Here is a 72089-nt window from a genome sequence, read left to right on the forward strand (position 1 = left end):
AAAGCCTTATTCCCCCCAAAATTCTCTTTATTCTCAGTGATGATTCTTATTACTGTAATACAGTATTTAAATGTTAACTATTTTTACAATGATATTTTTATCATTTTAAATATAGGTACAGTATAAATGCAATACAATAAATACTACCATGGTGTATAAATACTTATCTAAGTCACATTTTGAGTATTATTTTTCAAGTTTTCCACACAACAACATCATCTTTCTGTGAGCTATAGTATACGAATGTGCACTACCTAATGCCAGAGGAATAGGTTCACACTATTTGCTCAAAGGCTCAACCAATGGCGTGTGTTTGGACTTGGACTTTTTTCATTTTTTTGAGAGTGTTTGGGAAAACCGGCTTGAAAACGGTCGTTATTTTATATATAATTCTGTTTGATGCCACTATTTGCACAGAAATGTCACATACAGCAGCAGCTCTAAGTTCTTAGTGAGTTGTCTAGTTCAAATTGGGATACATCCATACTACTCTATTGACTATTTCAGATGTAGTGACAGAAGTATGGATACTATGTTGTTCCGAACTCAGCCTTTGTGCTCTGCCTAACCATATTCAGCTAACCTCATACTGCATGATCACCACAAAGGAAATTACAAGAGGCACTTCTTGTTTGGTTAGCCCCAACTCATCTAACCCCCGTATTTCAACATATCTGGTTAAGCACTGGTGATGCAAGCAGCATATGAAGCCATAGCACTATTAATGCTTAATCATTTATTTCATTTCTGTATTCAGAGAAGACAGTACCCAGTATACAGTAATTGCACGAAGCAAGCTGTCACCGAAACAACCACATCAAACACTGACAATGCAAAGAGAAATCAACAAATTAACATTGTAATTGTGTTCAAATACGATGTCCTAAATTTAAGTTTAGCAGGTATGATCTTTTTCACTAAAATAAAAACAATAATAATTAGAATAATAACTAGAGTAAAAATAAATAAAAATAAAATCCATTTAACCTCAAACTGAAGAAAGGACCATTTATATTTAAAAAATGAAAAGTTTGGCATGTACCACCACAGTAATAATTCCTGAATGATATACATGCAGTTTTTTTACAGTCATTTCATAATGGTACAATCAACATATTTACACCACATTGGTCACGTTCCCATCTCAGCTATGAGAGACTCTACTTGGCATTCCTTTTGAATTCTACTTACATTTAGCAGCATTGAAAACATTGATAAATCTTAGCAGCCATAACTCATAGAGTAACAGCAACTTGCAGTGTACAATGGAGTCTACATAACATCCAAGTCCTGAGTGTCCAAAATGTCTTAATTCAGTAGTTTAAAACATGAGTCTATCTCAACTCTGAAAAATTAGTGTCAGTTGTCCCTTTTGCTTTTTGCCAAATGATCCATCCAGAATCCAGAACTTGTTGTTTGTCTAAGGACTGAAACGCTCTTCGTTGTAAAATCCATAATCCCTCTGCCAGGCTTTGAGGTCTCTGTAAATCTGTTTTGTCACATTAAAAATCTCCACATGCAGCTCGATGAAATATTTGAGGTGTAATGAGGATGGTTTAGCAATTTTGTCCTTCAAAGGTGTTTGCAGACAGTTTCAGGTCCTTTTTAATATGATTGGCTGTCAACAGAGGAACTGGCTCTGCCAGAAATTAGCATTGATGGGATTTATCATCTAACAGGACAATGGCTTCTGAATTTTGATTATTCTACACAGCCCGAGTTAATTAAAAGTTTTTCGTCTATAAACTCTACAGGATATTTTCGTGGCTTTCCTTGGGTTGCAACCTTGTGTGTGTATTTTTCTCAATGGGTCACAAAAGGGAGTTGTTACCCATGTATTTATTGCCAGATCAAGGCACAAATTTTCTGTATGATAGATTTTAGCACCATTCCTCCAAATTTCAGAGCAAGAAGTCATGTCGGAATGATGGAATTTATGAGATTACACATGATTATCCTGTGAAAAGTATTTTCCCATTTATTTCTTCCATATAGATTTCATAAAATGCTTCATAAAAGAGTTCTATGCCATGAACCAAACCAACAAACTCAATCTTGAATCACTTGAATCACAAAATTCGGCTGGCAGCTGTACGAGTTTTGACGCTGACTACCACCTCTGGAGTTACGAGTTTGAATCCAGGGTGTGCTGAGTGACTCCAGCCAGGTCCCCTAAGCAACCAAATTGGCCCGGTTGCTAGGGAGGGTAGAATCACATGGGTAACCTCCTCGTGGTCACAATTAGTGGTTCTCGCTTTCAATGGGGCATGTGGTAATTTGTGCGTGGATCGCGGAGAGTAGCATGAGCCTCCACATTCTGTGAGCCTCCACAGTGTCGTGCACAACGAACCACATGATAAGATGCGCGGATTGACTGTCTCTGAAGCAGAGGCAACTAAGACTTGTCCTCTGCCACCCAGATTGAGGTGAGTAACCACACCACCATGAGAATCTTGTAAGTAGTGGGAATTGGGCATGACAAAACTGAGAAAAGGGGATAAAATAAAAAATAAATAAAAAAAAGTTGAATATAAGTACAGAATCAATATATTTTAAGTTCACTGTAAAAATGCACTTGCAATAAACAATAAAATAAGTTTATTACAAAATATTCAGATATATGCTGAACAAATTTAAAATGAGTTTGTGAATGTAGGGTGACCGTCTCAATTACGTCATTTACAGTATATCTAGTAGTAGGCAGTTGCTGCAGAGCTCTTTTTGTGCACTTTGTTGGCGGCAATTCTCTGATTGGTGGATCGTTCTTTGCTGGGTTGTGTAGTTCTTTAGCAGAAATGTTGCTATTAAACATGATTTTTAAACAAAGTTGAAATAAGACATCCAGATGACTTCAACAGAAGCATATACCATCGATTAACAACCTACGTGTTCACGATAGATCTGTCTTTAAAGGTTTATAAGTTATCAATACAAATCGAATTCCGTACCGAAGAAATGTATGGGATTTTTTACTTCCAGACTGTTGTGCTCTATTACAAATAGCATTAAAAACTTCCTTTCTTAGTCTGAATGTGATATTCTGAACTTGAAGGCAGTAATATTCAAGAGCTATTCTAGAGTTTTAGTAATACACATGGGACTAAAACAATGGAGAAACCATTCCAGCAGAGAGGAATAAAGGCAAGCCAGACACGAGAGTACGAGTGCAAGCAGTCCCCCACTGCAGCGGACCACTCCACATCGCAAAAGCCCAATATTCAGGCTGTGCATGCTAGCTTTGCAACAACGGTAGCACTCTTTCAGCACTCTCAGAGTACAATAAAAGAAAACTAAATGACTTTAACCAAGGCCAGGGACAACGAGATATGTGTTTGTGAAAGGAGAGAAGAATGGCGTATCAGAGAGTTTTAATTTGTACTCTATAATTTATAGAGTATATAAATAATTTATAATAACTTAGACCAAGTTTTTCTCTAAATTTTGAGCAGGTAAATAATAAAGATACACTTAAACATGTACTTGAGTAGTTCAGCTTCAACGAGCACAGTTACAATAAAATGCGACCTACAACGTGTCTTTTCTGCTAGTTTTAGAAAGAGGATTGAGAGAGTATGAAATCTCTTCTGATCTGAATGGCATTTGGTAATTGCAGACTTTTCAGCACACTCTACCCGATTGGTGGCAAGGAAAAAGAGAGGATTATCGCTTCTGTGTGTGGGAGCAGGAGTGTGCATATGCACGTGTGCATTGGTGCAATTATGATTACTTGCTAGAAAATGAATGCATAGTTGTTATTGGAGGATTTTAGTAAGCATGTGTGCAAATATATGAGAACATGTGGGCAGAAGTATGTGTTTAAAGTCGGCTTTTGCGGGGGAGTCGGAGTATGGCATCCATGGCCCTGCTATAAAACGCAACAATGAGATTAACGAGTGCTTGCCATGCCACATGCTGCTGTCGCTGCTTTTCTGTCTAGCCCAACTGAGCGGTGACACTTGAAACCGCAGATCCAGAGGGCATCTGTTGTGTTTGCATGTGCGAGTGCCGCTATGTACGTTTTATATCTATTACGCTTATGGGCCCAATGGGGGGGGGTCAGGCCCCCTCAAAGTTTATAAATGGGATTATTTTGACTTCATGTTGACTTTAAAGGGATATTTCAGGTTCAGTGCAAGTTAAGCTCAATCAACAGCATTTGTGGCATGATGTTATTAATTTCAACTCATCCCTCCTTTTCTTTAAAAAAGGAGAAATCGAGGTTACAGTGAGGCACTTACAATGGAAGTAAATGGAGCCAATTTTTGGAGGTTTTAAAGGCAGGTAAATGTATTTTTAGTTACATCTTTACATTGTCATGGCAACGAAGTTGCAAACTTTACACAAAAAAGGTAATTTTTTTTATATATATATATATAAAAGAAGGGACAAGTCTAAATTAATTTTGTGGTAATCAACAAATGCTGTCAATTGCATATTGAATATTCCTTTTCAAAGAAACTTGCCTTCAAGATAATGTTGGCCACATCTCCACAAACTCGCTCTACATGGAGATGTAGATGCACCCAGTAAAAGACAAAATAGCAATGATCTGAAAGCACTAAAACAGTCTTTAGGCCTCTTTGTTAACATCCGTTATACTCACAAGTGACAGGATGCACTCTCTTGCACCCTCATTCAAACCTGACACACATTTTTTTCACTGCTGCATAGATGACAGAACATCTAGGACTGTGCATGGCCTACATGGATTATCCACTCAAACTATAAGGTTGGGAAGCAAGGACAGCCGCTGAGAACTGTGTCTGAATGTGTCTATGTGTGCACGTGTGTTTGTGACACTAATCTGTTAATCTTGATAATGTCACTGCAGCTGTTGCCCTAACATCCAATAAAGCCAATCCAACAGCACATGAAATAAATGCAATAACCAAGAGCTGTTGATCCTCATAGTTTGTTTCTATAACAAACACACACAGTGTTTCATATGCAGAGAAAATCTGCCACTTCCATTTTCACCGATCCAAAACTCTAGTGTAGTCTTGGAGTCCGCAACTTCCTTCGCTCTTAAGATCAGCAAAGACTTGCGTAAAGAAATGTGGATCTGCGTTGATGCGCAGCATCTTGGCACTGGTGACATCGATAATGGCCAGACAACGGTCCCAGAATACCTCTTTAGTCACCTCCACTAGAAAGGGCTTGAGCGGATACGAGATCTCGTTGCCCATGTAGGAGTAGGACAAGTAGAGGCAGGTCAGCAGAATCGCTTGAAGCTCATGCTCTGAGGACACCACGTCACCATCCACTACATCACGACACAGCATGTACACAAAGACCACATTGGCAGGAGTGACGAAGGCCTGGTCCTGCCAGCCCTGGAGCAAGAGCGAGCGGTCCACAGCTCGCAACCATAGAACCGGATCAGCAGGGGAGAGATGCTTGAGGCGGTAGCAGCGTCCACAGAGAAACTCGCCCAGGCAACGAAGCAGCTCACTGGTCGAGGCCTGGACGATCACACGCTTGGGTGAAGAGGTGCACGTAGGTGGAACCTTCTTTACGGAGGAGATATGCTGAGGTTTGCCATAGCCAATGCCCAGCCCCATTCCAAAGCCCAGACCTGCTGGACCGTCATAGCTGGTGAGGTTGGCACAGGAGAGCGACTTCTTCACATTCTCGTGGTTGAGGTGCAAAACTGGGTCCTTCTGATAGATATTATTGTTGTTTAGTGGACCCCCAAGAGCTGCCTGCCCTCCAGGGTAGCCTTTTTTGGCCTCACCCCGCTTCTTCGTGGACGCCACCAGACGTTTCCATGTGAGAGCAGGGAGGAAGATGGAATGGCCACGTTTAAGACTGCGGTCCTTCTGAGTGTTCAAAGAGCGGCTGCTCAGGCTCGGGTAATGGCTCAGGGAACCGGTCCGGTCGTCATAGTAACCAGGTTTTCGGGGACCCGGCGAGAGGGACAGTACAGTACCCATGAGTCAACTGTGCTCAAGCGGCCAGATGTGTGGAGTTACGTAGCTCAAAATATAAAGTGATGTTTTGCTTGTGCTTCAATCTTCGGGAAGGTCAAGACTGGGCGGCTGAGGGGCATGGATGAGTTCCTGAGGACATGATAAGTAAATGACTTAAATTGGCATTTAATAAATAAAGGACACCTTCAAATCGTTAATAAATGTAAATTCATATAAAAAAGTTAGAAGGCTCTGACATGATTTTTTGATTATACAGTGGGTTTGAAATCTGTGATTATTATCATTTATTTATTTTTCATTTAAACCTGGAAAAGTTTTAGGATTTTGGTATATTTTTTTATAAGTAAATGTCCTAAATTAGCATTATAATATATAAATGACACCTCCAAAAGGTGGTTAATAAATGTAAATTCATGTAAAAAGAGAGGGAAGGCCCTGGAATATATATATTTTTGCTTATATAGTGGTTTTAAATGTCTGATAACACATTGAAAACATAATAATAAACAGAAAGTTTCTGGATTCTGATAAATTTAAAAGAAGGAAACATAAAAACATAAATTGGCATTGTAAAAATGTGTATTATGCATGTGTTACCTTAAAAAGCTATTTCAACCTGATCTAACCCTTACATTTATTATTATTATTATTATTTTAGTGTGAATCATGTTAAAAAGGTTAATATTTTTTACTTAAATTTTTTTTGTTTAACTTTTTATTTCTCAATGTGCCAACTCGAGTGCATGGAAATACCAAATTATAATACAAATTATAATAATTTTCAATGTTTTCAATTCAATGTGTAATCCTGATAATATAATTTGTAATATAAAATGTTGTATGGCCTACTGTAAATTAGAAAGGAAGTAAAAATCGAAGCATTTTCTCTCTAGTAGTCTGGACAAAGTAGTCTTTTGGAAATGTGCCATTTTTACCTATGGAGCAATTTCTACATAATCTGATCTGTAAATTACTTTGTGGAAACCAATTTTGCCAGGTTGATATTCGTTTTCAATAAACTTTTGACGTGAATAAAATCAGTTCATTTAGATGTTTCAGCATGAAACACATTTTTAGGTTACCTGATAAAACATATATTTTTTTTAATACATTAGCTTCAACTGTAAAAGTGTTTCTAGGTTTCCTATATAGGTATTTTTTCTATTATGCCTCCTTATGAGTCTCCTGAGAGAACAAGGCAGAGTGTGACCCACTTTGACTGGAGGGTCATTTGAACCACAGATAAACATGTTTAATATAACATGTTTTTTTATTATTATAATTGACATAATCTGAGGTCAAACATAATTTTACAGTGTTTATGCAATTGTGCATTTACATTTATTTTAACTACATACAGTATATAACCAATAATTATTTTGTGGAGATGCTTATACTTGCATATTGTCATCAGTAATTTATAATATCATCAATACCAGGCCAATACGTCACACAGATTGTTTGTAGTTACTACAGTTTTGTTTCTGCAATAAAAATAAATAAATAAACATATAAAAAAAAAATGACAAAAAGATTCTGAAAGTTCTGTACACTATTTGAATAAGATCTCGTATGTATTTATTATAATTGCACAGTCGCAACAATAACTGTTACTATACTTGTGGGATAGCATGGTAAATGTTCATTAGGGGGTATGTGGCGCTCACCTGTACGCCGGACATCAGAGCACAGTTGCCCGACCATGCGGCTCCGCTGCGTTCCGCACATCTTCTAAATGCGTTCAAACGCGCAACACACGCTTAGTACATTAATGCTGCATGAAATACCTTTACTTTGAGAGAAGCCAGTCTCGTTAAGATGATGGCGTTAACTTGAGCGCATCCAACAGGAGCTGTTCTCCCCACGTCCGCTCGAGTTCGCAAACAAATCCTTCACGTTCACTGATGATGTCGCTCCGTTTCAAATACGTTCATTGTCTAGAATTGCCACTCGAATGAATTCAGCATAAACATTTAAATATTTAAACGATCAAAATTTCATGCCAGTGCAGTTCCATCCCTCACAGTCCGCTTTGTGCTGACAAAACAAACAGTTTATGAAGTGTCTGTTTGGGTCAGTCGCACAAAATAAAATAAATTGTATGCAAAAGGTCTTTATGCATTTATATGGTGCCTCCAGCTCTGGTGCTGAAAACAGCAGGACATGCTCTGTGTCTGCTCCAGTTCTGTTCTGAACGCGACGCGCTGCTGCAGATCAAACTGTGTTCATTAGTGGAGGCTCCTCCTCGCGACACGCACGACATGTCACGCACCACTGATGTCTTTTTGTTGTAACATACACATCAAGGTCTAGTATAGACGGGTTGTTGCTTCTGTGTACTGCAGTGCATTTTAATAGCTACCCAAATCAGATGTCTTAATATATTGGATAAAATAATTAAAAGGTATAGTTCACCCAAAAATGATAATTCACTTGTTATTTACTCACCCTCATGCAGAATGTTTATATGCAGAACACAAACTTAAGAAAGTTTGGTGTTTTTGTCCATACAATGTATGTCAATGGGGTCCAAAACCCTCCAGCTCGAAAAAGCACATAAAGACAGCATAACAGTAATCCACACAGCCCGAGTGGTTTAATTCATGTCATCTGAAGCTACACGATCGCTTTGGGTAAGAAACAAAGCAAAAATTCATACCTTTTTTCTCCCCAAAATGCCTCACTTCTGCCCAACTCTCCTGTGCAGGTTAATTCATATTAATTAATATTTATATGAGACATATCACCTAAGAGGCATACAGATAGGAGTACAGGGATTTTGTATTTTAAGAATGAATGAATGAACGAACATTGCATGTATATAGCGCTTTTCTGACACTACACTCAAAACGCTTTACACAGTTTACAGGGTACTCTCCACAACCACCACCAGTGTGCAGCATCCACCTGGATGATGCAACGGCAGCCATAGTGCACCAGGACGCTCACCACACACCAGCTATATGTGGAGAGGAGAGAGTAGAGTGATAGAGCCAATAAATGGATGGGGATTATTAGGAGGCCATGATTGAGAAGGGCCAATAAGGGGAATTTGGCCAGGACATCAGAGTACACCCCTACACTTTATGAGAAGTGCCATGGGATTTTTAATGACCACAGTGTGTCAGGACATCAGTTCAATGTCTTATCCGAAGGACAGTGCCTTTTAAAGGTATAGTGACCTGTCACGATAATGTGGCATTAGGACCCACACAGACCGCAGGGTGGGCACCCCCTGCTGGCCTCACTAACACCTCTTCCAGCAGCAACCTTATTTTTAACAGGAAGTCTCCCATCCAGGTACAGCGCAGACTCATTTCTGCTTAGTTTCAGTGTGCAACAGGTCTTGAGCTACTGGGTGTTATGGCTGCAGATAAGAAATCTGATAGCTTATTGATAACATCTTTCCATAATTGATCAACAGATGGGCATGACCAGAGTGCATGGAGGTAATAATCTGGTGTGTTGAGGTTGCAGTGAGTGCTTCTGTCTGAAGTTGCTAGTCCCATTTTAAACATCTTACGTTATGTAATATGTGTTCTGTGTAAGTTATAATACTGGATTAGTTGTATGTTTGAACTTGTACTTGTGTTGAATGTATTTCTGCTTAAACAGTACATACAGTATGTGATCTCAGATGCAGGACCGTTGTTTCTTCATGTTTTCATTTCTCTCATGTATGAAATGTATAAAACAAAACATGCCATATACTATATAATACTTAGAGATGTATCCATTGGTTAAGGGAGGCATAAACCAAACAGACACTTACTGGTAAAGAACAGCACAGGGAACACAGTAGCAACTGGGATATATCATTAGTTTGATTCCAAGATGCATCATAATAAATACTACAAAGGGTTCATCAGAAGAGTGAGGCAAAAAGAAACTAGAACTTTTTTTTATGATAGAGGCATGGCAACCGAGGCAAATGTGTGCACCATATGGGTTACATATTTGTCAGAGAGTTACACTGACATTTTCACCATTAAGAAAACAAGTTTGATTGTTGATATGTTCCCTTTTGCCTGATAACGATTAATGGCTTGGGATCAACACAATAAATGTTTGCTCGCTGATCAGTGTAAAGGTTATACACTCAAAGAGCATGAAATGCGCATTGTGTGCATTTAAGAAAGAAGCCAGGTATTCTAACATTCTAAATTAGAATGATAGGATGCACTGTAAAACATTTTCTTCCATAATTTTGGTAAAAGAATGTAAAAATTCTACAGCAAAAAACATTAATTGGTTAACGGGTAGTTACCATAACATATAGGCTATGGCAAAAAATTGTAATATGTTTACCAAGACAATACATGTAATTTTATGGTTAAATATTGTAAAAAATAAAATAAAATTACAAAAAAAGTATAATTTTACTATATAATTAATGTTAAAAATGTTAACAAGAACTTTTTTCGATAAACTACAGTTTATTTATATAGCACATTTCACATACAATGGCAATTCAAAGTGCTTTACATAAAAAATATATATAAAAAAAAACAATTAAGAACAATAAGAAAATAAGAAAAATAAATTAGAAATATAATGATGCAGTGTAATCAGTGAGTGCAGAACAGTGCTCAGTGTTTTCTGTCTGGACTTGAATGTGGCTACTGTTAGGGCACATCTAACCGCTTCTGGAAGCTGGTTCCATCTGCGGATGGCATAATAGCTAAACACAGTCTCATCTTGTTTTGAGTGAACCCTCTGTATTTCTAACTAACTTGATTCTAAAGATCTGAGAGGTTGATATTCAACAAGCATATCTGCAATATATTTAGGTCCTAGGCCATTGAGTGATTTCTAAACTAGTAATAGCACCTTAAACTCAATTCTAAATGTAACTTGAAGCCGATGTAAAGATACAGTATGAGGGCTGGGATAATATGCTCAGATTTTTGGTTTGGTTGAGAACTCTGGCAGCAGCATTCTGAATGAGCTCCTGCAGGTGACTTTTGACTTCTTACTTTTCTTTTTTGTTTGAGTAAGACACTTAACCTCGGGTTTCTTGGTGATTAACCATCATTGAACTGATCCACAAAGTGCTTAGTGGATATACTAAACAAATTATGACTTGTGAGCCTCCAATCTCAAAGTCCTGCAAAGTCTTTTCAATCATTTAAATTAAACCACTACAAGAGAGACCACTGCATGAGAAACAAATGCAAAAGATTTGTAACAATTCAATATGATGTGGGATAAACATGGGGATAATATTTATAACAATTCATTATGATGAATAATAATAATGTAATGATTTACTTATAAATTCACACAAGTTGCCTACTCTGGAATCTCTTCAACACAAAAAAGTCCAAAACAGATTGGTGGACTTTTGCAAAAGGTCCCATTTTTGAAGAAGAATGCCAAAGAAATCAAGACAACTCTTACATATACAATTATATGCTACCCTCTAGTGACGGTGGTAGAAATGGCATTTCAAACATTTTCTGAATAAAATGGCAGACTCCTTTTTCTTGCTACAGCTAATTGAAAAGCTAGCCCACAGTATACCACAGTAGTAGTATGTCCTAAATGCACACAATGAAAAAGAACACTATTGCTTAATTTCACAAAACTGCAACTTGATTGGAAAAAGGAACACAATAAAAATATTCTGTACACAAGTGCCATTTACCTTGTTTGTTTGTTGATGAATTTTCATATTTTCATATTGAAAGTCATTTACAGTCTGAGACATCTTCCTAGTTTTAATGTGACCATCATATAACAAAAATTAAGTTGTAGGTGGGAAATATAAAAGTGCCTGTAGTGAAACAAAATAAAACTAAAACCTACCCTTAAATATTTGCCATGGGCCTTTATTTATGGTTACAGTACAGTCCGTTTATACTCAAATATGACATTATTACACATCATAACATATACATGGGACATTTTCGTCTGCTAATTGTCTAGAATCTACATTCTTGAGCCTCCGCAGGGTCTCTGCTTTGATTTATGTCCATCACTTAGTATTACGTCAGGTAGAGACGGAGATTATGGAACTCTAGATACTCTTGAGTATTCATATATTCTCTGTATTTCATCACCACTTACTAGGAGTAAGGACTTCGAAGCATGTCTGAGCAGGACACACAAAGAAATCAACTATAACTATAACATTTTGTGCAGAATCTGAACAGCTCTGAGAAGAAATCAGAGATGCCTTTTGATGAGACTTCATCTTGGGATGTTACCATAGATGATTTCTTAATGACTTGTCGCATGGAGTGAATTATTCAGTGCTGATTGAAGCACAGGAAAGATTGTGTCAAGGAGAGGAGTATGATGATAAATCAAAGTGCAGACGAAGATAGCAAGACATCACACCTGAAAAAGGGAGTTTGCATCTTTGAAGAACCAAACCACAGGTCATCAGATAGAAAATGCTACCAAGCAAAGCAGGACCAAGCAGTTATTCATCCAAAAAGCCTTGTCAAAGAAGAGGTGGTAAGGGAGATGGTGCTGAATAAGAGTACAAAGGTGGCATTTGAAAAATGTCCAACTTCTCCTGTCCAACTTGTTCCTAAATCCCCTGTGAAATCTTTTGCTCTACCCCAGGTCAACCAGCCTTGAAGGTTGGAGGTGGAAGAACAAGGGATATTATTTTAAGAAAATGCCCAGGGTGACTTTCCTTCAGAGTCTGTCTCCTGCCCTTATGACTCCTCCCTCCACTGTGAAATTTTTTTCTGTCCCTCAGGTCAACAAGCCAGAGGAGACAAAAGTGAAAGGGGTGCTGGTGGAATGTCCTGGGACATCATTTGAAGACAAGGCTCATGGGGACCTCCAAAGTCCATCTCCTATACCCATTCCTTCCTCACTGTGGGACTGCCCAGAGTACAGGCTGAAGCAGTTGTGCTTAAGGAGTCGAACCTTAAAGAACGGTCAGTTCTCGATGACAAGCCAGAGACATGTTTTAGTGGAGATGATTCAGCAGTCTCAAGCAACTTTGAGCAGCCGCACACTAAGAAAATTGAAGAGGATGGCGAAAAATTGTTCAGGATTAAGATGGGGGGGGGTTCAACTTTTCATAGACATTCAAGCACAAAAACAAAAAAGAGAAACAATCTCCAACATCCTGATTGAGTTTTACCAAGATGGGACATTTCTTCTGAAGTGTACAGTCCGTCATAAAGCCACATAATACATCCATGTGAGAGCATCGAGCTGTGACTTGGATACCTTTTATGCAGATACATAACACATGTTCAAGACAAGTGTGGATGAAGATGCTGGATGAAAATGTCCAGTTAGACAGAGAATTAAGAATGGACAGGCATTGAGAAACTTCATTCTCAAATCTGTAAATTTGATAATTTCCAGCAGAGTGAGAGAAAAGTCTACACTTTAGAGGTTGCAACCTGCTCCAGGCAAACATGGTCCAGCTGTTCATTCACAATCACGACATAGTATGGAAGATGCCAGGAAGCCACCAGGAGGATCCCATGAAGCTTAATACGATCTGCATTTTAGAAACAGACGTGAACCAGTGCCTAAATAAGGCTATGCTCACTGTGAGAAACAGGTATGCATTTGGAATCAAATGGTTAACACAGTTTGTGATACTTTCGTACTGGCTGTTTACACAGGATGCATTCTAGCACTGCACGTTTATCTGCGTTTAAAAAAAAAATGTTTTATTAATTGTAAACATGCACTAGATAAATGTATTTTTTTTTTAATACTGTATCAAGTTAAAGAAAAGTTCAACTTCATTCTGTGACCTTCTGCTATGCAGCATCTATCTGCTGTTCACGCATCCTGTGTGAACACCCCCTTAGACCTTTGCATCCAGCTCACTGACACTATGCCTGTTCTATATTATTTTTTAATCATAATGTCTGGTCTAAATTATAATGATGTATTGTATTTTTTAACAGGATGAATAAATCTTAGATCCCCTTCTTTTGGATAGGAAGGTGTGTGAAGAATAATGGGCTGTTTTCAAACCAGCACATACAGGTCTATACATCCAAATAGGAAGGGAATAAAGCTATTGATGCAGACAAACCACACCCAGTTCATTTTGTCACTGTTGGCAATCCATTAACTTTATCTGCAGGCCCCTGCTTACACCCCTGAATTAAAATGTTTGGTTTATTTTTCCATGTGCAATGCATTGGGCACACATCTGTAGTAATGAATACACTGAATAGCATTGCATTAAAAGTGCATACATCACTATACATTGATGGTAGACAAAAACAACTGAATATTCCATGATACATGAATGTGGAAAACATGCAGATTTCTGGCTTGGACTTATCTTAATCTATTAATATTTTTCAAGTGTAGCATGCTAAAAATGTGTAGATTTTGACTGTCATGGGCATACCCTCATCTATGGCTCCCAAAAGCCATACATTATCCTGAAATGACTTGAATCCAGGCAAAATCATAGGAATACACCTGTAACACGTGTTTGTAAATGCTCTTATCCATATTGCTCTAATGCTTAATTTGAGCAATAACAAATGAGCAAGAGTGCTGTATAGCCTTATAGCAGCACGGCTGGGATTCAGCCACAGGCACAAGGCCAAACTGGCACATAAAACTAAAATTGTCTTTTGTCGACACATGCTGGCTAAAATATTTAATGTTACAGGGATAAATGAAAAGACACATCTAGTTGCTCTTTTGCATCTGCACTGCTCTCACACTTTTCTTTAGAATGCCACAAAGACAACAAACAGTAAAGCGTCCCAGTGCTGATGCTGTGAGTCCAATCAGATTCAAGGACCGAACTAACTTTTGTATGAAACATTATATCTTAGTTTTACAGGCAATATGTCTGATCTGTGATATCTAAAGATATGGCAAGACGTGCAGTCCACCAATTATGTTAGTGTGACAGCAGTGGGAACGCCCACTAGTGACTTCACAACATAGAGACTAGTGACTCAATAGATAAAGTTGCTGCATGTGTGAATGGGACTAAGGTATTATCACAAGAGCCTTGTCCATGGTGCTGAAATTTACAAATCAGCCAGTCAAGCTCTTCCAGTCACTAACTCAATCATCTAGCACACAAAATAGACAACACATTAAGGGGTTTTAAAATTAAACACTACTGTGTAAATGCGATCAGCCACAACATTAAAACCACCTGTCTAATATTGTGTAGGTCCACCTCGTGCCGCCAAAACAGCACCAACCCACATCTCAGAAAAGCATTCTGAGATGATATTCTTCTCATCACAATTGTACAGAGTGGTTATCTGAGTTACTGTAGACTTTGTCAGTTCTATTCAGTCTAGTCATTCTCTGTTGACCTCTCTCATCAACAAGGTGTTTCCATCCACAGAACTGCTGGATTTTTGGCACCATTCGGAGTAAATTCTAGAGACTGTTGTGTGTGAAAATCCCAAAAGATCAGCAGTTACAAAAATGCTCAAACCAGCCCATCTGACACCAACAATCATTCCACGCTCCAAATCACTGAGATCACATTTTTCCCCATTCTGTTGGTTGATGTGAACATTAACTAAAGCTCCTGACCCATATCTGCATGATTTTATACACTTCACTGCTGCCAGACGATTGGCTGATTAGATAATCACATGGATGATTGTTGGTGCCAGATGTGCCTGTACGAGATGGACCTACACAATATTAGGCAGGTGGCTTTAATGTTGTGGCTGATCGGTATATACACAAACTAACACAAAAGGTAGACAAAGTTTGTTGACATATTGAGCCAAGCAAGGCTTATGTCCTCAGATTCATCTGTTTCTGGTACAGCATGAAGTCATTGGGTATGGAATCTGATCAAATACATGAAGCAGATAATACTTTTTCTTTTTTAAATAGGCAACAGCAATATTCTAAAAGACACCAATGTCCAATAAACAGTTTAATTTTTTATTTAATAATGATCAGATGTGCTCACAGATGTTCGTTAATACTTGTTTTAAAACGGCTTTGAACATGGCTCATCCAATCAGAATTTAGAGTTCGAACCATACGTTTGATTTGATTTTCAGAATGCCTCGCAGTTCATGACACTTACTGTTGCATTGATAGCCAAGAATAGAACATATGACGTTCTCCTGGGAGAAGCAGAAGACGCCCAGCTGGCCGCCTCTCATAGTGGTGTCCATCACAACTCCTGAATATGCCACCAATGCTGTGCGCTCAAACAATATCAACCTGCATATATATAGCCTAGTCACCCACTACAAAAAAATAAAATTATAATAATAGGCATGCTAGTATGTCATCATTCAGAAAAAAAAACTTATCTCATGGGTTTTCTCTAGAGAAGCCTCTTGCATTCATTATAAAGTCAAATCAGATTTAAAGAGCTCCCACCTTATGTAGCCAACCTATATATTCTATGTATATATATTCTCCCCTCACCTTAAACTGTAATCCAGGCTGCGCTGATGCATTGAAGGGTAAATTCTGCCAGTACTAGTTGCACAGAGTAAAAAAATAAACAAATAATTTCTAGAGCAAATAGTTTTCCTAAAACTTGATGTCCACATATGTGGATAGCAGGACTAAGTTGTGAAATTTAAAGCAATTTCAAGCTATAGAAAGTCAGATTTTTTTAATCAAATAGTTTATTATGTGTCCAGGAGTGTTGGTTATTCATGTTTTTAGATGTTATAGGCATTACGGCTGATTTTCTATAATGCTGAATAAATAATTCTGATGAACAGTAATGGCCAGTATTGGCCCATGTCTGCCAAACATGTTAAATGGTCCAAAAATCATCTGCACTTTTGACCAGATGTTAGGAGTGAATGCACTAGGCTGCATAGGAAAGCTACAGGATGCTCCCTTGCTCCCTAATTAGTGAACAACTTAACCTCCAGTGTGCTCTCTGTCTTCTCTAGTCTCGGAACAGTTTGAAATGCACACTCTGTATACAGCCTCTGAAAACAACATTTTCCAGCTTTTGCACAATGAATGCAAGATTGTTTGGTAAGTTGGTCTTATTGTCCACGTACATGGACATTATGTTTAACAGCGTGCCGATATGCGATAAATTGATGCCATTTTTGAAATGGCATATCAGATGATACTAGAGACTCATACTCTTTGACTCAAAAAGGTTTTAAAATGAAAACTTAAGCTGGTTTCTTACCAGATGATAGTTTTGTTATCGTTTTTCCAAAAGACAAACTCGGCTGAAATTGGTACCATGTTGTTTTGTTACATGACTCGTTGCACTGAAAGTTTAATCCTTTAATGACAGCCTAGAGTCTCCTGAACTGAGATCAGTTGGTTTCAAAAAATCTAATCAAATAAGCATAGCCTATAGTGAAGCCAAAACATAATTTCCACACATGTGACCAGTAAATACATTGTTATCACACAACCTTACTGTTTAAAAAATAAATGAGGTCATGTGATAATATATTTTATTTACTTTTTTAATTCACTTTCAGTGCAATATTGTGTAAAACTCATTAAAATGTATTAAGTCAATGGACATAAATAATGAAAATTCATGGGTGTACTTGGGCTGGTATCTATACAGATTTCCCAATTCGATTAGATTCAAATTTACACGCTCTTGATTCTGATTCGATTGGATATCGATTCATGTGGGTATATTTCAGTTACAAAGTCCATTTTACTGACATATTAAATTCTCTCTCAGCTAATGCTGTTAATTATACAGGGACTTCTTAATTTGCTACATTATGAAAGTATACATTTTATTTAATCATTAGTTTTTCATCATTTTGGTTGCATTGTATCTTTTTAAAAATGCACAAATTCCATGTATTCCAGCAATAAATATGATGTCTTTATACATTGTTATAAATTGAAGATATTATACTGCGTATATACTGTATTTTGTTACATGTTTATTGTTTACATGCATAATTTGTACTATGTGCATAATCTTAGCATCTGGAACGTTTAGAATTTGTACTTTAAGGTACTATGTAAATTCAAAATAAATGTAATTAACATCTTATTTTTACATGACTTGTTATTATATTCTGACTATACAGACCATATTATGGAGTTGGACTAGTAGTTGGGCTTAGCTAGTAAAAATATTTGTTTCCCACTTCATAACAGGTATAATTTTGCTTTCATCAGGCTCCTAATGATTTACGGTGTTTTACACATTACTGTGTTTAGGTTAGTGTAAATAGTCTTTTTTTAACACCTGCCACAGTTGTAGTAAATATGTATAATACATTATTTAAAACTATAACATTTCTGTCAAAATATCATAGTTACTGTCACTAATCGGAATAGAATGTCGGGGCTGTCCAGCTGTTTGAGAGCTTCAGCTTTCTCGATAGCACTTCAACTAGAAATTTCAAGTTTAGAAGTCTGAACTATGATATCAAGGTAAGCCTTCTGATAATCAAGGTAAGCCTCTGCAATATCAAGTGATCATATCGGCACTATCTCTGGAGTGCTGATAGTGAGGGAAGCCTGGTTAAACGCACGTGTAGAATTACACTAGAGCAGAGCAAAGCGCATCAATTGCTCTCTGTGATGTCTCATGACATATTTGAAAACCTATGTGAAAACCTGGCTTCAGCTTCACCACGCAAATGCATTTAAAGCGTATCAAGCACCAGATGCCAGTTTCGGCAAACCGATAATGCAAAATGTATGTGTTTCACTTCTGAAAAGGATTTAAGAATCGATATATTGTTAAAATGAAGATCGTGATGCATTCAAAATTCGATATTTATATCCACCCATAAATTACATAGATCACATACTATACATACTGTATACTGCAGAAATAGTAAGAGTTGTATAGTACTATACAATTCCAAACATAGCCAGATATTAAGAATCAGACCATCAGAGTTTCTGAATAGGGTTGGGAATTAGCCTGCAGTTATCTGGGCCGGGAGGAAGGATGTCTGGAATACCATCATTATCATCATCACCACACTTGTCTCCAATTCTATCATTATCTGAGTCCAGCTGTGAACTGTTGGGCACTTCAGGGCACTTATCCCTCGAGTCTTGATATCTATCACCATCCTTAAACACAGAAAGCCATTTCCATACTGAATGCAAAGCACACTTTTCGATTAATGAATCACACCACAAGTCATATCATGGCAACTAACATACACAAGCAGGTATCTGACCTAAACAAACAAACAAATGTTGCACTTAACACCTTAAGAGGATAGTCTGTACAAATATAATAATAATTTTTACCTGTTTATTTCTCAGTTATTAGGTAAAATGTGCATTTGCCTATTTGATTTGTTATAAGCAAACTGACATATCTTTGTTTGTATCGCATACATCTCTCACCAAGTCATTGTCCATATCTGACTGCAAAAAGCAAACATAATGAAAATGTTATTATTGCTTTGCACACATTAAATCAGTTTCCACCAGAGCTTGCAAATCTCATTCAAGCTCGATTGTTTATTTGTTCACATTTTATAAATTAGAATATATATACTGACTTTTTGTCTTAATTTGTTTCAACTGCTGATGAGCAACAGGACATTTCTATTTCTGCAGCGCTGCACAGGGTAGCCCCACCACAATGAAATCTCATTTGTCCAAAAATAAAATGTTCTCCTATTAGTATATTAAACATCAAATGTGTTCTGATTGGCTGTGATTGTCATGCCATACAGCAGTGTAGAATTCAGTGTGGATGGACAAATGCCTAAACTTGTCACATTGTGCCTGTATAGGACACAGTGCTTACAGGAACAATGGATAAGCAAGGAAAAATTACATATGGGAATTACTGTTGTTGTGGCAAAAAAATTATTAACCAACCATTATCACTGCGTAAGAGACACTCTGAATCAAACAATCTTTTAAAATGATTTATTCTTGCAAGAAGGACCCAGTCATTACACAGGAGTTAATCTGTGCCATGAGTGAGACGCTGAAGGGGAGGGTTGACTTGTATTTTATACTCTTTTATCAAAGGTCTCTGACAGAAGCAGATCCTCCCCCTCTGCATTCCTCAGACACAGGGGCATTCCCTTGCAATGACTATCACTGATCAATGAGTAGCAAACTTTCTACAACATTGTATAGAGTGACCACAACAGACTCAAACATTTATTGATTTTGCCAATGACAGCAATCTCCAGGTACTTCTTCTTGTCCTCCTTGTCATAGAGACCAAACAAAACACCACCAAGTTTGGGTGGCATCATGAAGGTGGAGGTGATGTACAGATCTCCTACAGAGCTCCTGCAAGATTCTCTATAGCAGCAGCTGTCTGACAAGCATCATGTAGCTCTAAAATATGAATCACTGAGAGTAAGTGAGAGAATGAGAGCATATATTTTTAAGAAGAAAATAAATTGTCAAAAAATTGACAAAGGATTTTCAACCATATCATTATTATAGTTACTCTCAACAACTAACCCTCCATTCAGCACAAGTGGTAACACAACATCGGCACGTTTTCATGCCAATAACCAGCATTTATAATAGCTTTTAATGAACTGTCAGTGGCTTTTCTTTGGATAGGAGATCTATCCCTTCATTCAGGCAGCCTGGCAGTAGTATTGCAGAACCAGGCTTTTGACTAAGGGCACACAATGCAGCTTATCACATTAGTTTAGGGGCAGGTAATCTGAAATAGATGATATTACTATACAGTAGCAGAATGTAATGCAGCAAAGTGGTGGTCCATTCCAATAATGGCCTGTAGTCTCAGCAAAATGTTGTCCAGACCACATCCAACAAATAGTGGAAAATTACTATATGACTTTATGGTTTGAATTTTGACATGCAAAAGTAAGAAATACAGACTATTTTGCTCTGTAACCAAAGCGTTGAATATACAGTTTTGCCCAATACTTTTAATGGTTCAAACAAAACTTTAAACTATATATTTTAAAGATTTTCCACAATGAACTCTGCAAACTTTGGCAAATCCAGCAAATTGATCTGCTAGTTAAGTGCTCATATTTTCAGAGTTATCGTTTGCAAACAAAACCTTGAGGACTGATAAAAACTGTACATCTTGTGTCCCTGGCAACCTGGACTCATAGAATCATGTTACTTTACAGATTTAACTTTTTTGCCATTTTTTATTTTAAGTGGCTCAATATATGCATCACGGCACTTTTCCGGTCAAATAAACACTAAAGACTCTACAGTGACTTTCATTCACTTACACAAATCATGAGGAAAACGACAGAATATCAGTTCATAAACACCTTTCGCTCTGTTACTCAAACAATGTTTTCTTAGGACATCAAAACACTTTTACAAAAGCTCATGATTTGTAAAGTGATACAGCTGAATGCTTGCATGACATAACCGAGCTTGTGAATGAGCCAATAGCATCAGAGATGCAGAAATTATCATGGGTGCATCAGTAATTGTTTTTTAAAGAACTATTATTTCACTATCGGTTAGGTTTAGGTTTAAGGTTTAGGATAGGTAGGTTTTGATTATTTAAAAATCTTTAGAGCATCAACCTGAGAGAGCATTTAACTGCAACATAGTGAACTTTTTATCTAGGAACTGCTGTGAAATGTATAATGAACCACAATGTAATTTTTTTAAAATGTTGAGCAGTCATCATATTGGAACTTTCAAGTCAAATTTGATTAAATTGCTATATACAAAAAGACGGCTCTTAAAACGACCAATATAAACCAGTCCAGGATTCCAGGGAGCATATACATGGCAAATCTAGAATCAAGCAAACTTCCTTCATTAGAATAAGTTAGGGCTACCCCTCTTTTTTGTCCTCCGCAATCCTGCGGTTTGTTTGGCTGCATCTGTTCTGTAGGAACAACTGAAGACCTACACAACACACTAACTTAAGATAAGCTTCCTAGGGGTCAACGGTAAAGAGGGTCTATAAGCGGTTGAGGTGTCTGTACCTCTCCATGGTTTATCAGCCTTCAAAAATTCCAGCTGCTACTTTGTGTCCTAAAAGTGTGCTTAAAAGGCACCAAGGGGATCACCTGGGGAGACTAGCACATGAAAGGTATAGCAAACTTTCATTGGAAGGTGGTGTTTGCCATAAGAGAAGTTGAGCCATCACTGTGTTAAGCATAACACATGTCAGGCTAGATTATCCACCTTAGTCTGTATTTCTGATAGGAGCTTAAATCCCTTGATTTTTCATCAGACAACATGTAACTTAGTCAGCTCGCCCAATTGCACAGCTTGACAAGTTTGCAACAAAGAATTCAAACTGTGCCGGCTTGAGCATTGTTACTCATGTTGACTTGCCTATATGAAAAACAGCATGGGACAAAAGGGAAAGTCATAGTGTGAATAATCCTAGGCTTTTCACTAGGCGATTTCACTATATCGATCTATATCAGCATTTTTTAAGATATAAATAGGTCTACCCGTTGCTTCACAGAACCCTTAAATCTACTGCAAAGATTTATTATTCGTATTCATCGGTAGCTCGTGAGGTCCAGGTGTCGGTAGTAAGAGCGATGCCCTCTGCCTTCTCAAGCTGCGTACACACAATAGTCTTTGTCACTTCATAAATATTTCGCAACATGACGTTAATGAAGTATGAGGGCAGGGAAACTTAATCTCTGGTTTACATGTTTAAAAAGGGACTCTTCACCACATTAAGCGGCTGCATGTATTTGACCAGGGCCGTTTCTGAGCATATGGGGGACCAAAGCGAAATCCTACTTGGAGGTCCAAGTCACAGCTCCAAAGGTCTCCTTGCAGTTACATTCTCCCTTCCCCCTCAGGCCACAAGGGGCCCCCCTATAACTACTGAATTGTTATAATAGCTGCCTGGGTTTTACTCGCAGCTTTTAGGATATTTAAAAAAAAAAAAAAAAAGAAAAAAGGGGCCCCCTGGTAGCTCGAGGGCCATAAGCAGCTGCTTACACCGCTTCTAGCTAGAAACAGCCCTGTCTTTGTCTATAAACTTAACTACACAATTTGCTAGCTTCTTGGCCTGTGGTGAATCAACCGACAATTTTCCCTAGGGTTCAAATCTTTCACAATTGTAGGTTGTACCTGTTTACTGCCATTCGCCATGATATCTGCTCATATGGGATAATAGATTGATTGTGTTCCCGGAGAATGGCAATCCTGGCTTGCACTTTTTACACAATGTTTTTAATTTATCCAGGCTTTGGCCAGCTCCATCAACCCAGAATACAAATTGACTCCAAACTTCTTTTGCCCTTTCCCCAAAACCCTCCCATTTGTTTATATACCATAACATTATCCACAATGAAACACCATGTGAAACACCAGCTGCACAAATGAAGGGGTGACAGAGGTGATGACAACTTTGTATTAAGTACAGTAAATGTTATATCTGCCCCTTGTGGTCTCCCAATGCTACTATGCCAGACTACATTAAATGGAGGGCCAACTTACTGTGAATTTGGAAAGTACACATATTAGGCTTCTAATTTAAATGTTGGAGGATTTTAAAATATCAATGCCTTACAAACATAGCAAAAAAATAACATGCTGATCAATAATTGATGTATCGATATTTTATAACATTCCTACTTTTACATAACTTCATTTTAAGGTTGTTAAAGTTGTTCAGTCTTGTTACATGAAGACTGAAAATATGGTGGACTGTGTGTAGATCACTCAGGGGAGGATCTATGATAATAGGGTGGAGTCCATCACCAGTCGTAACGTGACATCACATTAGAGCAGAAACGAAAACCATTCATTTTGACACACTGTAGTTGATTAAAAGAAATATAAGAAAGGGTGGGTGGACTTTTAACATTGTAGGGTGGTTGTGTACACACACTGCCGACTCACATTTATGTACAAACACCATGTAAATGTGAATTTTGCATAATAGGTCCCCTTTAAAATAAAGTTGTGATCCTAACTGACCAAAGACAGGGAATTGTTTTTATGATTAAATGTCAGGAATTGTATTGGAATGTAAATATATTTATACCGACATCACCTGAGGATATACATATAAAGATACTGTACACCTTAGCCAAATACATTTAAAATCAGTTTTCCAGCCAGCTTCAGCCTTTTTCCTCCAAACATAACAAAGGTAATTATGGACAAACAGTTACATTTTCTTTTTTAGTAGACCAGAGTAGATTTCTCCAAAATGTAAGACCTTCGTCCCCATGTGCACTTTCAAACGGTTGCCTGGCTTGTTTATGGTGGTTTTGGAGCAGTATTGGCTTCATCCTTGCTGAACATCCTCTCAGGTTATGTTGATATAGGACTCATTTTACTGTGGATATAGATACTTGTCTACCTGTTCCCTCCAGCATCTTCACAAGGCCCTTTGCTGTTGTTCTGTGATTGATTTGCCCATTTTTAACCAAACTACGTTAATTTCTAGGAGACAGAATGTGTCACCTTCCTGAGCGGTATGATGGCTGTGTGGTCCCATGGTGTTTGTATTTGCATAATATTGTTTGTACAGATTAACGTGGTACTTTCAGGTGTTTGGAAATTGCTCCCAAGGATGAACTAGACTTGTGGAGGTCCACCATTCTATTCTGAGGTCTTGGCTGATTTCTTTTGATTTTCCCATGATGTCAGGCAAAGAGGCATTGAGTCTTAAGGTAGACCTTAAAATATCTCCACAGGTACACCTCCAATTGAATCCAATTAGCCAATCAGAAGCTAATTGCCTAAAGGCTTGACATAATTTCCTAGCTGCTTAAAAGGCACAATTATCTTCTATAACTAAACTTCTGACCCACTGGAATTGTGATAGTCAATTAAAATGTGAAACAATCTGTTTGTAAACAATTGTTGGAAAAATTACTTGTCATGCACAAAGCAGATATCCTAAACAACTTGCCAAAACTATAGTTTGCTAATATGAAATCTGTGAAGTTGATGTAAACTTCTAAGTGTATGTAAACTTCTGACATCAACTTTATAGCATGTGGTGCGCACAGAGCACTGTGTCAACACATCTTGAGATACCTTAGTTTGAATTTACGCTACATCCAGTGTTTTGAATGCAAGAACATAACGCATTTTTGTGTTGTGCTGCCCACTGAAGGGTTGTTTTCTTCACCGTGTAAACTGCGCGTTGCCTTTACAGCTGAAGTTTCACTTACTGCCCTCTGGAGTAAACACAGTTTCTTTTCCTGCATATATTGGCCATGTTTAGGCGCAAAAACAGTGCCAAAATTAAGCATGACAAAAAGTCAGAAGAACACACACCAAATTTACTTTGTGTTGATACGAAATTACAGATTCACAACACATGATTTACACTTATGCAAAGCATTAAATATTGCTAATATTTGCTTCTTACACTTGCAACTTGATTTACACCTTTACAAAACCTTCTGTGCACATGCAATTTATTTTTACGCTTATAATTTACATATCTTACTCTGTGCAAGCAAATTATTTAGGCACAATTTTACCTTCATACTGCACAGATTACAAGTGCATGGCTGCATGAGCAGAAAGTGTGGGTGTTAGATTGACAGACTGCCTGCAGTCCTGACCGGTCCCAATTGAGAATGTGTGGCGCATTATGAAGTGCAAAATACAGCGATGAAGGCCCCGCACAATTGTGCAGCTGAAGGCCTGCATAATGGACGTAATAAATTTGTTTTCAGTGCCAAAACACTTAAGTGTTAGAAGAAATTGTGATGTTCCACAGAGGTAAACACTTTGTTGCAATCATCTGATTTGAAATAAGTGTGAATGTCACGTCCCCAAGGGTAGGACGCAACAAAGAAAACTATTATTCATTGAACTTATTGGAAATCATCAATACTTAATTCCATAATTTCAATAAACTTTGTCCCCTAACAAAAGCAAAAACTGCCAATCAGAGAACAAAAAGACAGAAATACTCACCAGTAAGGTATACTTATGAAACGAAGAGCGAAACGACTAAAAGGCGAAAACAAACAATAGGACAAGCCCCCATTTGTTACGCTCCTAGGGGTAGGACGCAACAAAGTAGAGGGAGGTGTGCTCCCCACACAACTGCAAGACCAAAAACCCAAGACAACAAGATCATAGATCCAATATTTGTTTTTAACTGGAAGTAGATGAAGTATTAAAGATGTAAAAATACACAGCAGGTATTTGGGCTTCAGGGTGACCCATGGCCCAAAATAATAAACAAGACAACCTAGAATGAGAAAGGAGAAAATAACTTACCTGAAATAAATAAATATAAAATTAAACTAATTTGACTTAATTAACAAAACAGGATGAATAGTCAAACAAACAGGGCAGGTCACCCCTACAAAACTGCTTACTAGCTTGAAGTCACAACAGAGATTTTATTAGTAGTGCAATCAGAAACAGCAAATCACCATCACACAGGTGGAACAAAGATTTGGCGAATCAGCTGCACCTGAAACAGGCACACTGAGCACAAAAGAAACACACACACACACACACACACACACACACACAGATAGAGAAGAACAGCAACAATGCACAAAACAATCATGGGTCAAGTATTTCAATTTAATTCACAAGGTAAAACAGCAAATTATCTGTTGTTGTAGTGTTTTCAATATAGCACAGGGTGAATAGAATTTACAAATCACTCTGTGTTTTAATTGACATTTTCAATATTGTCCCAACATATCTGGAACTGGGGTTGTAAATAACATACTGTACTTGATTTTATATTTTGTGATCCAATGCAATGATATTTACCATAGTGGCACAAGCACACTAATACTTTTGTGGCTATTGTATGTATTGATAAGAATAAGAGAGGAAGGAACAAATTGAGGCAACACGTTTTAAAGCCCTTAAAAATAATGTAAGAATTGGTAACACAACAGCAAATCTATGGCACTCTATGCCATTGATCTATTTAACAAAACTGAGAGAGGCCTAGGTTGACCGACCGGGTTGAGTCTTTTTACTGACTTTTGAAACACTCACATTACACAAACAACACAGACAGCTCAAAACCCCAGGGACAAGGACAGCAGCAATTTTCTAAATGTTGAACCTGATACTTAACAGTGCTATAGTTGGAACAAGTCAACCAAAAGTTACATTTTGCAAGGCTATATCTGAATATAAGTAATACAAGTAAAAATTACTTTGAAAGTACAATTGAATGTGTATTGCTAATCAACCTGTAATCAAACTCACCATATAGTCTAGCAGAACCTATAATTGTTCTTAAATGTAAAACAAACAAAAAACAACAACAAAGAGCATTACCTTCAAGTGGTGTAATTTTCCATTATAACCCTTAAATATAACTTCAAAGAACACTCGTACTGATTTGATTTTTTTTATGGACAAGCAAAATACAGAAAATGCACACTAGCCTATTTTCAAATGAAACATTGTGTAAATAAATGTGGAATCGTGTTATAACTATACATTTCCATCAACGATCTTCATAATATTTTTTGAGATGGTTATATTCAGTGAGGTACAGGTTAGGCCTGGCCTCCGAGCAACAAAAGGACAACCCCACAGTGCCTTCGGATTCCGGTGAGAGATTAAGATGTAGCACTCCAAATGTATAATGGAAAAAGGCTCCAACTTAACTGTAGTTTTGACAAGAAATAATAACGTTCTCCTCAGCAGTCCTCTGGAGAACTCTAAAACAAAACTGATTTATAAAGCTTCTGGTCTTGAGTGGCTTTCAAAGTGCTCCTAGATGCTTAGGTTTAGATAAGAATCTCTGGTAAGTTTATTTTGCAAGTTTTCAGTAATGTGTTGGAAAATGTCAATCGTTTGTCACTATGTTTAGTCTGCAGGCCACCCAATCAGGTCACTGCACCAAAGGAAATGCAATATTTACAGCCCATCTAGTGGTGTAAGTCAAGTATAACAGTGCAGCTTTTAATGTCAACATACTTTCTTCTGTATTTGTATTTATGGAGCGTGCTTTCAAAATTATCTATGCACCTATTTATACATATTTAGAGATAAAATATGGCATTCCATTGCACAAGAGTCAGAGTTCCAAAACAGACAGCTTTGTTCAAATTAGTGTTAAAGATATTTTCCATTTTAAAAGAGATGCTATCAAAGTGTTTGACTTTTTACTGAAGTGACACGTTTGCAGCAATATAGACCAAGAAATAAACCCAAACAGGAAATCAAGTCAAAATTCCAAACGCCTGTAAAAGACCTGTCAAAATTACAGGTCACTACACTGGAGAATCGTAACTATAATAACAATATTACCATTAATCACTATAAAAAGAAAAAGCACCAATGTGGCACTCGCCTGAGGCTACGTTAGGTGAGCGACTCTGGCAGAGCGCACTCGTACATGACAGGAGATTTAAAAAGAGCTGAGGTAATAGTATGTGTGGCTCCACTCTGAATGGCTGGTGAGCATTAAAGTACGCTTGTTGTCCCTGGTAACTCCTATCCTTCATTTAGTCCTCATTTTCTTCCTCATCATTGTGGCTAGAGTTCTTCAGCTGTGGCTGCTCATGCCCGATTTTAACAATCCCTGTGAAGATAGCGTACCCAAGCATGGCTCCTATGGCAAACAGAACAGAAAGAATCTGGTTCCGGCGCTTGTGGGGCTCATTGTCGAAGTCGCCGCTCTCAGGCTGAACATGCATCTTGCGAGGTGGAGGCTCTGAAAGGAATAGTGGACTTTAATTTGATTTAACTTTCAATGAAGAGTTTAGGGTGTTTTCATATTGAATCCTCTTTTGGCCCCTTTCCACCGAAATGGCGATGGTTCTCATGCTATGCCTGTGCTCCCTTTTCCACTGACTTCAGAACCAAATGGTGACGTATTAGGTTACGTGGCTACCTCACCTGCCAAACATGGCATGTCTCAGTGTTTATGTTGCTTCTACTCCGGTTTTTGAGGACTTATTTAAACATTCTGAGAAATGCAATCCAATATTACTACATTGCTCAGCAAGATTCCAAGAGACTACAACTACACTCAAGACAACAGGTAACTAAATTACATTATTCTACATTTTATGGTCTCTGTACTCCCTAAAAAAAAATATTTTTTGCAATTTGTTTATGATTTGGTCAATCGTCCGCTTGATGCCGGCAAGCTTCATTTCTTACTGTATCCTTGTAGACTTGTTTTTCCTTTGTGATATCTCTAGTTAACTTTGCTCACCTTAGAACACCATATCGAAAGTAGAGTGCTCATTTCCTCTGCGTTTCCTAAACGCTTATGATGTCTGACATTTTTTTGGGATGTTATTGTTGTTATTAGAGTGAAGAAGTACTGTTGGCTGCAGACTGTAGCTATTCTTTTTGTTTGGAAAGCTTGGGAACCAATTTTTTCACTCGAGAACGGCCTTTTCTTCAGTGGAAATGTACGTAACAGTTTGAGAATTCACACAGGCCTAGGAACCCGCCCTCGAACCATGTTGGTGGAAAAGGGCTGTTTGAGGGTGTTTTCACACTTTGGTCCATTTCATGGGTTAAAAAGTAGGTTTAGATTATGTGAACCTTTCAAATGAACGCTTTAAAGCAAACTGAACTCATCTCGGGAGGTGGCCTAAAAATAAACAGAGACCCTTTTAAGTAGATTAAAAAAAGATAGAGTGAAAAAGAAGTTCTCTTTCCATTCACACTTGCCTTGGCCCTAAAAGTGGGCTTAAATATAATTTTGGTGCATTTTAATTGTGACTGGATCTCATTCCACTATAGTTTCACAAAATTGTTTTTTTTTATATGTGGAACACTATGTGTGAAACATTTTGTCCAGTTAAACCCTCCTTGTGGTTAGGTTTTTTAAAAGGTGAATCATGTAAATTAATTGTAGTGTGCCACTAGCATCACCAAATGGAATTGCAAAAATAATGTCTGCTTTCAAAAAGGTTTCCCAAAATCTCCTGTCTTGCTAGGGCTGTTCAGGTCCATTCATTTTTATTCTAATTCCAGGTTTTCATAATCTATGGAATCAATTCTAAGAGTTGATTCCAGGCTAATTTTATCCATTCTTACGGAGAAAAAAAAACATGTGGCAAAGTGAACTCTTACAATAAACACTGCAATATAAAGCACTGATGATTAGTATGAATGACAAGTGATCATGTTACACCTCTGAGCAGAATTGATTCTCCCAACCGGAGTCAACTTGCCATTGCGTTTTTTTTTTTAATAGACTCCCATCTATTCGTTGGTTGGACAAAAAGAAAATGTAGTCCCAACCAACACTTAATCCATTGTGAAAAAGTGACGCTGGTATGTTTTGCATTTTACGCTTTAAGCAAACTGTACTCCGACAACCGCCTGAGATGGCCTCAGTTTGGTTTGCTTTAAAGGGGTCAGAATTCTTACAAACAGCTTGCAGAACTCTGAAACGAATCCTTAGGCAGTGAATATGAAAAAAAAAAAAAAAAGATTTGTCCAATACTATCAATGATTTAAATGGTCTAAAATCACAAACGGAACGGAGCAACATCTTTTTAATGCAGTATATCTAGCAACAATATTCACCTCGCACATCAGAGGGGAAGTAGAGTTCTAGGATGTTAGTGCAGAACTGTTGCAGGTTGTTCAGAGAGTTGAGGTGTTGCTGAAGCTTTCCGTTTGGCAGCTTGATCTTCAACAAAGGAGCCAGGTGTGCAAACACATATGCGTCCAATGATGAGGGACTGAAAGCACATGAAACGTCATGGTTACATTTGCATGCTCATACTCTCACACCACAAACAAATTATGCAATTACAAGCAAGTGATGTTGCTTACGAATCGCCAAAGAAAAACTTTTGTGAGCCCAGTCTTTGCGATAGGTAGGTCATGCATTCAAATGCATCATGATAAAGCTAGAGCAGAAAGAAAGACAGAAAATTCAAGAATTAGCAATAAAAACTCCCAAAAACACAGCCTACTTCACAAAGACACTTCTCAATGGGGTCTAGCTTTTTGACTCAACTACTTGTATTGAAATATTATTTAATATATACAATTGAAACTATAAGACAATGAAGTCTTAATAGCCTCTTGATCATTTTGGATATGTACTGTACTTTCTTCTTCCACTATTCTTCAAGTCAACATGAATGTGTATTATGAAAATGGTACATTTTGATTTCATGTTGACTTTAACTCCATAAACTCTTCAAATACATCACATTCTTTCAAACATCTTCCTTGTAAATGTACCCATTCTTTTCTCATAAAAGTGTACAACATTTTGAAGAGTTTGATCTCAATGATATAAACCATGGCCAGATGCCATATTTCAACAGCCTGATTAGATATTAAAATCTTTGTTTTTTCCGAATTTTTCCTATTTGTTCCCCTGTTCCCACCTCTTTCTCCAGCTGTTCACCAGGTTCCAGGATTGGGTCGCCCCTCACAAGTCTCAACCTCTCCAGCTGCTGGCCGTGTATGCGGTTGGGCAACAGAAAGTTGAGAGGGAAGGGGATGTTTTCTGTATACCAGCACCGTGTAACATCCACATAGTTTTTAGAGTCTATCCACAGTGTGTAGACCTAACAAGAAATGAATCATGAAAGTCTGAATGGAGTTTCTACTTGCAAATCCAATTATGTTGCTTTCCACAAGCAACAAAATCTGTTAATGTGCAGTTTTAAACAGAAAAACAGGATGTGCAGCACATCACATACAATATGATTAAAATATTTTTTTAAATAAACAATTTTTATCATATGTATTTTATGCACCAAACACTATATTGACATTTAAAAAAAGGCAAATGGTAAAACTTTTTTTCTCTGGGTCAGAAACTTATGGTAAGATAACATCATCATAGCTTGTAATGTAAAATAAATAGATTTTTATAACGACAGAGGCTGCATATATAAAAATACAGAGAAATATTTGTTCACGCTTTAAATTTATATCTAAAAAATTATGTCAGATTTTTCAAAGCTCTGTGATTTTTTTTGTTAGCATTTTTTTATATTCAGCAAATATGTCAGTAATAATATAATCATTACTCTTTTTTTCAATTTTCTCCATTTTAAATGGATCAATATAAACATTGAACCACTTTTTTTTTTTTTTTTTTCACCAAATTAGAGGGATTTCACAGTGCATGGAAGGATAGTGTCTCTAACTATAGGCAGGCTCTAAAAACTGCCAGGTCTGCATATTTGAGCAAACTCGGAAATATCCACAACAATCCTAGGTATTTATTCAGTACTGTGGCTTGGTTAAGAGCCACAATGGATTAGCAAATAAAACTTCTATTGAACCAGATATTCCATTGCAGAATTGTAGTAATGACTTCATGAATTTCTTTACCGATAAAATCGAAATCATCAGAAAACAATTTGAATAACACATCTGTCTGTCACAGCACCCCAGAACACAAAAATTATTCACAACGAGCAACTTCAATCCTTCGCTGTTATAGGTCACAAAGAACTAACAAAAATGATCAAAACATCAAAAGCAACAATGTGTATGTTAGAACCAATACTGACTACATTCCTAAAAGAAGTGTTTGCTGTAATCTCAAACTCTTCTTAATATTATTAACACCTTATTATCCTTAGTGCATGTCCTAAAAAACTTTAAACTGGCAATTATCAAACCACTTATCAAGAAGCTTGATCCAGGAGAATTTGCCATTTATAGACCAATTTCAAATCTCCCATTCATGGTGAAAATACTAGAAAAGGTAATGTCCTCCCAACTATGTTAATTTTTACAGAGAAATTGTACACGTGTATATATATATATATATATATATATATATATATATATATATATATATATATATATATATATATATATATATATATATATATATATATATGTATGAAGAATTTCAGTCAGGATTTAAGCCCCAACACAGTATAGAGACTACACTTATCAGTTATAAATGACTAGCTCTCATCATCTGATCATGGCTGCATTTCTCTTCTAGTGCATTTAGATCTTAGTGCTGCCTTCGACACGATAGATCACAACATTCTCTTGAATAGGCTGGAGAATTATGTTGGCATATGTGTACAGGCATTAGCTTGGTTTAAGTCCTATCACTCTGACCGCTACCACTTTGTCTGAGTAAATGAGGCTGTCAGATTAAATTAAAGTGAAGTATGGAGTGCCACAGGGATCAGTTTTAGGGCCTCTGCTTTTCTTCCTATATATGCTCCCCCTAGGAGACATTACCAGGAACCATGGAATTCATTTTTACTGTTATGCCAACAATACACAATTTTATATTTCTTCTAAACTTCCAAATTAACAGTGTGAATAAATTATATCAAATAGTGGATGACTAGAAATGTCCTTCTACTCAATTCAGATAAAACAGAAGTAATAATTATTGGAACAAAAACTTAAAGAAATAAGACACTAAAATATATTCTGAATCTTGATGGATGTACTATAATGTCAAATTCTACAGCAAAAAAGGTGTTATATTTGATAGCAATCTAAACTTTGAAAAACACATTTCCAATATTTGAAGAACTACATTCTTCCACCTCAGAAATAGTTATGCTCTCCGTTTCTGATGCCAAAAATGAATTAATGCGTTCATGACCTCAAGACTAGATTATTTTAATGCATTACTAGGTGGATGTCCTGCAGGTTTAATAAATAAAATTCAGTTGGTTCAAAATGCAGCAGCATGAGTGGGAACTAGAACCCATTTTATCGGCGTTATATTGGCTACCTGTTAAGTTTCTCCAAAGTACTTAAGTTACCTTCTGTCAAGCTAACTACGAACGCAAAACTCCGACCTGTTAACAATACAGAGAATATCACAATCCACAAAAGGAGGGTTATCATTTTCAAATTTTGCTCCTAAACTATGGAATAGTCTTACTAGCAGTGTTCAGACATGCTCTCTCAGTTCAAGTCTAGACTAAAGATGTATCTATTCAGCCAGGCATACACCTAATTAATCCCTCAACTCATAGCTATGCTGCTTAAATTATGTCTGCCGGAACCAAAAACACTTCTTATTCTTTAACCCTGCTTTAAATTGAATGGCATCTAGGCTAATTTTATTCTATTTTATTTCCTCGTCTAAACCTCTGTATTATATCATCAGATTTCGTAATTACAATTATTCTGACATGTTGTAATGCAGCATAATAAAGAATTCAACTCATATTATATATTTTACAACAGCTTTAAACACACATCATCCAAACAAATTTAGAGTCAGATGACTCAGACCTATCAGTTTTTATAATTATTTTAGCTTCTCTTTCCTCACCAGTGCTGGTAGTAATTTCTCCTCCAGTAGAGAAACAAAGGCAAGTGTATCTGCACCTTCCTTTGCCGACAGGTCGTAGTCTGCATTGTACTTCTGAAAGATAAAAGACAGATTTTATCTTTCAAGTGGCATCATCAAAAGTCATAGTTGTGCCGCCTCTACTGCCGTGACATCATCTTAATCATGACACAAAACAATAAACAATAATTCTACAGCTAGCTCATTGTGCTGCATAAAGCAGTTGTTGCATGGTGATTTTACACAAGTGTAACAGATAAATTGGCCTGGTTGTTTTAGAAGCAAGCTTCCAGTAGCTGGTCAACTAAATAAAGTGAAGCTTTCAAGCAGAGTATATATTTCACATAAAACATACCATCCTCCATCGCAAATCAACACCAGTCCAGGGCACTCTCCCTCCCATTGCTTGCTGGTTTAGATAGTGTCCATTTGGTCGAACCACTTCCACTTTTCCTAGATGTTTCTGTAGTCACTTTTAAGTTTTTTTAACTTTTCCCCAACACTGTTGGTAGGTCCAGTGGTAGCCGCGTGCGGCAAACAGCTGATACACTTCCTGAGAGACTTTTTCCATTTCGCTCATCACTAACAAGTGGACCGTCTGCACCTCGTTTATTGACCACAGCGTTGTTTTACCCACAGCCGTGTCTTTTTTCACAATTCGAAAGTCGCGTGAACAAATGATACTGTTATTGCTGTTGCTAACTTTAAAACTAGCGAGTTGATGTCGCATGTCGGAAATCCAGTGACGCTGGTAATGACAATTCATCCTGACCAATTAGTGATCTGCAGGATTTTGACGTCACATTTAGTATCAGCTCAGCTCGCTTGGAACCTCGACCGAGGTGGTACTAAAACAAGTATGAGGTAACTAGTACTATCCACAGTATAAAACCCCAAAAAACCAAGTTGAACCGTGCAGTGGAAAAGACCCATTAGAGGAGACACTCAAGACCACATGTAAAACATCAACTAATATGACTTTAAAATGTGTTATCAATGAATTCATGCTTCATTCTATGACTAGAATTCACACGAGATCAGTAAAAGAAGCTGTTTCAACTACTCAAAGAGGATTAAAAGTAATATATTTGCACTAAATAATGTATCATTTGTAATGTCTTTTGCTTTCATGGTTTTAGTGCACTGCAGACAGCACATGAGTGAAGCAGCATATCAAACAGAGTAAATGGGTACTTAAGGGTATTTGAGCAGATCTGATTCCTTTAAAGACTAATTAAACAAAAAAACTAACCATGACATGCTGTTGGAAAACATATCTACATGAAGATCATAGCGATAAAGGTAATTTTGCAAAAAAAAAAAAAAAAAAACTTAATTTTGGCCAGATTTTGTTCAAAAACAAAAGACAAATAGCAATCATGCTATTGTTTGTGATACATGCTTTCTATATCCATCTCCTGATGTTATTAACCGGCAACAGCTGTCTTTGCGTAAACATCTAACATCACTCCTATTCTGAATCTCTGAACTCCACAAACGCTTGTAACAGACTTTATAGCTGCTCATAAAGTGCTTCACAAAGAAATCTTTCACCTGTTTTCTGAGGATGCAGATTTTGATTTAGATGCTGAGAAGCTTGAAGCTCTAATCCTCACCTGTTGAGCATGAGTTTGTGTACAAGGTTTGAGTGGGCTCTTTCACCTGTTTCCTGAGATGAATGATGATCTTACTGGGTTGGGATATGCTTCCTTCTTCCCTGGTCTTCAGAGCAGGCAGAGTACCTGTCGGAAGAGCTCATGTTTAAGCACAATTAAACAGTATTGGATAAAATTGAAGATACATTTAACAAGCAACAACACCTCAAGTGCAAGTGGATTCAACCACTGCACTGTAAAACTAAAGTTCAGTGGATGCTTGACCTGTTAACCCATGAACTCTGACCCTAACTGAAAGAGGGTGTAATGAGAGGTCTAGATCCCCCTTACAGCACAACTATTAAACTGTCAGAACTATTAAAACAGGCTAAATGACTGCAGAAATAAAAGATTACATACCAGGGAATTATGTTGGATCTGGTAAACATTTCCATGTTTCACTGTAACCTCTGGTTTCTTTTTCTTTGTAATACATTTTGTCAGTATTTCCTTTCTCTTTAGGTGTCAGATACAAAATATGTGAATTGACAATTATTAAAATTACTGTCAAGTCTAGCATTCACTTCAATGAATAAAATAATGAATTGAGAATACAAGATGGCTTCAAATGGATTTTCAGCTCCATCAATTGAATGGTCACCAAAGTCAGACAGAAAATCTGATGGAAAAATCATAGGTACAGTAATGTACTAAATACAGTACCCATTTTTCCTGTTACCACTAGCTACTAATAGGACTGAGACTGACAACACATGCATCAAATCAACCAATATTTAGAGCAGGCTATGCAGGTAGCAAATGGGGCTTCAGAAGAATCGCAGAGCAAAGCGTGGGCACAATGTGTCATCAAAAGGTAACTAATACATTTTAAATTAAGTTTTGAGAAATCATACTCCGGCAAGTCAGATGGGCATCATATCATACTATACAAAACAATAAAACGTTCTTTGTGTACACTTGTTGCTAATTTGTATGACTTTTGCCCTATGTGGAAAACAAATGCGCAGTTGTGGGAATGGGAGCGGTTGGGAAGAAAACCACTGCGGGCAGAGTGTGGGCTAACATGGAGTAAAAATAACTGGGAGCATTCGGTGCAGGATGGAATAACCAGTGCCACACAGACCTCTACTCTGAAGCTGCTGATGCAGTGTGCTATTAGTCGTGCCACAGGAAAAGGTAAACAGGTTTGAATTCTCGCAAAGACGTATGATGGGAGATGTCGCTTGTCAATAACTCTGCAGAATGGGGCCAATGTCAGAGTTCTGGAACATTTGGTAGCAGCATGTTGACTTTAAATGTGATCATGTTGTTCAAAACCAAAGAAAAGTTGTCCCATGTATCAATGCTCTACCATGTGATTCTGGCACGGCAATATTTTGAATGAACAACCCAATTCTAAGCTCACCTGTAGGGCTTCTCCATGGGTTGGTGATTTTGTGAACTTTGAGGGGAGCACCTGAGAACTTAGCATAGGCCTGAGTGAGAAAAAGAGAGAGACAAGGAATTAGCTTCCAGTTAAAATTAAACTGTGTTTTTAAAAGAAGGATCTGAAATGACAGTCATCGTAGCACAAGCACTCAATGGAATTTCAGAGAGCAAAGATAGAGGTAGGGGGAAAGATCCGATGAGACCTTGTGAATGCATTATTTTCAAAGCAGTCACGAAAGTGACATTAAAACACATCAAGCGTTGTGCTGCCCTGTAAATTCCACTGCGGTTTGGGGTTCCCAACTGGCGTGCTGAGAAGGCATTTAGCAGGAACTCCAATTCTTAATGTTATCTTTTTATGAGAAACTAAACGGAGTACAAGAGCAAGGACAAAAAACAGCCTTGTGTTGTAGAAAAGTATTCCACAATACAAGGCTGAACCGGACAATGAAGAATTGGAACCAGTAGTACAATAAACAGATCTCCATATAGGTAGGTCAACAATACAACATCTTTAAGATGAGAATCAATGCATCTGCAAAGCACCGTTGGTAACCCGAGAAAGAGTCTGGCAGCAGTTAAAGAAATGCACACCTCTTTCAATGTTACACACAATCCAGCTGCCCTACCCATTCATCTACTACTGGGTTTAAATGTGCAGCCGATGTCAGAAAAATATAATTGAAGGTTTTATGTTGCAGTATTTTAATGATGTTTTACCATGTTATATTATAAAGCTGCAATATTTTAACTGGCATACAATCCACAAACTGAAGGAAAGTTACACCTAAATCTTGGTACTCAACCCATGGATCACAAGCCCTCTGCAGCTCTTTAAAGACCATTTTCAATTGTTTGAATGGTTCATCTGTGCACATTATTCCAAGATAAAAAAATTATAATAATTAGCCTTCATAATCCAATCTATTCCTGATGGTTAAATTCAAGTCCCGCCCTAAATGAATCCCAATTGAATATTCTCCCACGTGGAAACACATTAAAGAGGTCAAATGAGTTGTGAACACTGCTTCAAGTTGACTTTAAAACACCACATTTAAAACAACATTATAACACCAAGCACCCAACCTTCAGTGCACGTTCAAGCAGGTGTTTTTATAATGTGCCATTTGCAAAGCGGAATCTGTCAACTTGACTCTTAAAGCTCTTTTAAATGCCCAAATAAAATACTACCTGACAGATGACACAAAAATAGGTGTTCTGAGAAATAACATCAATTTAAAAATGTAAATGTAGCACTCAATTATTTCAGAAAGCTCAATGGATAGGATGTCACGTGCGAGGTCATGTTTTGATAAATATCAAAAATAACTAATAATATCATATTCAAAGTTTTTAAATATACCAACCAGTTCAGTGGTGAATCCGGAAGGCTAACTGTCCTTTTGTGATGCAACAATCCATCTAAATGACATGCCATGTCAACAGTCATACAGTAAATATAAATAACGGAAACCAGAAATTGCTTACAGCCACTATATCATGATTTCAAGCACGATTAACCTTCCTATAGCGCCAGCCACCCGCACATGTATTAAGCACTAGGAAGTGTAATCGAGCTTGAAATCATGATTGTGCCTAAAGACATTAACGGCAAGATGTACAGTGAAAAGGGAGTTGGGAGACATGTATTTAACAACTGGAGTCATATGGATTACTTTTATGCTTCCCAGTTTTGGTCACCTTTCACTTGCAATGTATGGACCTACAGAGCTGAGATATTGTAGAAAAACGTCATACACATCTGGGATGTCAGGAGTAGAGTGAGTAAATAATGAAAAAATCTTAATTTTTGGGGGGGGACCTATTCTTTAAGCAAGCCATGAATGTCCATCCCAACCTGATGGGATGTAAAATTTTGTGTGCTCACCAGTTTTAGCCAAAATACAGACTATATGATGCCCTTTTACTTCTAAACAAAATGTCCTCTAACAGGGCAATTTATAGTGCAATATTTTTAAATAAATATAGCTTCCTTTCCCAACAACTGCTTAAAGAACTACAAAAAAGTTAACTGGAGACACAGTCCTCTATGATGACTGTTCTGTACCCATAGAAACCATAAACCACTCGTTCTCCATCAGAATGTTTAGGCTAGATGAGAAAAAGCCATCACCATTGTAAAAACCTCTGTTGCCCACATAATTTCTATTGAGCAGGACAAATTCTTAAGTGTTTGAGACATTCCCCTTTACAGAATATAAAACAGTAGAAAAATGCATTAATCATCACAAATGTCAGATCTTTGTATGCCATTCATTTCCATTATATGTCTGGAAAACAGAATAGCAGATCAGGAAAAACAAGAAGAATCAAAAGGTAATTTGATTTTTCCAGTGTGTCTTCCATTAAGCCAGTTAAATAGTGAATGACCCACACATGTTGAGAAGAATAAAAAGGTTATTTTACTATTTCACAAAGTATTAAACTTGGCAACCTAATAGCAACACCTTGGCAACCACCCACAACACCCTAGCATTGTGGTGGTGCATTTTGCAAGGGAAAGCACCACTCATATTTCCTTTAAATAAATAAATATTTATTAAAAAAATCTATAAACTTTTGTTACTCTTTTTGCTACAGAAAAACCACTGAACGATTGAATAATAGCCTAGTTAATATGGCCATTCTTGCTGAAAATATGTGTGAACTATTTTCCTTGTCCTGAAATTCAGTTTTTCTTCCTGACACTGTCAGAAACATGAGACTCAAATGTTACTGTTTGTTTTTGTGTTTGGGGAGTTTAGATAGTTGTTCAAGGACTCTTTACTCCCCAACATTTACTCACTGCTGGCTGTTTAGACAGCTGTTCTGTACAGGCAGATAATCCACTCGTTCTCTACCTTCATCCACACTGGAGTATACACAAACAAATTCAAATGATAACACACACATGGCCACTGCAAAGTATTATTGTTGTTTGGAAAACAATAGGAGTAATATAGTGGATGTGAAAACTCAACATCTGGTTTTGGTGTCGAGCAGAATGTTAATCTTAATGTTACAAAGCGTCAGTCATCATTCCCTTTCATTGCAAGGAAAAAAATATGCAATGAAAGTGAATTGTGACTGAGGCTAACATACCTAATATCTAATTGTGTTCTACAGAAATAAAGAAGACCTGCAGGTTTGGAACAACATGTGTGTGTAAATCATGACAACATTTTCATTTTTGAGTGAACTATCCATAATAAAAATAATTAGCTTTTTCTCTTCTTTTCGATTAAATGCCATAGTTAATTCAGTTAATATTACTAAAATTTAAAAAAAAAAAAAAAACTGTTAACTTGGTATGAGCCAATGTATTGAGAGAACAGTGGTGAAAATGCTCCCATTTTGCATTACAAATTATTTTATTAGGATATCAATTTGAGTGAAAATTTGAATTGAAAATTTACATTTTGAGAATTGCATACTGTGTGTTTTGTGCAAAACGTGATGATAATTTTATTCCAGCATGATAGGAGAATGTTTGGAAAAGCATATTGTGTTCTTAAATGGAAACAAAAAACTCTGACATTTTATGGAAAGGAGTGAACATGGCCAATTTCACAAACAGGGTCAGGTGGGGCTCATGGCAACAACAAAAAAATGGCACCAAAAATGCCATACAAATTCAACATGAGGGAGAAACAAAACGCCCCCTACTTTTCCTTTATTATTATTATTATTATTATTATTTGTAACATCTGATATAATTCTTAATTATCTATTATAGTAAGTTACACATATTATGTCATGATACATTTGTATTACTAAATTGATAAACTTCAAGTCAACGTGTAAGACATTTTTTTTTTTTAAAGGGGGTTAGAAAATAATATGCCCTCATAAAAGGTAAAAATAATAATAATAATAATCTAGGGTTTTATTTTTGTTTTTATTGAAGAAAATATAAAAACAAACAATACAAAATAACATTTCAAATGCTAGGGGGAGGAATAAAACATGAATGAATCTGACAGCGTCAGTCACGCGTGCTGAACGTCACCTCCCACCTCCCGTGACACCCGACACACAAATACAACATATTTACGTCAATATCACAAAATAGGGATGACTTAAAAATAAAATAGAGGACATTGTTGTGATATCAAACCAACCAGCGTGTTATCTTACCAGCACAATCAAACAGTCGACATCTACTGAAGGTAATCCATAGTCGCCTTTCCAACAGTACAACTCCAAGGGGGCAGCCATTTTTACAAGACTTTAACGTGACCTTTCACCTGGAAGTACTTGTTCTTCTTCTTCTCTTGTTTATTGATGGTCGGCAAATCAGCTCTTGGTGCATTACCGCCACCAACTGAACTGAATTGAAATTTGTCATAACAACACAGTGCCTCATATAAACTATATGCTGTGTTTTTCTGTCAAAATACTTTATAATGACATGCCTTGGGTTCCCTTTGCCTGCAATTTTGAGTGTAATTCTCATCTCTCATTGTTGGAGGCTGTGCAATGTATAACATCTTCAACTGTCTCTACTTCATTACAATGACTTCATAACCCAGTATGGGTACAAATGTCCTGTACCCATATTCTATAAGTGTCTCCCATTTATTTCTCCATCCCAAAGTTTCTTCCAGATATTATTTTCAGCTTCATGAATAAGTGCCTTGGCTTCTGATTTGCTCATGTGAATTATGAATTTGACATAATTACATTTTAATGAGTTTTTTGCTAGTTTGTCCACAATCTCTTTTCCTACTCCTACATGTGCAGGAACCCGGAGAAAACTAATGATATTTCCTTGAGTATGCAGTGTGTAAAAGAGTTGTAAAATGTCATATATTATGTTGTCTACAGTCAGAATGTGCAAATTGCAGACTTTTCAGGGCTGCTAGAGAGTCTGTGCAAATGACTACTTTGTCAAGTCTTACTTCTTCCACCCACTGGAGAGCCAAATATATTGCCTCCAACTCAACCGTAAACACCATTAAATTGTCTGGTGCTCTCTTTTTAAACGCTACCTGATATTTCGGTGAATACACAGTGTCTCCTGCTTTTTCAGATGCTGGGTCTTTTGATCCATCTGTAAAGCTATCTACCATATTATTATAATTGTATTAAATATATTGATTAACTATACAATCCTCTGTCAATACCTTATTTTCTTTTATTTGTTCTTGTAGATATGTATCAATGCAGTGTATAGCAAATAACCATGGTGGAACCACAGGTAATGCCATATTGACTATATTTCAAGACACATTAATTGGGTGGTTCTATTTCCTGTCCATCCTAAGCTCTTGATGCTGCCTTGTGTGTGTTCCCAGCACTCATCAAACACAGATTTTGTGGTATGCACATCATTGTGTCCTTTTTATGATAACCAAGAAGTCCTTGATAGTTGTTGATGCCTCACTGTCAATGGCATTTCACCCATCTCCACTGTCTGGGCATTTACAGGAGATGTACTAAAAGCCCTACAACATATTCTGCATCTTCACCACATCTTTTTCTTCAGTAGTGAATCACTTGCTGTTCCATATGCCATGCAACCATAATCAATTGCTGATCTTATGAGTGCACAATAAGTGAATTGCGGCTTGCTCCTCAATCACATCCTACCAGGCATATCATAACATTTAGTACTCTTTTACACTTTGTAATCCCAATATGCATGGTTAAGGTCAACGGTTTGTCTAGCCACACTCCCAAAAATGTCACCACATCTACCTGGTCAAGTGGATGACCATATAATGTGCTTTACTGCTGTATTTTTCTTTTTTTTTTAAACACATTATTTGCAAAATCTTCATTTCATTGCCCACTCCTCAACCTGTATCGCTAACTGGACCATTTTCTATTGTACAAGAGATTCCGTCCTCTCTTCCACACTGCCCCATCATCAGCCTAAAGCAATCATCCCAAACTCGGTTCAACCTGCTTAAAGATATCATTGATCATTATGTTAAATAAAAGAGGGCTGCTTACGCTTGCTTGGGGTCATTGATCTGTCTATGGACGATCGCAGTTTTCCTAAATCAATTAAGCCCACTTGGATGCATTTGGCAGTAAACATCAGCCGTTTAATCGTTACATTAGGGTAACTCGGCACTTCAGCATGTGTTATCTAGCACTTTGATGTGTAATAGTGTCTGAGAGAGGCGATTATCAGCACAAAGTTTTCCCAGTTCACGAGGAGCTGCTTGTACTTTTCAGCTCAAGTCTGAAGAGAATGTGTTTTAATGTCATTGTTTTCACTATTATAAATATTATACAGACAGTTTTATCTTCATGTTTTATTTACACTGCAGGAGGTTATAACTCTACATTTACAACGATTTAACCTGTTAATTTCTGTAATCGGTCTCTGTGATGGATTTTCTATACTTCATAATCCCTGAGTAATGATTGTAGGAATGTTTATATTAAGTATTTGAGATGAATTGTACATAAAATAGTCCATAATAATACTGCGCTGTGGGCACTGCCATTGAAACAGTCTGCAGCGGAAGTTGTTTTGTGCTACTAAGCGAAGCTTCCGCTCTGCGAACACGGAAGTGTGATAAAGGCCCATTGGCAACTGTCATGTTGTGTGGCACCTTAAAAAGGACTTTGTTGTCAGCCTCGAGTTTTCCATTAAAATACTATTAAAGAAATCCAACAGATCTCTAGATGCACTCTAAAGGGAGCATGAAAGTATTTTATATATATATATATATATATATATATATATATATATATATATATATAATGTTATAATAATTCCATAAATATACTCTGTCATAATGAGATTATCATTTTCTCAGGATGTCAGCTCTACAAGTACAAGTAAATGTCTCCTTTTTATTATCACTTTATATTTTGTTAGGTTTTTCAGTAGGGGACAATCTTAAAGGTGCACTATTTAATTGTATTTTTGCAATATATATATAAAATAAATAACTCCAGTCACATCAGTAACCATATAAAGATGTTTTATTCTGCATAGAGAGGGTCCCCTCATGAGGGCTGCCATATAGGATCACATGACCAGCCGAATGCTACTGGCTTAATCTTAGTAACCATCCTGTAATTTGAGATTTTCATTCATATATTAAAGTAATCTTGTACATTTCTACAATGGCATCTGAAACTGAAATGAATGATGCTACATGCACGCCACTAGGTGTCAGTGTGAGTCCAAGATGACAAAAACAAAAGTTACTAAAGGGCACGTTTAAATTGTTATCCCTGTTACCATGGTTTTCTGAAGAAAACAACTGATAAATATAGCTGCAAGCAGCAGGCCAAAGCACCATGGGTCCATTTCCACCCAGTGGCTTTCGGAAAACAGGTGGACACATGCATCTGACATTATTCTAAAAAAAAAATTAAGCAATTTGGGTAAATATACTCAGAAACAAAAACATCCTCACTTTCAATTGAGATCTCTTTAAGGCTCTTTGCTGGCCATGGCTGAACACTGACATTCCTGTCTTGCTGGAAATCATGCACAGAACGAGCAGTATGGCTGGTGGCATCTTAATGCAGGAGGATCATGTCAGGATGAGCCTGCAGGAAGCGTACCACATGAGGGAGGAGGATGACTTCCCTGTAACGCAAAACATTGAGATTGTCTGCAATGACAACAAGCTCAGTCCGATGATGCTGTGACACACCGCCCCAGACTTTGACAGACCCTTCACCTCCAAATTGATCCCGCTCCAGAGTACAGGCCTCGGTGTGACGCTCATTCCTTCGACAAAAAACACGAGTCTGACTGACCCCTGGTGAGGCAAAACCGCGATATGATTAGCCCCCAAGACTAAAAATACAGTACATCTCAATTTTGATCTAATTCACACTTTGCATACAGAAGATGAGACACTTCCTGTTTACCATTTTTCACCATTAATTAAATGCCTCGCCATGGCAACACCATTCACTATATCAAAAATCAGTTCATAACTTAACATCTTCAATGTCTTGGCAAAATATGGATACAGTCTCATTAATCCCCTAGGAGGATTATTTAAAAGTTCAGAGACCGCAATATTTAAAAAATGCAAAATGGCAGACTTTCTGTTGGGCAGACCTAATGACTATAATTATGAAAGTTTTCCGGCTTGATGGGAACTATATATGTACCTATTTTGGCAACTGTAGATGAAAATGGGGTGCTACGGTGGCCCCCTTACATGCACATTTTCAAGGGGACGCTACAGAGCCTCCCCTGCACACCCATACCCCCACCCGCAACTTTGCCCTGCCCTAATGGCTGATGACTCTGATGTGTGTGTAAAATTTCAAATGTTTTTATGCATGGAAATTACCCCAAAAGTAGCAAAACCTTGAAAGAATAATAATAATAATCCTTATAAGAACAATAGGGCCATCGGACTTTCAGTGCTTGGGTCCATATTAAAAAGTGGATATTTGTAGAAATATCAGCATTTTATAACTTTTTTAATAAGCACCTATTAGTGTCATGACCTTGAGCATAAGTCTAGTAATGGCTAAATGAACTGTAATAACTGTCAACCCTGATACTTTTTAAAGTCATCTCAAAATATATTAAACATAATTTCAAAAATTGACATCCATCTTGAGATGGCACAGTACAATTTATTAACACTTAAAGACAGTCTTTGTCTGATATAATGTTTAAAATCTTACAGAAATGTACTTTCAAAATCACCTTTTTGAAGTGGAAAAGACACTGATTTCATGGAAGAGGATGAAGAACCACATGAGAAACAACTGCTAGCTAAACTATTACTGCTAAAATTTACATATTAATGGAGAAGTAATGAGATGACCCCGTAAAAGGGCCCCCCTGATCTTGTGATAACAACTACGGTAAACAACACCCAGAACAATTTAGCTGTGATATTGAGAATATTTTAGCTCTGTAAGTCCTCATAATGCAAGTGAATGGTGGCCAAAAATGTGAAGCTCCAAAAAGCACATAAAGGAAGCACACCTATCATATCGCTTCTGAATATATAGATTTAGCCACTGGTGTAAAATAGATTACTTTTATATTGCCTTTATGTGCTTTTTGGAGCTTCACATTTTTGGCCACCATACACTTGCATTATGAGGATCTACAGAGCTAAAATATTTTTCTAATAGAAAGTCACACACATATAGGATGGCCTGAGGGTGAGTAAATGATGAGCGATTTTCTGAATGAATGATTATTCCTTTAAATACCTTCTTAAATATTCAAAGATGTGCATTCTACTCTGTCGCTAGAGGGCGTAATTCTCCTCTCATTGACAAAGTGAAACACCATTCCACAAACATACCGAAAATACATATTTGATGGTGTCGAAACAAAATAGTGGGCTATATTTAATGATGAATGTACAGTTGAAGTCAGAAGTTTATATTATTTAGGTTGAAGTTATTAAAACACATTTTTTATCCACTCCACAGATTTAATATTAGCAAACTATAGTTTTGACAAGTAGTTTAGGATATCTACTTTGTGCAAGACACAAATAATTTTTCCAACAATTGTTTACAGACAGAATTTTTCATTTTTAATTGTCTATATCACCATTCCAGTGGGTCAGAAGTTTACATACACTATGTTAACTGTACATTTAAACAGCCTGGGAAATTCCAGAAAATGATGTCAAGGCTTTAGGTAATTAGCCAATTAGGCTATTTGGCTAATTGGAGTCAATTGGAGGTGTACCTGTGGATGTATTTTAAGGCCTACCTTCAAACTTAGTGCCTCAGACCACATGATCTTCTCCCATTCCTCCTCTGGATCATCCAGATGGTCATTGGCAAACTTCAGATGGGCCTGGACATGCGCTGGCTTGAGCAGGGGGACCTTGCGTGCGCTGCAGGATTTTAATCCATGACGGCGTAGTGTGGTACTAATGGTTTTCTTTGAGACTGTGGTCCCAGCTCTCTTCAGGTCATTGACCAGGTCTTGCCGTGTAGTTCTGGGCTGATCCCTCACCTTCCTCATGATCATTGATGCCCCACAAGGTGAGATCTTGCATGGAGCCCCAGACCGAGGGAGATTGACCGTCATCTTGAACTTCTTCCATTTTCTAATAATTGCCAAGCTGCTTGCCTATTGTCCTGTGGCCCATCCCAGCCTTGTGCAGGTCTACAATTTGATCCCTGATGTCCTTACACAGCTCTCTGGTCTTGGCCATTGTGGAGAGGTTGGAGTCTGTTTGATTGAGTGTGTGGGACAGGTGTCTTTTATACAGGAAACGAGTTCAAACAGGTAAAGTTAATACAGGTAATGAGTTGAGAACAGGAGGGCTTCTTAAAGAAAAACTAACAGGTCTGTGAGAGCCAGAATTCTTACTGGTTGGTAGGTGATCAAATATTTATGTCATGCAATAAAATGCAAATTAATTATTCAAAAGACAGTTTTAGATTCCGTCTCTCACAGCTGAAGTGCACCTATGATACAAATTACAGACCTCTACATGCTATGTAAAAGGAAAACCTGCAAAATCAGCAGTGTATCAAATACTTGTTCTCCCCACTGTATGTATATGTGTGTATATATATATATATATATGTATATATATATGTTATTTAACTACTGTATATATTAACAGATATATCAAAAGCCAAGATCAGTGTGATGAGGAGGGGGATAAATACAGCTGGATGCAGCAGTTCGGGAGAGAGAGCCACAAGCAGCTGCCGCATCTTGCTGCATTTAGCCCTCTCCTCGGCTGATTAGTAGGGATGGGTGGATCGCAAGAATATATCCTCACATAAAAATATTGATTCTGAAGTTGTTGTTTTTTTAACTAGTGATGGAGTTCAGAGATGGAGCAGTTATGACAGAAAAACAGCATCTGGAGTTATTCACACTAAGAAATGTCAAACCTAGACGTGACATGTATTATAATGGGCTTGAGTGACCATTTTTACAGATTTATTTGAATTCAGAGGTGTTAAAACATTGATAATGATCTTTAATCTGCATTAATATATGATACCCGTATGAAAAGTACCCATATATTTACTGTAGTACTGTTGTATTAGCCATAGTAACCAATTTTATATTTTTATTTTGGCAGTAACCAAGGTTTTGATACAGCATTACTATAGTTTCCATATTGTGACTTGGTTTCGGTAAAAGTAACCATAATAATTTCTTTGGTTACTTTTGTGGTTTTATATGTTGCATATAGGCCTACTCATTTTTAAAAGGTAAACAAAGCAGCCTAATAATTTCTGCTTTGGCCTATAAATATATTTAAAAAATTAAGTAATAATTGAAATTACTCATTTTATCCAAAGAATTCGTAAATATTAAATGTATTAGAAGTTATCATATTGGCATTGATCAGGACTGGATTGGTAATCTGGCACACCGGGCATTTTCAGGTCCCTCCACAAAACAAATATGTACCCACTGACTGGACACATCAAATTCGAAATCTTGCCAAGGTAATATTGTAAACACAGTCATTTGCTTTTTTATTAGTCATCATCGGATAAACAAGTTTGTACCAGCAGAGGCACCACTTTCCTTCACACACACACACACACACACACATTTAGCTGCTGGAAATACCCCCTCTCTCCTTCCGCCCAGCCTGAACATCATGCTCCACATAAATGTACTCACGATTTAGGCGGCGGCGTTGAACATAGCACACAATAAGTTTTGGGGACACAATCTTATTGGTTCTCCAAACTGTCGGGCATGCCTGTACAACACGCCGTCCCTCTGTCATGCTCTTCGGCAGCGACTCCTCCCTTCTTGCAGCTGCTGTGCACTAGCTCGGAGCTCTCAGGCACGAGGTGTCCACGCGCCGCTTCTGAGCACTGATTGGTCAGTGACGACACAAACGCCTAATTTTGACAAATGGGAGCGCTGTGCATGCTGGAGCCATGAGCTGAGGCTTCACGTGAACAGAAGAAGTGGTAAACAAATCTAGTCCGTCCCACCAGGCAGAAACGTCGGAGTATTAAACCTAGCCTAGCATGCACAAAGCTGCTATTCTAACCATACGAGAAGGAAGTGTTTTTTAATTTACATAAAAAAAAAGTATACATTTGCAGCAGTACCAATACCATCAAGGGTTTATTCATTTAAACCAAATATCTGATGCACTTTTGAAGGATTACTGAAGATCTGTCTGACTTGACCAAGTTTTAGTCGCAGCAAAGTCTTCCTTTCATTGAAAGCAACAGCGATGGTGGTGATGTCGAAAAGACTGAAGATGTTCGAGATCGTTTTTAACGATCCTACCAAGATGTTCTATTGTAGTGGAGATAAAGTTGCGGGGAAGATCGTGGTGGAGGTGTCGGAGGTGACCAGGGTGACGGCCATGAGGGTGCTCGGAATCGGATGCGCCAAAGTGGAGTACGCAAAAGGCAAGCAGAGATGCCGTGAAGAAATTGACTATCTGAAGTATGACGAAGTAGTCCACCTGGATGACCATCCTGAAGGTGAGTTCAAACGGTATTAATCTTATCTGGTAGATGCATGTGCAGAGATGCTTATGTCGGAATGTTTGTATTGGCATATCCAATGGTCCATAAACTGTTTTTGTTCTTCAGGATTTTAAGTTTAAATGTAGGCTTTATGAATGCATGAGGAAAGTGTGTGTATCTCTGTCTCATTGTTTTGCTTTGACTAGTTAATTTCGTATGGTCCTAAAGTGTGAAAATATTTTTGAATCAGCAAAAGGCTGTTTAACATTGTGTTTGATGTAGTCACACTGCAGCACATGTCAATTTCCCAACAGTATTTAATGTCAACCACTTAAGAAGATGCAATGATGCCAAAATGCATCTAATTTCAAAACTTAGTTACATATAAGCAATGCAACAATCGGTTTGAACAATATATTTATTTATTTTTATTTTTTTAACTGATTTTTCACTTTTCCACTTAATTGGTTATCAGTTCTTTAATATCGGGTTTACTAAAAGTGAGACACAAAATACCTTATGTTTTACATTTAAAGACTAATTAAGTAAGGGGCTTTAAACAAGTGTATATTGCAACTAAAACTAGGCAAATTAATTATTTATTGTTAATTTTCTAAAGCATTTCACTGGAGGTTAGTGATAATTGTACACAAAAGCAGAAGTAAACAAATAATTAAAAATCGGTTGTATGCATATCAGTTATCAGTCACTTAAACACTAAAATAATCGGTAATGTATCGGTCATAAAAAAACAAGATTAGAAAAAATGAAGAAAAAATGTTTTCTCTGTAACTAATACAGTTTTCTTTGCCTTTCACAGACACAGATGGTTCAGTCATGCTCCATCCAGGCAACAAGTATGAATACTCATTTGGCTTTGAGCTTCCTCAACAAGGGTGAGTTTCCCCATTAACATACTAAAGTGACTCATTTCCTCATTCCATCCAATGTAATTTTTTAGCAGATTGATACAATTACCATTTTCCCAACAGGCAACTGGTGTCTTCCTACAAGGGCAAGTTTGGGTATGTTCAGTACTTTGTGAAGGCTCTGATGGAAAGACCCTCTCAGCCCGCCCTGGAGTGCAGTAAACACTTTGTGGTTGAAGAACCCCTGGATGTGAATACACCAGACTTGCTGGTGAGTTCCCAGACTTTTAAGAGCTGTAGGCCTCAGATTACTTCTTTGAATTGGGTTTTCTGATGGATAGTATCTCTTTACAAAGGGTAGAGAAGATTTGAAGTCCCAATGATGTTCTGTGCATTGATTTCCATTAATAGCTCCTGTAAGCATGGAAATGAACGCTAAATATTTTTACCTCTACTGATAAACCGAAAGAATCCTTTCTGATTATAAGCTCCAAGTTAAACCCAGAGTATACTTCGGTTTTAGAGCAAATGCTTCATGTACTGTATGTGCACAGTTGAGTGCTAGCCTTACAGAGTATACTTCATTTGACTGTAAGCATTTGCACAATGACTGCATAAGATACTTGTCTATTTCTCTTCAGGAGTTTAGACCCATAAACATGTCTTTGTGTTTCTTAAGGGTTCCTTGTGGTTCCACTAATTAGTGCAAATTATTCCAAGCACATTCACATTCTGGGCATTCAGAGTATGCACAGTTAAAAAAATCGGGCTGTATGCGTTTAGTGCTTGAGCACTTTGCTGATGATGAAATTTGCGTCAGTCATCCTGTTTGCAGATGCCAAGCATTTGCATCTGAACGACGTATACTTAGGCTTCAGGCTCACATGTGTTTTCATGAAGCTGGTGTGTAAGTTGTTCATTTATATTTTCCCTCCATCCACAGTCTCCCACTGGAGGCATGAAGGAAAAGAAAGTCACCTGCATGTTCATCCCTGATGGCCAGGTGTCTCTGAACGCCAAGATTGACCGGCGTGGCTTCTGCGAGGGGGAGGAAATCTGCATTGACGCTAAATTTGAGAACACCTGCTCCCGCATTGTGGTACCCAAAGCGGCCATCATCGCTAAACACACCTACCAGGCCAATGGCCGCACCAAGTTCTTCAGGCAGAAGCTCTCCTCGGTGCGTGGCAACCACATCATCTCAGGCATGTGTGATGCCTGGCAGGGGAAGAGCATCCGAGTGCCCAAGATCAAGCCCTCCATTTTGGGCTGCAACATTATCAAAGTGGAATATGCGCTCATGGTGAGTGTTTGGCTGGTTGCGTTGTGCAGTTAGCATATGAAGTGGCCACTTCATTAAAATGTTTTATTTATCTTTATCAACAGATTTACATGCACATCCCTGGCAGTGATAAGTTAGTTCTTGAGCTGCCACTCGTCATTGGCACCGTGCCCTACAATGGTTTCGGTAGCCGGACCAACAGCATGAGCAGCCAGGATGGTTCTGTCAGCACAGCATCGGCTAGTTGGGTGTCCTTGCGGATGCCATCATCTGCCCTACCCAGCTACTGCGATGTCACACAGAACTGCAGCTTGGACCAGCCTCTTACGCCTCTGCTGGACGACTATGATGGTGGAGACAGTCCCATCTTCATGAACACACCCAAATTCCAGTTCCCCCTGCTACCTTCCTATTCTGAGGTAAATGTAATTGCATAACACACTATCCGTCAGAAGTTTTGGACACACCTTCTGATTCTTTACTGGAAACATTTTTCCACATTTTAGAATAGTAAAGTCATCTAAACTTTGGAAGAATACAAATGGAAGTATGGAATTAAAACCATCTGCGTACAGGTGCTTTATCCTGAGATGCTATTTAAACAGTATTGAAGGAGTTTCCATGTGTGCAGGACACTTGGTGGTTGCTTTTCCTTCAGTATCTTCACTATCTGGCAAAACCTTATGCAGTTTTGTAATGATAGACATTTGTAGACAACTTGAATTTGTCTACAATACCAGATCGTGAAAGTCGAGTGTGTCCAAACATTTGTAATGTTGGTTGTTATTGAAAAGCAGTTTAAAATGTCATCGAACAGTGTATTCTAATTTCTCATTCTTTTGTCATTCAGGTGGAGGAAGAGTTCAACGGCAACGCTCCTATGCTTCCTGTCTGTTGAACTGACTCAGCGGAGCTCGAACCGAACTGTTGCCCTTTATAAAAGGGCTTCTTATCCACTCTAAGCACTTCAGGCTTTCACCTTGCTGGTTTGTGAAGTCGTTTGGATGCCTGACAGTGGAGGGAGAGGACTTTTGGGCCAAGCGAACCACTGCAAGAGCTAGTCGAAATTTCATGGAGGAAGTGAAATATGAGCTCTCATTTGTGCCTGAATTGCAGACAGCCTCTTACATCATACACAGTTTTCCGTCATACTGATTTTGTTTCAGGGCCTGAAAGAGGGCACAAGGGCTTTTTGTCATGCTGTATTTTCCTGTGTATGAGCTGCTTAATCTTAACTTGAGATTACTGCTGAGGTGTAAGGCAATTGTACCACATTATAGCCATATGAGCACACCAAGACTTTCCATAATGTTGGTCATGTACTTTCCAATCATCCCCAATATAACATTCATTAGATATTGTCATTTAGATATTTGATTGTGTTCACTTTTCATAATGTTCATTACCATTCCATTTACAATCCTATTTTTTGGAGGATATGGAAACATTCTTCAATTTATTTGTTTTTCTTTTGGTCATGCATCAGGTTAAGCAGATGTGCTAAGTCAAGTTCATTTTATTGTACGTTACTGAAACGTAAAGCAATTTTCAAGGGAAATCATGCAGTGTCAGTTTATAATGTTTCAGTGTATATCTATTTTAATGCACTTTTATTGGATGCAAATTGTGTCTTAACTACTCGCAGGGAGATTTCCTATGTTCTTTTGTTTTCTTTTTTGCTAGTCTTCCAAAATCGCTCTTATGTTGGATCTCTAAACTGAGGGATTTGGTGTTAAAAAACTCGACTGACTCTGCACTGCATTGCCTTCAAAACCTTGTACAACAAAGGGCTCTGTTGGTTGTTTTCTGTTCCACTGTGGACTTAAACATTAGGCCAAAATATTACCGGACACTTCCAAGTGCCAAAATGGGTTTTGGGCCCTGACTGTGTTTATTTTTTGAGACCAGAAGCTACACTGCGTGTAAACTTATCCTGAAGACATTTTGTTTTTAATGAACAATTCACTTATGGAGATCTTCCTGAACCGTGTGTGTGTGTGCGTTTGTGTTGTTGCTCATAGAGTATAAGATGATTGTTATTGTAATATATGCGACAGTGCAAATTTGAAAATGATCCATTTTGTAAGTTAAAGACGTTGTTTTTTGTATGAGGACTCTTTGGGGTCATATTCAATAATAATAAAAAATTGTTATTGCCTATTCTGCATCATTTTGTTCATTCAAAGTATACTCTGTCTAAACCACAAGTCATAACCACAAATGAACATTTCAACTTGTTGGAGACTCTTTATTAAATGAATATTCTGGGTTCAAACAAGTTAAGATCAATCAACAGCATTTGTGGGATAATATTGATTAAAAAAAACATAATTTATCAAATCAAATATGGGTTACAGTGAAGCACTTACAATGGAAGTGAATGTGGCCACGCTGTAAACATTAAAATACTCGCTGTTTCAATAATATAGCCACACGATGTAAACAATATGAGTGTTAACATGATTTTAGAGCGATAAAATTACTTACTTTTTTGTGTAAAGTTATATCCAATATGATATAAATTTGTTGCCTTGACAATGTAATGCACTAAACACTAAAACAACTGTAAAAATAAGGATTTTCAACCACAATTTTCTGTGTTAAACCCCCAATTTTTCCCATTCACTTCTATTTAATTAAAGAAAGGAGGGACAAAAGACGCATGTATATTCGCCTGGCGGAAGTTAAAATTAGCAAATCAAATCCAATATGCTTACATTTAAATCCATATTTAGAGACCAGAACATTACCACCTCCATAAGATAAGACTTCAACGTGGAAACTGGAGATCCAAGAGTGAATTGAGAATCAGTGTAGGTTAAACAGACAAGGTTGTTCATATTTGCAGTACACCAGTATGCTACAACAACATATTAGTATTTGTTGTACTGAATTGATTCATGCTGATTTTAATTCAACCTTTTTAAAATTCTTGTTGTGTCTTTTCTATCATTACAGAAATTAGAGTAAACATTTTAGGGGGAAATGCACAAAAATCTTAATGGCCCTATAAGCTTTGTGTTTTTATGCAAATTATTGTTTTAATAATTTTTTAATGATAAAATAATTATTATAAATAATTGATCATGTTAATAATAAAAACAATATGACCTATTATTAATATGATTATTACTAATTATTATTATTATTATACTTTACAAATTCAAATCCACATTTGGTTCTGGTGGAACCAACTGTGCAAAACAGTTTATGCAATTTATATATATTCCCGCAAAACTAGAAATTATAAATTGACAATAAAACAGTAATTTTGGTAAGAAATGAACCAGAGAAAAATGAAAGATAGGCCTATTGAGTCAGAATGAGCAGCATTTTGTAACATCTTTATCAAATTAATTTTATTCAGTGTGTGTTTGTCTTTGCATAGGCAGTGTTCATTGTAGAGTTGGAAAGTTGTCAAGACATTTGCGTCAGTTTTGTGCTGCTCAGTTTCTTGTACGCATGCAGAATTTGTTGAGACGTGCCCTACTCCGCTAGTGCAATAAGCGATAAGGACAAAATTGCTTATCTTGTCCAAAACATTTGTTTCATGAGCCCCCCTCTCTCTCTTCTCCTTCTCCCACATTATCTAGGTCTCTCGCCCCTGCCTAACTCTCTACATTCTTCCTGCCTCAGGAAACCCCACAGTGTTTAACCCTTGTGCATCCTTGTGGACATTTTTGGCTTTTGCAGTTTTGTTTTTTTGATAACTTTGTCTGTGTTAATGCTAACTGCATAAAATTTTCCACAGGTGTGAATTTTTATTGGAATTTTAATATTTCACCCTATTTTCTTAAAAAAATATATTTTTTGCACTAGTTACACAAAATACTCCCTCTTTGCGTCGTTTTGGACAAAAATGGCACATTGAAACCCATTAAAACTGCGATTTTTAATCCCAGTGCCATTTAACTATAAAATTATGCAATCTTGTTTAACATGCTTTCATTATGTTGGCAAGGCTTCAAAATGTACATTTTAAATATTTTTTATCAGATCGTGCCATTTTTTCAGGTTTGGCATATCATCGCTTTTGTTGTTGTTTTCTGCTGTTTTTGGCTTATGCATATTATAGAGCCAATTAGATACATTATGAATATATAATTGTGTGAGTGTGTTGGTATGGATTTCAGAGTGTGGTTTGTATGTGTCTGAGGCTCTAATAATAAAAATAAAAAAAATTCTGTTTAGCATTTATTAAATTGAAAATAATTATAATTATTATATTTTTTATAAAAAACAACAGTGGCATTATGTAAACAAACCGGCGTTTAAAGTGTTAAAATTCTGAAAATAAGTGAATGTTTGGTAATTATGATTAGAACTGATGCTGGTTAAAATATAAGTCAGTGAAAGTAGAAAAAAATATTATTCTATAATATTTGTATGACACTTTTTTGACATGGCCATTTTTGTCCATTATGGACCTAAGTGGAAGCTTTTTTTAAATCTGATACTGCATAAAAAATATGAAAGCATCAATATGAATGTTGTTGTTAATCATTGACATATCCGAGTCTCCAATAATCAAAGAAAAAAATTCTGCTTAGCATCTATTAAATTGAAAATAATTACTATTTTTAATTTTTTCCTAAAAAAACAACAGTGGCATTATGTAAACAAACCAGCGTTTAAAGGGTTAAAATTCTAAAAATGAATGAATGTTTGGTCATTATGATTAGAGCTGATGCTGGTTAAAAAATATTATGTCAGTGAAAGTGGAAAAAAATATAAATCTATAATATTTTTATGACAGTTTTTGGACATGGCCATTTTTGTCCATTATGAACCTATGTGTAACTTTTTTTAATTGATGCACAAGGGTTAAAGCCCTGACCCAATCTGACCCAAACTTTATCATTCCAAATCTAAATCCTCCATTTGTTTGTTTATCTGTTTGAAATGTGTGGTCCCCAGGACGTGGATTTGTGCTGATGACTTGACAAGTATAAGATGGTCATGTGTAATGCATCTTATATCCTGGTGCACTCCGACATGCACAAGTATATTTTCTCTTCTTTATTGGCCAAGTGTGCTCACACACAAGGTGATAGTTTTATTTAAATTATGATTCAATTACTGTCTATTTAGCATTGAGTACTCCAATTCATTTTAGTCAATACATACTGTATACACAGAGGAAAGTAAACACAGAGCATACATGCACATTGTTAGTAAGATTAAAGTGAATTTAAAGTTTATTAAAGTGTTTTTTTTTTTTACAGTAAATACTTAAGTTTATGAATTGACCTTTTGTACCAAGAAGAGAGTCTTTTAACTGATAGTTCACCCCAAAATGAAAGTGCTCTTATCATTTACCATTCCAGATATGTATGACTTTCTTTCTTCAGCAGAACACAAACTAAGATTTTTAGGAAAATATTTCAGATCTGTAGGTCCATACAATGCAATTGAATGGTGACCAAAACATTGAAGCTCCAATAATCACACAAACAAAGCATAAAAATTATCCATAAAACTCCAGTGTTTAAATCCATGTCTTCAGAAGCAATGTAATAGGTGTGGGTGAGAAAAAGATAAATGTTTAAGTTTTACTCGAAATCTCCACTTTAACATTCACTTTAAGATACTAAGCATTTCAAAAGGCATTTGAAGATCATGTCACTGACCACAGGAAGATAAGCCACCCTGCCTGTATATATGTACCTCCCTACACCCCTACACTGAGCTGAAGTCTTAGGCGAATTAGGCGAGCCTACAGTGACCCTACAGAGATGAGATATTCTTCTAAAAAAATCTTAGTTTGTGTTCTGCAGAAGAAAGTAAGTCATACACGTCTGGGATGACATGTGGGTGAGTAAATGGTGAGAGATTTTAGATTTTGGGGTGGACTATCTCTTTAAAGTCCATGAGAAGCCATTGGTGATGTGTAGACTAAGGAATTTGAAGCTGTGCATTTCTTCCACTGATGTGCAGGGAAGGGTGAACTACTGTGAACTCCCTTGTTCTGATTGTAAAATAGAGGTTATTGTCCTCCAGGCCTCAGTCTCATCATTGTGGCTGATGAACCCCATGACTGTATATTAATCAAAATTAAAAGGATTTTTTCACCCAAAAATACAAATTTTGGCATTTACTCACCATCATGTCACTCCAAACACATATGTCACTTTTTTTTCTTCTGTGGGACACACAAGGAGAAATTTGAAGAATAGTCACTCTCCTTTTTACTATACTTTTAATGATGTGATTGTGCTTGTGAATGTTGATGTAGTCATTGGTCAGCAGAGTGAATAGCAGCGGGCCTAGTACATAGCCTTGTGGTACACCAGTGTTATTTATGGTAGTGAGAACATTTTGGTGTGGATTCCTTGAGGCCTGTTGTTCCAGGACCAAGTTGCAGAGTGGCATGTCCAATCCAAGAGAAGACAGTTTGTTCATTAGGCTCTTTGGTATGATCATGTTTATCACAGAGTCAATAAATATAATTCTGTTGTTTTCCAAGTCACTGAGTGCAAGGTGGATGGCAGGTAGGCAACTAGTTAGAAAATGTACCCAGTTTTAAAACAGAGTTCTAGGTAGGGTGTAAGGAAGTGTCACAAATACAGGCATGCCCTTCACATGCCTTTTGAATTGCTTGGCATTATTTCCCTAAAGTACAAGTCTAAAACGGCTTTGGGAACATAAAGGTGCATGTGCTAGGCCTGCAGCCAACATTAAGCAAAAATGCTGCCTTTTTTGACATGAAGATTCATTGTTACTGCTTCTTCATATACAGTACATAGACACACTACATTTAGACTTGAATGATATTGTGACTATTAAAAGAAACACTGTTATTAGCACGATCTTCCCCGTTAGGATGGCAGATATTTTTTCACATTTACACATTATTAATTATTATTACAAGAGCACAATACAAATATCGTATTAACAAAGAGCTTGTTTGTTGCATGACAGCCCAATGGGAAGACAGGTCAGACACTCATGACCAAGCTCTTTCTTGCCATTGAAAGCTCTAGAAATGAGAAGTCAATCACCGAAACAAGGTTTTGCCAAAGTAGCTTTTTTAGAATCTTTCAAACAATGAATCATCTGCTGATGATACAAAAAACTCCTCATCTGGTTATTCTTTTGAATGACATCTTCAGTTCTTCAAATAATAATCAAAAAAGGCTTATGTAAGTTTTGAACATGGAAATGAAAATGTCAAAATCATGACAACTGAGTTTTCATATAAAAAAATAAAAACCTGAGTAGTGCTTGTCCGTTAAAACCTAAGACATTATGAGGCAAGTGACAACCCACTTATAATGCTAAATATGCCGGCTGTAGTCCTGCATTACAGTGTAAAGGGCCAATCGCCCATTTGTATACTCCAGAGTATATGTGCTTTAGCTCGACCAACCTGAAACATTTTTTAATCTTGATTTATTTCTGCATCCTTAGATTTGAGCTAGAGAAGCACAATTTATGAAACCATTTTTGTCAGATTTTAGAGAGGGATAAAGAGGAGCCGGGGATGCAAGTGAGAGAGAGAGAGAGAGAGTTAAAGACACTTTTTGAGAGGCATTTTATGTTAAATAAAAGTTCTGTTGATTGTACAATCTGGATCTCGATTCCTCCTTGGTAGAGAAGGCAGAGTCTGCCACAGTGGTGCCGAAACCAAGGATAGGAGGAAGATGCGCCGTCAGAACCTCGCCGCTGGGGGACGTTCACGACACAGAGGAGGTATGATGCGGTGGTACTGGAGCGGATCGCCCGAAGGCGCCCGAAGCCGCTGCTGTATGCCAGGGTGCGGGGGAGCTTGCTGCCATCCGCCAGGAAGCAGTGGAGTCGCTGCCGGTCAGCAGAAGGCAGAGGAGCAGCTACCGTATGCCAGGGGGCAGGAAAGCTCGCTGCCATCCGCCAGGAGGTGAGACCCAGCTCTATCGCCCAGCGTCACGGAGGACCGCTGCCCAGCTGGCCGAATGACACGTGGTTGGGGACCGGTGTGGGTTTTTTTTCTCTCTCCTCTCTCTCTTTCTCTGTCTCTCCCCTCTCCCTCACAGAGTCTCTCACAGAGTCCAAAGAGGCAGGGAAGACCTGCCTGGAGAAGGAGGGGAGCATGTCAAACTGGAAGTTTCCCCAGCCTGAATCGGTCAATGGAGGAGTGTGACAAGGAGGAGGGCATGGCCGGGCTGTGAGGTTGCGCACCTGGCGACGATTCAGCTCAATCAGCTGGGAGTAGGATAAAGAGGAGCCGAGAACGCCAGTGAGAGAGAGAGAGAGAGAGAGAGAGAGAGAGACGTGCCTGTGTGTGTGTCGTTATTTTTCATTTCAGCATTTTATGTCAAATTAAAGTTCTGTTGATTGTTCACTCCGGTTCTCGGTTCCTCCTTGGTAGGGAAGGCAGAGTCTACCACAGGCTGTTATCAGTGTCGTTTAGTGTCAGCAGTTTTTTCTGCAGCTCACGCTCTTTTCCGGGAAATAGAGAAGAAAAATATGTCCCCCATTGTGATGGCCTTCTCAGCTGTATTGTTTGTGTGTATGTAGAGCATGTGTTTTGTCTTTATCTCCCTGTCTCCTAATCGTTATCAGGTGTGGGGTAACCAGGTAAGCTGACTATTGATGGGGTGCAAGTTTCCTTCCTATATAAAGAGTGTTTCATGGTTGGGTTGTGCGATGGGAGACGGTGGTTTATGAGCTGTATCATCTTGGTCACCGATGCTCTCGCGCAGACCCCCCGCTGCTGGAGTGGAGAGTTTGTGGTTGTTGCTGCCTGAACTTCAGAGTTAGCTGTTTTTTCAAATACAGAATGGCCAATAAATGCATCTGTGTTTCCGCTACTCTTTTATTAAATTTTATTTTTCAAGTGTAACACCCATCCACTGACATACAGATGCAATCTTGGTTTATTACATTAAAAAGTTATATTTGGGTGAATTAGAAACCAGAACCTCTAAAAACTAGATGCAAAAATTAACCAATTGACCAGTCAGTCTTATCTAAATTGCTGATCTATGTTTTCATCTGACTAACAAAATCCCAAGACTGATAGTTGAAGATGTAGAGAAGAAATTACAATATCCATCCATCCATCCATCGTCAACCGCTTATCCTGTGTACAGGTTCACGGGGGGCTGGAGCCTATCCCAGCTAACATTGGGCGAAAGGCGGGGGACACCCTGGACAGGTCGCCAGTCCATCGCAGGGCCACACATAGACAGACATACACTCACACTCACGGCAATTTTTTTGGAGACACCAATTAACCTAGCCTGCATGTCTTTTGGATGGTGGGAGGAAGCCGGAGTACCCGGAGAGAACCCACGCAGACACGGGGAGAACATGCAAACTCCACACAGAAAGGCCGGGGCAACCAGGGTTTGAACCCACGACCTTCTTGCTGTGAGGCGACAGTGCTAACCGCTGCACCACCGTGAATCTGTCATTAAGAAGGACTGTTTATCACTTTTATTGTGCACAAAATAATGAATATCCATGAGTTTTGCAGCACTGCCACCCAAAGTAATAATAATAATAATATAATAATAATATTTATAAATATATTATAAATATAATTCCAATAATTAAAATGCATTACTGTGGCACACTAATTTTCACAATGCTGTGTCAAATTAAATAGTTTGAAAAACACATCTCTCACATGTCCTACAAAGGCTGGAGTGGATGGTATGTCCAATGAGTCGTGGGCAGCAGCGGGCAGTCAGAGTACAGCCTATAAATATGAGATGTGGATATCTTTTTTATTTGATATGATTTATGAATGCAAGAAACAAATATCAACACTAATTATTATTTTATTATTGAAAAAATGTGCACATCGCATGTGCATCAAATCAACCAATATTTTGAGCAGGCTTTGTATTTAGTCAATGGGGCTGGACACCCTGTGTCATCAAAGGATGTGCAACCCGGACTAGAATATAGTCAATTTAGTGCTAAGAAATCAACCTCAGGCAAGTTAGATGGGCATCATGTCACACATCATTCGATAATAGCAATAACATAAAAATAAAAATGTTCTTTGTGTTCACTTGTTGTCTATTTGTATTGCTTAAGCCCTATGTGGAAAATAATGCAGATTTGCGGGAACGGGAGAGGCCAGGAAAAAAATCACTGTGGGTAGAGAGCAGGTGAACATGGAGTAAAATTCAACGGGAGCATTCAGGTGCAAGATTGGAACTTGCGGGAGCAGAATGGAAAGAAAATAGTCCTGTGCAGACCTCTGGTTTGTTACGGTACAGCTGGAGTTGCGCTTACTGCTCCCTGCTTACTGACACTTGAAACAACATGGTGGATGTACTTACTTCAAGCTTGAATTGGTCTGATGGAAGAAACATCCCTTATTATGGTAGGAGGGCATGTTTAATTGCATCAATTTGTTCAATGTGTTATTTTTTTAAATACTAATTGTTCTAAATGAACGTGTTAAATCCACAGCCCTACTGAAAATAGCTGCCCAAAGGCATTGCCAAGTTGGCCATGGAGTAATATGACTTGCCTTAAAGGGAATTTGGGAAAACTAACAGCAATGATGCTAGGGGTTTGAGTGGTGCACACAGACTCATACTTAAGCAATGTCATGAGTAACTTCCTGAGCTCAAGCAATGGTAATAAAAATGATATATCTGTGGTGCTTGCACATGTATAACTCAGTATCATAATGATAGGGTGTTGTGAGTGGTTTCCAGGTCTTTGCTATGCAGTTGCTAAGGGTTTCTGAGTGTTTTCTCTATATGCTAAGCTACAGTATGTCATGGGTTTTCTGGGTGGTTGCTAAGGAGTTGTTAAGTGGCTGCTTACCGGTCCATATCAAGAGCCTACCCCAATCTCTCAAGTCAATGATATCTTGGTCCCCAGAAATGGCTTGAGACTCTCTTTCAATGTAAATCTATGGGATTTGGCAGGAAAAATGTGTTAAGTCTGATCACTTAGAAATGTAAAAGAACACCTTCTCTCAACAAGCCCTGTTTTTTGGTCTCCTTCACTTGTGTCGCTGTTACTCAGGGAAATACAACTCCATGTGTTTGACCATGCAAAGTTCTGTAATATACAAAGGAAACTATTTACTGGCTACTTGTAAATGAAATGTATGACCAGAGTGGATGGGGTATTGTCCAGTTTTATCCAATGACTGTCGAACAGTGTCATTATTGTTTAGCTGAAAACATTTTGATGATGGAAATAAATAAGAAGTACATCATGTAATAAACAGAGACTAAACCAAAACTGGTCCGAAGGTACATGGACCAAAACCCAATTGCATGACTCCAAAAGTAACTAAATCAAACTGAAAATGATTATTTCTAGTTTTAGTTTTGATGCACAATAAATTAGAACATTTAAAACCTTTACAACCCTTCATTACAATCTTCATTTAAAATGAATATGCCTCTAGATAACAGTTTTACAATATTTTTTGAGGAAACACAGTCTAAGAGACTGAGGTAACAAGCATGTTGAGCTTACTGTGTCATTATTAATAGCTGTGTGTGTCCATACAAGCACAATAAGTTAATTGTTGTTCATGTCTTCCTCAATAACTATATGTAGTATGCATAATATGGAATATTTGGAGAATACACTTGGAAAGGTATAATGCGCAGTTCCTCTTGGCCATTTTTTGTTCATAACGTGTTATAGGCCAACGGCATTAAGTTGTTGATTCTGTGATCCTATTTGATTTAAAGTCACTAATATAGGTGATAGATTTAATTAATCTTTCAATTAATGTCAAAGCTATTATGAATACAAACGGTGTACATAACATACCATCTGTTTGATGGCCAGACATAATGTTATTCTTTATTTATATTGGCTAAATAATTAATGTAACATTAGTAGCTTATTATTTTATCTTTCTGTTCACATTTGCAGTCAGTATTTTAGTCAGTTTTCCTGCATAGTGCAAATTGTCCCTCCATTTACATTTGATTGTTCAGCAAGTTTTGGAAAATAATTATGAATTGTTCCAAAAACTAAAATAAAAATAATAATCATTCAAATGTTATGATATATAAATCCTAATATTTGTATATATTAACAAGCCTACTTACTCCATTAATAAAAGTGTCACAAATTTGTTTTGAAACAAATGAAAATCATTTCCACTCGTACCTGTTTTTCACAAAAAAAAAAAAAAGCAAAAATCGAGTTACAGTGAGACACTTTTACAATGGAAGTGAATGAGGCCAATGTTTAGAGGGTTTAAATGCAGAAACCTGAAGCTTATAATTGAATTAAAGCACTTACATTAATTCAGTCACACTAAAATCACACTTAAATCATGTTTACACACATATCCATTATGTTGTGTGGCTATACTTTTGAAACAGTGAGTATTTTAACCTTCAATGATTGGCCCCCATTCACTTCCATTGTAAGTGCCTCACTGGAACCCAGATCAAAATGTATTTTTGTTGTAATCAACATTATGCCACAAATGCTGTCGATTGATCTTAACTTGTATTGAACATGGAACATTATTTTATTTGCACTGCATTAATGTTCAAATTACCACCTTAATACAGATTAAGGAAACTAAGAAAAACTAAACTGAATCTAGAAAACATTAAAAAACTAATGAAAATTAAACCAAATTGTTTATACATAATAACCCTGCTGTCCAATGCTGGGAATTTAGGGGAATAGCCCTGCTTTGTAAACTAATCTGAGTAAATGTTTTGAATACTTCCTTCCTCCCATTCTCTTTCTCATCAGCAGTACTGCTGTCCCATCCCTTTCCCATCATGGAACTGCTATTCATGGAGTCACATGGAGTCATATTCATGGAGTCTGCCCTTGCTTTCGACTCAGAGGGCCAGCACGCAAACCACTTCCACAAATACACTTATACCAGGAACTGCTTTCTACATCTTATCACTATTTCACTTCCATTTGTGGCAACACAATGTATCCAATTATTGTGTTGCTCTCTTAGAATACCTAACCCTAAATATCAAACTTTTGCTGTGTAACTACATGAAAGCCTGCATTCATTTGAGCAACATGCATTTTTGCTGGATTTTTCACAGGAAGTGGACCATCTGATACTCATCTGACACTCCAGGAATAGGTGTGTCTTTCAATTAAGATGTCTGTACAAGCATTTTAAACCTTTATTTTTATTTTTTGCTTTTGAACTAAAGGGAGTTGGAAACATTATTATCCCTATAGTTTCACATCAATTTCACTGTTCACCCTAACTTATACTCCACTTTAAATGTGCGTTAAACACCTCAGAACTAAATATATTATAGAAAAAATACATCAACCAATTGAAAACAACACACACAAATGTTATTCAAATGCATTTTCAGTATGTAAATCTTGGTTCCATAGAATCCGGTTTAGTATATTGTTTATATATAGTTACAAATGCAAAATGTTTTGTCAGATAACCTAAAAATTGCTTCATGTGGTAAGATGAAAAATGGACTGACTTTATTCAAGTCAAAATATATTATTTAATGTGACTGAACCAACCTGACTTCATAAGGCTACACCAATGAAAGTAATTTTTTAAGGGTTAGATCAAGTAGAAAAAACTAATTTGTAACAACGGCATATATCCACGTTTCACGGTTCATATTAATGGCTTAAAATGGTATAATGGTATAAAATTAAAGTTTTATGAAGAAACGGCAATAATCTATTACAAAGAGATTCATCATAAAGTCATTGATGCATGATCACATGCTCACATCTCTGTCATTTAGTCTGTTCATCATGAGAAATCTGAGCATGCTGTTGACATGGCTGCCAGCTGCTTTAAAAAACAGGAAGCCACATTTGGCAGCCTCAGAACAGTTCCCTTCCATTGACCTTTCCCTCAATATTTTTCTCAGTCTATATATATATATATATATATATATATATATATATATATATATATATATAAAATATAGGCTATAATCACATATTTAGGGGAAACATTTTAAGAACGGCCAATGAAAACTCCCCTAATCTGCCAATTACGATGACAGATATGGCCATGGTACTTTAGGCATGACGTCCATTTTCAAATGGAATGAAAACTGCTTGGCCTTAGCATTATTTGGCATTAGCTGGACATCCTTGTGGGCACTTTATTCTGTATAACTTTAATTCCATATTTTTCATAGTAACATATTTGTATTTAGTGGTGCAAATTTAGGGTAGCCTATGCAACAGTACTCGGACGGCACAACATTTTTCCTACAGCTGTGGTTGGCAACCTTTTTGACATGGAGTGCCATTTTTTTCACACCTGCAGATCTTGATGTAATCCTTCCTCATGATCAATTCTGTTTTCTCTTTTAATTGTTTAATGTAATTGTGAGCGTGACTATGGTTTAAGGAGGGTGGACCTGTATTCTGGGTTTGTAATCTGAAGGATTAATAATGGTGTTTTTCTTATTAAATCACGTGTTGTTCTGAAAGCAAAATGAAACATATGAAACACAGTATATAGACTATCATCCTGCAGCCTGACCAAAGCAAAGCTGGCGCGTTTACTCGTGCGTTTACCTCGAAATTGATGCGCTGCCGGCTCGTGATGTGCGAATAGCTTGCACGCGCTGCACAAGTCTGTTGGGTATACTGCAGTCTCCTCACATTTTAACTTGTTGTTTAGTCTCCCATTCAGCTCATGATAACACACTGCATGATCATGAGGAAGGATTACATCAAGATCTAGATTGGAATGCAGGTACAGAATTTAATATGAATAAAATAGTCTACCCTCTATTGCCGTTGCTGGTGTGCCAGTGTTTGCCATATGTTGCCGACCTATGCAACGTGTAAAGGACCCATGAGCTGCTTATTTTTGCCCAAATTAATATTTAAAAGCATTTGACTGAGACTTGCTGACACAGGTGGATAGCTGTAGAAACAGTGCTGGGTTGGCATCTCTGTCTTGATGCAACATTATGCAGGCTTGGCATCGTGCCATGTGGATGAAAGGTGAGGGCAGGAGCTGTTCTCTTTTTTCCTTCTGTAATGGAAACTCATCTAATATTTCAGTTAGGTAATGGTGCATCAGCTGTCTCTTTCCTCTGCTTGTTTGTCCCTCATTATAGAATTTATTTTGTTTTACTTCTTACAAGCATGCAAGGTCAGAGACGTTCGCCACTGAGTGAGGCCTCCTTATATTTAAATGCAATGTCTTGACATAAACATCTCATGATGAAAATGTACTTCGAATCATGCAAAAAAGCCAATCTACTGGCTCTGTTCCAAGACCTTGTGAGCTGTCACAAGCTGTCACAAATTTTAAGGCAAGTGAAAAGTAAATAGTTAATTAACGTTTGGCTAATTGTTGACACTGTTGTGTGCAGTGGTAAAGCTGAAGACAAATGGATTTCCAAAAATAAACACTGTATTCAAAAATCTTTCCAAATCCACCATCCATCTGTTATTCGAACAGAAAGATAGTCCCGCCCACAACTCACACTATTGGTCGAGTCAGTGTTATTGTGTTGGCTGGGCGGGCTGCTCAAAAGAGAAGAATATTTATAGAGACACAGAGACTCAGTTTTTACAGTTTAAAAAAAAATTAACCTACAAATTGTTTTAATTGTAATTGTTTCTGCATATTAAGTTGGAATAGGAGAGAGTATTTAAACAGAGAAAAAAGTTATACACTTCAGCTTTAATCTCGTCAACAAAATTACTGACAATTATGTTTGATGACAAAGGGTTTTTAGATTTTGTCAGTGATAATAAAGACAGGACAAAAAACATGATTAGACAGCTTTAGTCAAGTCAAGTCAAGTCAAGTGGTTTTTATTGTCGTTTCAACCATATACAGTTAGTACAGTACACAGCAAAACGAGACAACGTTCCTCCAGGACCATGGTGCTACATAAAAACAACAAAGGACCAACATAGGACCACATGAGACTACACAACGAAATAAAATACCTATATAAACTACCTATATATACCTATATAAAGTGCACGTGCAAACATGTGCAAAAAGTACAGGACAGTACAACAAATTACTGACAATGAACAGGACAATAGACAGTACAGCGCCGACCAGTACTCAGTAGTGCAAAATGATGACAGTTTCTAAAAATGTAAACATAACATACTATGAGATAATGTTCTATGCACATAGCAGTTATTGAGGTAGCAGACAGTTATAAAGTGACAGTTATTAAAGTGCAACTCAGGACAAGTGTGTGTCAAACCAATCTCTGAGTATTAAAGAGCAACATGCAGGTTGGACACCCCTATAGCATAGTGTATGTTGATAAAACAACTAGATTTTCTGAACTGGAGTAATATATATTTAGCCATTAACGATATTTTGAGATAAATTGTGATAAAATAACTTCCGCATCTATAAAGCACTAACCGGAAGTGACGATGGGCGAGGGAGTCTGGTCAAGTTCAAGCTCAGGTTACAATGGATGCGAATGAAGAAACCGAGTTCTCCGGTGTGGCCGAACATGCCTATGATGGCCCACAGGCCTATAATTATGAGCAAATTAAGAGTTAAAATAATTAAAAGTAACACTTACTCTGCTAAGTCCTCGTTTTCGTTGCACAGAATGTCTGCTACCGTTAGCACTTTGTCCTCCAGTCCAGCCCGCGCCAAAATCCGGTGTACACTTTGACGGTGGACTTGATTCCATCGAGTGCACCGAGGGAACAGCATCAGTAATCAGCCTCACGTGGTCCTTACTCCGAAATCCTATCCGAGACTCCAACAAATCTCCAGGTAGATAATTCTCCGGAGTGAAATGTGCGCCACAAACGACCGAGTGTGTGGTAACAGACGCAGCAGTGAAGTCTGCTCTCTTCACCTGCACAAAACGCACTCAAGACCGAAAAGCCTTGTTTTTTCTAGAAGGAAAATGATGGACACGATGTCCTGACAGGCTGGAATTCGTGCAACCAGCACAAACACAATAATTTACCATTATGGCTTCTCTAAAACTTTCTGTCTCTCACTACTGCTCTAACTACATCAACACCCACAACGAGAGCTGACCGCGAGCTCTTTTGTTTGCCTCGCCCTACGTCATATGACGCGTTGATAGCGGGAAAGGCGTATTCCAGAGCCTAGCACATTTTCATCAAAATCTCTACATCAAATGAGATTTCATTAGTAATTTCTACATATGTGTTTTTAAAAGACCTCTGCAGACAATATAAAGTATTAATTCAGTTATAAATTCAACCTGCATGTTGCTCTTTAAGGAGTCTGATGGCTTGGGGGAAGAAGCTGTTACACAGTCTGGCCGTGAGGGCCCGAATGCTTCGGTACCTCTTGCCAGACGGGAGGAGGGTAAAGAGTTTGTGTGAGGGGTGTGTGGGGTCATCCACAATGCTGGTTGCTTTGTGGATACAGTGTTTTTTGTAAATGTCTTTGATGGAGGGAAGAGAGACCCCAATGATCTTCTCAGCTGTCCTCACTATCCTCTGCAGGGCTTTGCGGTCCGAAACGGTGCAAGTCCCAAACCAGGCAGTGATGCAGCTGCTCAGGATGCTCTCAATAGTCCCTCTATAGAATGTAGTGAGGATGGGGGTTGGGAGATGTGCTTTCCTCAGCCTTTAATTAAAACATAGACTAGTGTTGACAAAAAATAAAAAAATAATACTGCAAGATATTAAAAATGCACTAACATGGTTTTCATATATATATATATATATATATAGTTATAATAAGCGACAATCCAGCGCTGAAATTGTTATAATGAGTGCTCACCGTGGCTGTCAATGTTCTCTTGTGCATCCAGACAGGCGCTCTATTCTTTAGAAATTGCAAAGAAAAATGCATACAGATGTGTCCCCACTCATGATATCCACATACAGATGCAATCTACATAAAAAAAAATATTTTGCTGCATTAGAACCTGAAACTCTTTGTACTAGAGGCAAAAATGTGACTATGAGACCAACCAGTCATTCTGGCTGAAGTTATGATGATGAATGGATTTATTCACTGACTAACAAAACCCCAATACTTACAGTGTTGGACAAATGGATGAAGTTATCAAATGACTTATGTGAAATATGTATTGTAGTGCTTGACGCTCATGTATAGTATGTTGAGTCGGCTGCGTGAGCTGAAATAAGTGAACACTTGTACAATGAACTTTAATAACAGGTTAAATACCTCACTCAAACACATACATACAGTATATGTGATATTAATCAGTTATATCCACAACAAAGACTAAAGCTAATATTACAAATTACATCTGCATAGAGAATGGAGTTACACGCTAGTGTAAGTTTTCAAGAGAGTTTTCTCTTTTTTTTAAATATTAGCAACACTTCATTAAATCTTTAATGGGAGTAAAAACAAGACTGTGACGGGTCGACAGAAGTGATACAATGACACTAGCGTGTGTAAATGATGACTGTTACTGAACTGTTACTGGACGTTCATATCTTTCTGTTTAGGAAAGTTTCTTGAATTGAAATGAAATAGCACTACAGAGACACAATGCAACAGATGTATTTAGGGTTGTACTAATCTTGTTAATCCAGACAGTGAAGAAAGCAATCTGTCTATTAATAAATCTCCATTTCCAATCAGTAAGTTACATTTGAAACACTACAGTATGGTCGTGGTTCTACCTGGTACCTGTAGCCCATGTAGTATAACTTTTACAGGTGTGTTATTGTCACATCGCACATGAGAGGGCGTCATCTCAGACACATTTTTGACTAAATGCAAACACTGTTAAAATGTCATTACCTGCAAGTTCTTGCCGTGGACTGAAACTAAACATACGAGTGTAGAGTGCGTGGCCACCCATGTGAACACTGGCTTAAACCAATAAGGATGTGAATCCCTGTGCCCTCCAGCCAATCAGGGAAGATTAGTCAGTCGTGTGGTAAGAACTACTTAGTGTATTTCTTTCACATAATGCAAGCATAAGGTCATCCATTATTACAACTTTAAGTGTTACATATCCATCCTAGCTATGAAGAGCCATGATGAAAACAAAGTGTGCTATTGTTTCTTTTTCCATATACACTGCAATATTTTGGCCACAAATTAGTGTTTAGAGTATTTATATCAGTTAACCCAACACATAAGTCATGCATTCTTTTTGGATCCTTTTAGAGACAGATCTCAGAGTATACATTACAATGTATGTGATACCTGTGATGTGCTTATAGAAACACATACATAACCAACCTACTGGTTTCATATGGATCACAAGAGTGTGGTCAAATGTCTCTGTGTACGTTTAACTCTAGAATGCATTACCCAAACAACCTGCACAAATGAATAAATGGGGTTGAATTGACCCTTATTGGATTCAATGGTTGTCTTCTAAGAAAAGGTGTTTATATCTTTATCTTCAGTAATTGAAGAATTATATCATACACAACTGTTTTAATGTTTAATTCATTTTTATAAAAACAGAAATTAAGCCATTACGTGAGGAATAATTGGAACTACTTTCTTCCGCCACAGATTCAGCATCTTACTTTGATACAGCTGAAGCCTTCATTGCGAGTTGTCCAAAAAGTCACTTTAGAAATAGCAACGGAGGATTGTGGTGCTTACACTGCTTCACTGGGGCAATTACTGGAGTAATAAGGTAGTGTTAGTGTGTGTGTGTGTGTGTGTGTGTGTGTGTTTGTTTTTGAGTGATCAAAAGAGAGAAACTCAGAAACTGAGAGAGATAGCTTCTGGGATTCGTCAGAATTAACATTGCTTCAAAATCACCAAGATGTACGTTTATGCACTTCTCATCAGCAGTGTGTGTCACCATTTTTATATATAGCTTCTGCGATGTAAATCTCAACAACTTTTTGCAACCCCACTGAGTGCGCTGACATGACGGCTCACGAGTAAGTGTGTGCGTAATGCATATAATGTGTCGATGTGTGTGTGAGAGCTTAAGAGAAGGGATGGTGAGGGCGAGGGTGAGGGTTTTTCCCAAAAATACTTCAGATAATTTAGAAATTGTTGTGTTGATCAAGTGTATCTAGCTTTGATACAGCTCAAAACTTTGTTGCTAGTTTGAAAACGTCACTTTAGAACTAGCAACAGAGGATGCGCTGCTTTTCAGCATTGGAGTAACAAGTGTGTGTGTGTGTGTGAGAGAGAGAGAGAGAGAGAGGAGCCCAAGTATGCTTTTTCAATCGAATTTGAAATAAATGTAGGATATTATAGACATTGTTTGTCATTGTTATCTTAAGTACTTAACCATTGTCTTTGTTTTAACTGGTTATTTTGTTGTGGTAGCCTGTAGGGCTCATTGAAATAACTGAAATAATTTGGCAAAGTGATACGTAACCGTTATGCGATCAAGACCTGGAACTACTTTATAGTGCGTTTCCTTGAAAAATAGAAAGTCTGTGAACCAATCAGAATCAAGCATTTAACAGACCCTCTCAAATCTCATTCACATATACACTGTCACTGCAAACAAAATAAAAAATAATTATAATATATATATATATATATATATATATATATATATATATATATATATATATTTATATATATATATTTTTTTTTTTTCTTACTGAGTATTTTTGGCATATTTTCAGGTAAAAATATATGAACATTTTTAAAACAAGAAAAAAATAGGCAGAATA

General features: G+C 37.4%; 3 protein-coding genes across 7 annotated transcripts; 1 reads left to right on the forward strand and 2 right to left on the reverse strand.

Annotated features, from left to right (window-relative positions):
- Nucleotides 1–721: 721 nt before the first annotated feature.
- Nucleotides 722–8103, reverse strand: LOC127650681 (cyclin-dependent kinase 5 activator 1-like). 2 transcript variants are annotated; one of them, XR_007971476.1, is made up of 3 exons: nucleotides 7598–8103; nucleotides 4604–6059; nucleotides 722–2484 (listed from the first exon to the last, which is right to left on the reverse strand). XR_007971476.1 is itself a non-coding variant. In XM_052136270.1 (2 exons), the coding sequence occupies exon 2, from the start codon at nucleotides 5931–5933 to the stop codon at nucleotides 4974–4976; it is 960 nt and encodes a 319-aa protein (XP_051992230.1). In that variant the 5' UTR covers nucleotides 5934–6059; nucleotides 7598–8103; the 3' UTR covers nucleotides 722–4973. The 2 variants fall into 2 exon arrangements, 1 of the variants encoding a protein (XP_051992230.1); XM_052136270.1 differs by having other exon boundaries at nucleotides 722–6059.
- Nucleotides 8104–26116: 18013 nt separating this feature from the next.
- LOC127650281 (metaxin-1-like) lies at nucleotides 26117–48756 on the reverse strand. 4 transcript variants are annotated; one of them, XM_052135596.1, is made up of 10 exons: nucleotides 48601–48756; nucleotides 44684–44764; nucleotides 44414–44589; nucleotides 37006–37075; nucleotides 35647–35726; nucleotides 33967–34059; nucleotides 31076–31258; nucleotides 30510–30586; nucleotides 30258–30415; nucleotides 26117–28419 (listed from the first exon to the last, which is right to left on the reverse strand). In XM_052135596.1, exons 3-10 carry the CDS (start codon nucleotides 44516–44518, stop codon nucleotides 28211–28213), a joined length of 975 nt encoding a protein of 324 aa, XP_051991556.1. In that variant the 5' UTR covers nucleotides 44519–44589; nucleotides 44684–44764; nucleotides 48601–48756; the 3' UTR covers nucleotides 26117–28210. The 4 variants fall into 4 exon arrangements, with proteins under 4 accessions (XP_051991556.1, XP_051991555.1, XP_051991554.1 ...); XM_052135595.1 differs by having other exon boundaries at nucleotides 44414–47175; XM_052135594.1 differs by having other exon boundaries at nucleotides 44414–44764; nucleotides 46708–48756.
- Nucleotides 48757–48978: 222 nt separating this feature from the next.
- LOC127650280 (thioredoxin-interacting protein-like) lies at nucleotides 48979–53723 on the forward strand. The gene is made up of 6 exons (XM_052135593.1): nucleotides 48979–49427; nucleotides 50233–50308; nucleotides 50405–50552; nucleotides 51225–51584; nucleotides 51668–51982; nucleotides 52414–53723. Exons 1-6 carry the CDS (start codon nucleotides 49172–49174, stop codon nucleotides 52459–52461), a joined length of 1203 nt encoding a protein of 400 aa, XP_051991553.1. The 5' UTR covers nucleotides 48979–49171; the 3' UTR covers nucleotides 52462–53723.
- The last annotated feature ends 18366 nt before the right edge of the window (nucleotides 53724–72089 follow it).

The sequence above is a fragment of the Xyrauchen texanus genome, chromosome 10 (assembly GCF_025860055.1).
Source record: "Xyrauchen texanus isolate HMW12.3.18 chromosome 10, RBS_HiC_50CHRs, whole genome shotgun sequence".
NCBI classification, from domain to species: domain Eukaryota; kingdom Metazoa; phylum Chordata; class Actinopteri; order Cypriniformes; family Catostomidae; genus Xyrauchen; species Xyrauchen texanus.

Coding starts and splice junctions, on each gene's coding strand:
- LOC127650281 (XM_052135596.1), bottom strand. CDS start 44,518: ATGCCACCAGCCATACTGCTCGTTCTGTGCATGATTTCCAGCAAGACA. Junction 31,259..33,966: donor AGAAATTACTACCAGCACTG/GTGAGGAAAGAG, acceptor ATTTCTTGTTAG/GTCTACACACTGTGGATAGA. Junction 30,587..31,075: donor GTGAACAGCTGGAGAAAGAG/GTGGGAACAGGG, acceptor TTTCTGCTCTAG/CTTTATCATGATGCATTTGA.
- LOC127650681 (XM_052136270.1), bottom strand. CDS start 5,933: ATGGGTACTGTACTGTCCCTCTCGCCGGGTCCCCGAAAACCTGGTTAC.
- LOC127650280 (XM_052135593.1), top strand. CDS start 49,172: ATGGTGGTGATGTCGAAAAGACTGAAGATGTTCGAGATCGTTTTTAAC. Junction 49,428..50,232: donor CCTGGATGACCATCCTGAAG/GTGAGTTCAAAC, acceptor TGCCTTTCACAG/ACACAGATGGTTCAGTCATG. Junction 51,585..51,667: donor AAGTGGAATATGCGCTCATG/GTGAGTGTTTGG, acceptor CTTTATCAACAG/ATTTACATGCACATCCCTGG.